General features: G+C 38.7%; 7 protein-coding genes across 11 annotated transcripts; 5 read left to right on the top strand and 2 right to left on the bottom strand.

Moving 5' to 3' along the window:
• The first annotated feature begins 5,710 nt into the window (after window positions 1-5,710).
• Window positions 5,711-10,642, top strand: LOC126593816 (glycosyltransferase-like At3g57200). The gene is made up of 11 exons (XM_050259939.1): window positions 5,711-6,264; window positions 6,979-7,128; window positions 7,258-7,310; window positions 7,537-7,645; window positions 7,734-7,868; window positions 8,223-8,267; window positions 8,529-8,716; window positions 8,922-9,063; window positions 9,396-9,442; window positions 9,720-9,807; window positions 9,938-10,642. The coding sequence occupies exons 1-11, from the start codon at window positions 5,902-5,904 to the stop codon at window positions 10,244-10,246; spliced, it is 1,629 nt and encodes a 542-aa protein (XP_050115896.1). The 5' UTR covers window positions 5,711-5,901; the 3' UTR covers window positions 10,247-10,642.
• Window positions 10,643-11,974: 1,332 nt separating this feature from the next.
• On the top strand, window positions 11,975-12,340 carry LOC126593825 (mitochondrial import receptor subunit TOM7-2-like). Its single transcript, XM_050259955.1, has one exon. The coding sequence runs from the start codon at window positions 12,077-12,079 to the stop codon at window positions 12,269-12,271; it is 195 nt and encodes a 64-aa protein (XP_050115912.1). The 5' UTR covers window positions 11,975-12,076; the 3' UTR covers window positions 12,272-12,340.
• Window positions 12,341-13,552: 1,212 nt separating this feature from the next.
• Window positions 13,553-18,297, top strand: LOC126593815 (DNA-(apurinic or apyrimidinic site) endonuclease, chloroplastic). Of its 3 annotated transcripts, none has more exons than XM_050259935.1 (12): window positions 13,553-13,681; window positions 13,762-13,954; window positions 14,069-14,169; window positions 14,338-14,417; window positions 14,559-14,810; window positions 14,927-15,234; window positions 15,938-16,048; window positions 16,620-16,757; window positions 16,844-16,891; window positions 17,040-17,120; window positions 17,574-17,733; window positions 18,003-18,297. In XM_050259935.1, exons 1-12 carry the CDS (start codon window positions 13,644-13,646, stop codon window positions 18,122-18,124), a joined length of 1,632 nt encoding a protein of 543 aa, XP_050115892.1. In that variant the 5' UTR covers window positions 13,553-13,643; the 3' UTR covers window positions 18,125-18,297. The 3 variants fall into 3 exon arrangements, with proteins under 3 accessions (XP_050115892.1, XP_050115894.1, XP_050115895.1); XM_050259937.1 differs by having other exon boundaries at window positions 13,554-13,681; window positions 13,773-13,954; XM_050259938.1 differs by having other exon boundaries at window positions 13,554-13,681; window positions 13,773-13,954; window positions 14,039-14,169.
• A 381-nt stretch (window positions 18,298-18,678) lies between these two features.
• LOC126593822 (stress response protein NST1-like) lies at window positions 18,679-22,287 on the bottom strand. 3 transcript variants are annotated; one of them, XM_050259952.1, is made up of 4 exons: window positions 22,156-22,287; window positions 21,610-21,662; window positions 20,755-21,164; window positions 18,679-19,057 (listed from the first exon to the last, which is right to left on the bottom strand). In XM_050259952.1, exons 3-4 carry the CDS (start codon window positions 21,145-21,147, stop codon window positions 18,887-18,889), a joined length of 564 nt encoding a protein of 187 aa, XP_050115909.1. In that variant the 5' UTR covers window positions 21,148-21,164; window positions 21,610-21,662; window positions 22,156-22,287; the 3' UTR covers window positions 18,679-18,886. The 3 variants fall into 3 exon arrangements, with proteins under 3 accessions (XP_050115909.1, XP_050115910.1, XP_050115908.1); XM_050259953.1 differs by lacking the exon at window positions 22,156-22,287 and adding an exon at window positions 22,009-22,114; XM_050259951.1 differs by lacking the exons at window positions 21,610-21,662; window positions 22,156-22,287 and having other exon boundaries at window positions 20,755-21,192.
• Window positions 22,288-23,781: 1,494 nt separating this feature from the next.
• On the top strand, window positions 23,782-30,177 carry LOC126593818 (uncharacterized). The gene is made up of 11 exons (XM_050259941.1): window positions 23,782-24,209; window positions 24,690-24,777; window positions 25,863-25,954; window positions 26,072-26,190; window positions 26,950-27,065; window positions 27,139-27,266; window positions 27,357-27,443; window positions 28,512-28,572; window positions 28,690-28,730; window positions 28,828-28,948; window positions 29,830-30,177. The coding sequence occupies exons 1-11, from the start codon at window positions 23,851-23,853 to the stop codon at window positions 29,887-29,889; spliced, it is 1,272 nt and encodes a 423-aa protein (XP_050115898.1). The 5' UTR covers window positions 23,782-23,850; the 3' UTR covers window positions 29,890-30,177.
• Window positions 30,178-30,471: 294 nt separating this feature from the next.
• LOC126593817 (U4/U6 small nuclear ribonucleoprotein PRP4-like protein) lies at window positions 30,472-44,417 on the bottom strand. The gene is made up of 5 exons (XM_050259940.1): window positions 43,423-44,417; window positions 42,636-43,089; window positions 42,343-42,540; window positions 42,146-42,227; window positions 30,472-30,994 (listed from the first exon to the last, which is right to left on the bottom strand). Exons 1-5 carry the CDS (start codon window positions 44,181-44,183, stop codon window positions 30,861-30,863), a joined length of 1,629 nt encoding a protein of 542 aa, XP_050115897.1. The 5' UTR covers window positions 44,184-44,417; the 3' UTR covers window positions 30,472-30,860.
• Window positions 44,418-51,275: 6,858 nt separating this feature from the next.
• On the top strand, window positions 51,276-51,776 carry LOC126593824 (uncharacterized). Its single transcript, XM_050259954.1, has one exon. It carries the CDS (start codon window positions 51,276-51,278, stop codon window positions 51,774-51,776), a length of 501 nt encoding a protein of 166 aa, XP_050115911.1.
• Window positions 51,777-62,998: the final 11,222 nt, after the last annotated feature.

Raw genomic sequence — 62,998 nt, 5'->3', positions numbered from 1 at the left:
CTTTTAAATTTGTTATTTGTATTCATAATTTATTCATATTGTACCCATTCTTCTTTATAAATGTACCACTTTTTTATATGTAAAATGAACCATTTTTTTTTATAAATGTACCCTTTTTTATATATGTAAAATGAACCCATTTTGTAATGTAGGATCTATAAGTGTACCCATTTTTCAATTTCAAATGTACCCTTATTTAAAAATATAAAATAAAACATTTTATTTTTATCAATCTTTGTGAGATTATAAGGAGAAATTAATACTAAAATTTAATATTTTGTCTTTCAATCAAAGTATTCAAATTAATAAAATTTTAGTCTGAAATTTTGGTGTAATAAAATTTCAATCAAAATAATGTATCCATATGAATTTTTGGGTACATTACTATATAGCTTATTTACAATTTTTTAACACTATAGATACATTCTTTTTGTTACATCCCACATCACCCAAGGGTGAGGATCCTGTAAGTCTTATATGTATCTCATCTCTACCTACCACGAGGCCTTTTGGGAGTTCGTTGGTTTTGGGTTCCGTAAGAACTCTGAAGTTAAGCGAGTTCGCGCGAGAGCAATACAAGGATGGGTGACCCACTGAGAAGTTCTCGTGTGAGTTCCCAGAAACAAAACCGTGCGGGCGTGGTCGGAGCCCAAAACGGACAATATCGTGCTACGGTGGAGTCGAACCCGAGATGTGGTGGGGGTCCGGGTCAGGATGTGTCACTTTTGCTATTTATGATTTCATATTATTACATTATTTTTATTCATTTCTTCAATACAAAATTTTGAAATATTTTTATTGTAGCCGTTTCATATTATTATTATTACATTGTATAATAATAAGGGACTTTAAATCTAGGATTTATATATACCACGTGTATATATATATATATATATATATATATATATATATATATATATATATATTTATATACACACACAATATGGGATGTTGTAGGTTGAAGGGCCTTCTGTAACATCCCACATCGCCTAGGGGAGTGATCCTTATATGTATATTTCCATCCCTACCTAGCACGAGGCCTTTTGGGAGCTCACTGGCTTCGGGTTCCGTCGGAGCTCCGAAGTTAAGCGAGAAGGGGGCTAGAGCACTCCCATAATGGGTGACCCACTGGGAAGTTGCTCGTGAGTTCCCAGAAACAAAACCGTGAAGGCGTGGTCAAGACCCAAAGCGGACAATATCGTGCTACAGTGGTGGAGCGGGCCCGGGATGTGGTCCGCCCCGGGCCGGGATGTGACAGAATGGTATCAGAGCCAATCCCTGGCCGAAAGTGTGCCGACGAGGACGTTGGAGCCCTAAGGGGGGTGGATTGTAACATCCCACATCGCCCAGGGGAGTGATCCTTATATGTATATTCCCATCACTACCTAGCACGAGGCCTTTTGGGAGCTCATTGGCTTCAGGTTCCGTCGAAACTTCGAAGTTAAGCGAGAAGGGGGCTAGAGCACTCCCATGATGGGTGACTCATTGGGAAGTTGCTCGTGAGTTCCCATAAACAAAACCGTGAGGGCGTGGTTAGGGCCCCATGCGGACAATATCGTGCTACAGTGGTGGAACGGGCCCAAGATGTGGTCCGCCCCGGGCCGAGATGTGACACCTTCGGTTGGCGGGGATGTTGCAGGTTAGACAGGTTATTGTTGTGACGACCCGTCCCTAATTTTTCCATGTAATTTCTCCCCGAGTGTGTAAATTGACATTTATGCCCTTATTGGCAAAGTGACATGGACGTGGTTATTCAACTTTAAATTATTTTTCTTGTTATCGTAATTAATTAGTACTCGTTGTTATGATCGCGTGAGCCCGAATTAGACTCGAATCGAATCGATAACAAAAAAGTTACACACAGTTAAAGTACGTAAACAGTGGGTAGATTTGTACACGTGCTTATTAATTTTTCTGTGTTGGAAACATTGCTTTAGGTAGAAAGTTAGATTACGTTGGATTTTGAATTGTACGAATTTTATCTCTTTTTCTCCTTAAAAAAAGGGATTTGTGTTCCCCTTTCTTCACACATTCACCAATCACAACCCCTAAAACCCTCACATTCACTTGTTTTTCCTAAATCCTTCCTCACCAATCAAACTCACCCTCACTTTCACTCAACCAATCATAAACATTGTCTCTCACTTCGCTCCCCCAATCAGAACACACTCATTATCTCTCTCTCTCTCTCTCTTCTTCTTCTTCTTCTTCTCATTCTCTCTCTATCCCGTAACTCTCTCCTCTCTGTAACAACAAGGACCCTCATCATAAATCACAAATCGAGCTCACAAACTCCACCATTGTACTCATCTCGAACCCACGAACCCAGCTATACCAGCTGATGGTTAAATGACTGAGTTTTGACCCATTAACTCAGAAGGTCTGACTCGTTGGTTTTGCTCTGACGAGTTTCAAGCTGAGTTACAAGGTTTTAGGACGTGGGGAAGCTTCTACACAACTCCCTAGGGTCCCTAGACTAAGTTCGAAGTTGAGTTGACATCGAAACAAGCGAGTTCGAGAAGTCGAAGTTTAGGCCGAACCTTTCAAGGATTTTTCAAGCCATTCCCCATCCATTTTTGGACTTTTGGAAGGTAAAATTTTGTTCTCCTCATCATGGGCTTCAATTCCATATAAATTTCGTTGAAAATGGTTGAGAAATGGGCAAGTTATGTGATTTTGAAAATTTTCCCAGAAACTGGCGAACCAGACGGCGATGGATGGCGAAGCTCACTAGAGAAGATGAAGAATATTCTGTCAAAGTTGACAGAATATTCTAACGGCGTCAGGTAACACCATTACTATTTAATGAAATATTTTGTCAATTCTGACAAAATATTATTAACATCCGTCAATCTCTGTCAGTCACTGGCCTACGCATGGGGGCGCGTGTGGCTGTGGGCTAGCCAATGTGTGAAGGTGCGTCCGGCCTCCAGCCTGCGAGTGGTTGACACGTACAGGTCCGTGACGTCAAGTAGAGTGTTTTCGTATGTTCAAACCTTCCGTTTGAGTAAACTATGGGGGGTTTCCTAACTTTTAGTGTATGTGTTAATTAATTAATTATTATTAGTTGTTTCGCATATAAGGGAGACTTATCCTAAGGACGTATGAGGACAAGCGAGGCTAGGGGACTACGATCTATCGACGTATCAATGAGTGGGCATTTGTTTTCATGTGTGTGTGTGTATATATATATAAACTTTATAGTTTGCACAAATGCTTTTGAATTGAATTATGCATATCATGCCATGATTAAATAACGTTATAAGAAATGTTGTACTGTTGTGAAATGCTAAAATAATCCTACAAGATGCGCAGGTAAGTTTATTATGTTGACTAGAATTATTGAATTGTTATGGCATGTTTATATTTATATAGTTTGCTCATCATTACTGCACTCTAGTGTTAGTGCTCACCCCAAGCCAAGGCCAGTCTTTCAATCTTTCACGTGTTGTTCACCTCCGCACCACACGCTCGCCTTGGATCCAAGTAGGTGCCAGTCTTGTCGTACAAGTCGCATTAAGCGACTCCAACTCAAAGGTAATTGCAATTAGTGCCAGTCTTCACGTGATTGTAGCACTAGAACGTCCTGTCGTACATGTCGCATTAGGTGACTTCAACTCATGTGTTAGCATAGATTGATGAGCATCAAGTCAGTCGTACAGGTCGCATTAAGCGACTTCAACTTGTGTGTTACTATAAATTGATTAAACACCTGATTTTATTATGCTACTGTTGAGATATTGTGATTTGGCATACTTCTGGATGTACTGCTAATTTGCATTTGATTTCATACCTATACGTAGTATGATTTTCTGGAAACTATATAGGTTTTACGGTGAGAGGTTAGTATATTCTGAAGATAAATGGTTTTTATAAACTTTTGTATTTGCCCACTCACCTTTCTATTTTTTGCCCCTCCAGGTCCTAAATAGCTGAATTACTCTGTGGCGTACGAGGATTAGTCGATGATTCTGACATAGCCCTGTTTAAGTGTAGGAACTTATCTCGTTGTGTATTAGGTACTTAACTAGTTTCGACTGCACTATTTGTCATATATGCTCTGAACATTTGTATTCTATGTGTTCTACCCACTACTGCGCACTCACTTTATTAGTTTAAATAAGTTCTAGCTTCGATTTTAATTTATTCACATTTTTACATCATTCACACTTTGGTTACGTCACCTTCGGGTGACAACTAGCATGCTTCGACTCCGGTCGAGGTGTGTCAATTGTGGAGAGTGATTATGCTCTCACTATTGCTGCTATCAATAACTACTCTCGGGATTTGTTCGAGTTTGGTTTGCTAATGGAGGATGTCAGGCAAGTGGCGGAGTTGCTTTCCCTGGTCCATTTTGTGCATGTGCCAAGAACATATAATGAGGTTGCCCATAGATTAGCTAAGTTTGCCATTTCTATTGGCAATGAATTTGTATGGTTAGAGGACCCTCCTGATCTCATTCAGGACCTCCTCAGCCAGGAGTTGATGTAGTGCATTTGATTTCAATAAAATATCAAGTTTTCGTAAAAAAAAAATATGGGATTATAAAACTCATAAATGTCAAACATATAGAAATATACATATTAATATTAATATAATGATGTTTTCAAAATGAAGGGACTTTGATAAAAAAATTGAATACCATTAATGTTTGAATTAAAGAATGTTAGTGACTAGGGACCAATTGTTAGTAACTGGGTACAAATTAAAAATAAAAATATATGATATAAAGTATAACCATAAACATAAATATACCAAATGCAATGTTTCTAACACTAAATTAATATATTTTAGAAATTTAATTTAATTATGCTAATATGTAAATATTTTATTATTGAAATAATGACATTCATTAAAACCTAGAGACCTTGATAAAAATTGCAAAGAAATAAAGTTTTGATCAATCGAATAGAAGAAAGAAGGAAGAGAACCTAATTTTTCATTGTTTTAATGTTATTATGTAACAAGTATATGTGGTCTCTATGGGCACTACACCTAAAGTACAACCCCTGCCTCTTTCTTATTGTCCGAAGAAGCAAAAGAAACCAAAGAGAAAAATGCGATGAATATACAATAATTACTTTTTGTCTTCCTTTTACTTGAGGCACTAGAGAATAATGAGCTTTTCTTATACCATGTTTATTTTTTGATTCAACAAAGTGAAATGTGTAATACTTTTTAGTTAAAAATTTCTCGCAACCCAACTTTATTTCGACACTTATTTTCTTTGTAATAACACATCTTAATTGGTGTTCAACACATATATAGTATGTAGCAGTTACTAGTTATACTTCAAATTAAATGCATAAAAAACTAGCGCAAATGAAATGTATTTACCGTTACAATATTTTGTAAATTGTAATATTGCATTTCGAGACAAGTAATGATTTCGCAATCCTTTTTTTTTAAGTTTTTGAATTGGATAAATTAAAAGTAATTAATAAATAAAGGAAAGATAAATAGTGCAAAAAAGAAAACGTGAGTGAAAAAATCATCACTCTTAGAAATTCATGGATCAGAGAATCAGACAAGAGAAAAAAAGGAAGAAAATTTCTTCAAAAAAGAAAAAATGAAAAGAAAAGAAAAAAAAGGAAGAAAATTTCTTCAAAAAAGAAAAAATAGAAAGAAAGGAAAAAAAGGAAAAAAAAAACCTTTCCAGAAAAGAAAAAGAAAAAGGCAAAAACTCTGAAGGCCAGCAATAACTGTCAGTCTCTGTTTTTCTTTTCAGGAGGGATTTCCAACGCCCTTTCCTTCCCTTCGGTTGCAAATTACAATTCAAAACTCTCTCCTCTCTCTCTCTCTCTCTCTCTCTCTCTCTGTGTACATATACGATTCAGACTATATATATATGCGCAGACCAGTGACCTCATCTCTCGCCTGTCCCTCTCTCGTCAACCTCCCATGGCGGGTCTCTACTCTTCCTCCAGACCCACCTCTTCTTCCTCCTCCTCGTTGTCTTCCCCATCTTCTTCTTCCTTCCAGACCTTCGCTTCCCGCCTCCTCCTCCTCCTCACCGTCCTCCCCCTGACTCTCGCCGCCTTCGCCTTCGTTCTCCAGTGGCGCGGCGGCCTCAATGACCCCGTTACCCGTTGGTCGCCGGACCACCACGAGTTCCCCGGCATGGTCGAGATGGGTGGGGTCCAGCGCCAGGCTTTACGTTCTTCGGGTTCCGACTGTGTCGATATTCTGGGTCGGAGCCACTCCCCCGCCTTCCCCTACTACAATGATTGGAAGTTCGATTACGCCTCCGATCTGAGGCCCAAGGTCTGTGTGTGTGTTCGATTTGATTTGATTGTTTGATCGCCGTTGATGTTTGTCGAAATTTGATTAATGGTGTTTGGATTTGATTTGATTGATCGTGTTTGGATCTTGGGATCTGATTGGCTGTGATAATCTACGATTGGAGATTTGTTCTGTAGTACATTACGTTTGGGCTTTTCTAGCATTTATATAGTCATTTCTGATTAATGTCTAATGATGTCAATGTGCCATTTCTGATTAAAAATGATTGGATTCTGTTATTTAGTTTTCAATGTCTAAATTCTACAGCGATTTTCGGGTTTCATGATGTAAGTTCTAGTTGGACTAGCATCATCACATACCATCGGCATGAAGAGGCAATTTACGACTGGTGAGCTAGTAAATATTTTGGGGTCTTGACTTGTGGATGGAAGCATGAATTGAACCAAATTCAAAGGAACAACAATTATCATTTTACATTGAAAGAAAACCGAAAGAAAAGGTCAAGCAGAATTTATGTCACGGGTGCTTTAGGTTTCATTTGGTTTATGGAAAAGTCTCATGTTCTATGTTTTCCATGGAACTTCCAGTTTTCTGTTGCTAGTGTGGAATTATGTTTCCGATTGATCTTAGATGTTTGATTTTGCGCATTGATTGCCATGATGTATGTTTATGAATTTATACAACTTATGACATTGGAGCCATCTCATGATCCGTCTGTAATTTTTTATGTGCCAGATATCCATTCAAACAAGCACTTCAGCTGGTTTAGAGCAAACTTTGCCATGGATCTTTTATCATAAGGTTATTGGAGTATCAAACTTTTTCCTTTTCGTGGAAGGGAAGGCTGCGTCCCCTAAAGTATCTAAAGTTTTAGAAACCATTCCGGTGAGTTCTAGTTCAATGCTTCACTTATATATATTACTAGTGAACAAAACTCAGTTGATGTCTATAAGTTTAGTTTGTTTTTAGTTTTGGTTTGCCAACTTCTCATGGGATACAACATCCATATTATAGGGAGTGAAGGTTATATACAGGACAAAGGAATTGGAGGAGCAGCAAGCTAAAAGGTAAGTGTAAGATAAAGAACTTTACTTTAAAGATGGCGTGTCAAATGTACCGAACAGACTCCTCTCCCCCAATTTTTTTGACGAATAACTAAATAAGCTAAGATTAGAGAACTTATTTTGAAGAGAAAAATTAAATTTAATGAAAAAAAGACATTCCTGCTGTTCTTTCATGTTGTTACTGCTATGATCTGATGGTTTATTTATACCTTCTGTTTTGTTTACTTAGTCGGATTTGGAACGAGACTTGGCTGTCAAGCTTCTTCTATAAGCCGTGTAATTATGAGTTGTTTGTGAAGCAGTCCCTTAACATGGAGATGGCTATTGTCATGGCAAGGGTATGAATTTTTTCTTCTATTGCACGCAGCACGGTATCATTTCTTTCCAGCTTGATATAGTTTGTAACATTTTCTTCTACTATTTTAGGAAGCCGGCATGGATTGGATCTTCCATCTTGACACTGATGAGCTAATATATCCAGCTGGCACTCATGAGTATTCTTTGAGACAGTTGTTGTCCGATGTGCCTGGAAATGTTGATATGGTTATCTTTCCAAATTATGTAAGTGACTTTTTAGTGATAGTTTTTTTCCGCACATTATATGTCATATGGGTTTTTAGGGTATACAGTGAAGAGTGGCCGTCTTCCATTGTTTTAACGTTGAACTCCAACTGTAAAGACAAGTTCTGATCTTGGTTCTCTAGGGGAATGCTAAACTTTATTGTCTAAGCTACACGGCACCCTTGAATGTGGATTTAGTCTTGTTACTAAAGATGCATTCGTATTGACCTGTGAAAAAGATGAAGCATTTTGTTGATGTCAAGAAATTATAGTTGATCAGACTTCTAGTCTCATTGCTTTTTAAATTATGAGACTTGGTTTAATTTATAGTGACATCTGCTTATGTTTCTTCAGGAAAGTAGTGTAGAGCGTGACGATATCAAGGAACCTTTCAGTGAGGTATAATTTATTTAAACGCTTTTTGTCCATGTTTTCCAATACCAAGTAGAATTGATAGTGAGTGAAGTCAGCAACATGTGTTTTTGGTTATTATGGAGAAGGATGATTCTCTAAAAAGAAAAAGGACAAAAAAATCATTTCAAATGCGCATGAAGAGAAAGTGAAATAATTTTGTGGAATCATTACAGTTTTTGCTTTTATGAAAAAAGAACACAACAAATTTTTGTTGACCAATATCATTTATTGCTTATGTTGTTGTAGGTGTCAATGTTCAAGAAAAACTATGACCATCTTCCAAAGGATGTATATTTTGGAAATTATAAAGAAGCAACTAGGGGTAACCCAAACTACTTTTTAACATACGGAAATGGGAAATCAGCTGCCCGAATTCAAGATCACCTTCGCCCTAATGGTGCACACAGATGGCACAATTATATGAAGACACCAAAGTATGGCTATTCTATCTAAAATATTTTATCAATCTTTTAAACATGCATCTATATAATACTTCTGTCCTTTTTGTAATTGACTAATCATTCCAGTATATTCCCAATTTACAGAGCATTGTAAACTGTCTTTCTGCTTGTAGTTGATCACTAGGGTTCTCCTTGTGATATATATTTACTTAACCTTCATCCTTGTGATATTTCATAGTGAGATCAAATTGGATGAGGCTGCTGTTCTGCATTATACATATCCCAAATTTTCTGATTTGACCTCTAGACGTGATCGGTGTGGTTGCAAGCCTACCAAGGATGATGTTAAAAGATGCTTCATGTTGGAATTTGACAGAGCCGTGAGTTCTGAACTTCTTATACCTGTGTTCTTATTTTCTTTGTTGCCTCATATTTTATTCTGCTTTTGCCCCTTGACATATTACCATCTATTTTAATCTTGATATACATTTGTTATGTTTGTAAATTTATTAAGAATGTTATTGTTGTGGTAATATTTGAAGATTTGTTGGAGATGTCCTGGGGACTACTACATATGTTTCTATGAGGGACAAGAAAGTCTTTGAATGTCACTATATTTCCGATATTGGTTTTTCTTATCAGTGCAGTTGTCTCGACAGTTGGTTAAATTTGATTTGTCATGCTTACACCTCTTCCTCTTTATCTTTTGCAGGCATTCATAATTGCTTCAACTGCAACAGAGGAGGAAATGCTTAACTGGTAATAGTTTTTACCAATAGATTTTCTTATCCTTAACTTTTAGTTGTGGGAGCTTGTTATGTGGCGGTGAAGAAACATTTACGCATTATGACATATTAGTCATTTCATTGTAGGGTTTCTAGCTTTTGTTTAGTAACAATTGTCACTCTAATACTACAAAGAGAAGAATTTTTTCAAACTACAAATTGTTGGAAATCCTTGAGAGCCAGATTTAAACAGGTCTCACAATTGAAATTTGTAAAGGTTCCTAGTCTAAAACTCCCTTCTGTTGGTTTAGGTACCGGGAACGCATTGTGTGGACTGACAAAGAGCTCAACTTAAAACTTTTAAGGAAGGGCATCTTGACTCGGATTTATGCACCGATGGTTAGTTCTGTAGCGCTGGCTTGCCTTGCATGTCTTTCTTGGTTCAATGAATATGGTAACTAATTTTGAGTGTTGATATAATTGCCATGAGCTTGGAATCCTGAAACCTATTGAATTCATTCTGTTTCAGGTCATCATACAGGGATTAAGGGAATCTGGTGTTTTCAGCTCCGTAATTGTATCAGCTGCACAAACAAATCTCACAAAAGATCAGTTTTTGTCCTCGGTTGAAAGTGGCAACTCCTCCAGGGAATCGACATCTGGGGCAATTAATTCAAGAAAGATTGGTAAACTACTAGATTCTCAAGCAACTGCAAGAAGGGTCTTGGAATTCATAGACGATGCTTCTCACCCGTTGGCAATTCCACCATTATCTCCTCCTGGCTTGGATGAGGATGATTTTCAAATTGACGTACAACTGTCTTCCAAATCCCAATGACCGAGACCTCATCAAGCTTCCCGTGTGAACAAAGCATATTGAGCAATGCCATTATTGTAGAAGAGAAAAGTTCGAGGGAGTGAAAGAAACAGACAGGTTGGTCTGCTGTTAAGATGATGTTTTTTTTTTCGTTTTTCAGTTTTTTATGTGGTTCTTCCCGATCATTACCCAAGCGCTGATGTACATTACCGGTTTAGATTAGGAGTTTGCAGAGGTTAAGAGGCTAGAGGGGATTTCCCTTGGCAGGGTCTTAATTTTCTTACTCGGTAGCTATTCAAGAACCGGCCCGATTGCTGGCGACTGTAATCCATATTCTTTCTCCCGTCACATTCGTTTGTGTTTATACAACATTGGATGGGGGTTAATACAGAGATCCTTTTACCTCATTCACGCAAATGATATATTGTCATTGACATCCTTGTATATAAAGCCACACTCCACACATGCATGCACCTGTTTACGTACTTAGGTTGAACCAATTCCTCCTCCTCCTCCTCCTCCTCCTCCAGAGGCTTAGAACCTCCCAACGAAATATTTCAACGCAACGTTAATGTTTGGCTATTTCTTTTATTTCTTGAATCTGCAAGAAACCAGGGCACGAGACGACGATGAAAGACAGATGGCTTCGAACTAAAACCATAGAGAGAATGAGGAAACCGAGCCAAAGTCACAGAACGAAAAGCTGAACTGAATAGTGACTTCGGTTTTCGGTTTCGGCAAAAAACCGAACCGAACTAACCCTTAGATGTTCTTATAGTGAGATCCATCTACTTCTCAATCTAGTATTGGTTATTCTCTTTTCTTTCTTAGAAAGTTGTCGACTAGTCATTTAGTACTACGTTTTAGTGGTATTCATCTTCACTTGTAAGTAAGAGAGATCTTAAATTCATTTTTCATCAAATACAAAGTTGAACCACATTAATATAGTTGGCCCAATGAAATACTACGTTTTTTCAAAAAAAAAGTATAAAAAAAAAAATTGTTGACTATGGGTTGGTTTGGAATTGTGGTACTTTTAAAAAAGGATATATTTTCCATTAATCGATCTGTGAAGTGCTGGCGTGGCTGCCAAATGTGTGCCACATGGCAAAAAAATAAGTTTTTAATTTTTTTTTTTAAAACCTGAATCTTCTAAATAAAAAAAAAATTCCAGATCCCATTACCCCACCCCCTCACCCATACATGAACCTTGAACAAAAAAAAAAAAAAAAAAAAAACAGAAAACCCAGATCCCCCTAAACCACCCACCTACCCACCCCCCCCCCCGCGCCGCTGCCGAAGTCCATATCTCACCAACTCCTCCTCCTTTGCACCCATCTCCACCTCCTCCTCGCACCCATCTTCCCCTCTTCCCCCCCCCCCCCTCCCTCAACCCGAGCCCAACCTACAACCCAGAAAGAAAAGGAAAAAAAACCCAATGCACCCACCCTCGCACGCATCCTCTTCCATCCTCTACACACCCCATTCTTTAGAGCAACTCCACCGTTGCTAAGGCCCCCCCCAGGGTTATTCACTATTTAATCCACCCAATAAACAGTAATGCCTTTAATAAACAGTAACTGCCTTTTACATCTCCATCCCTACACTGAATAGTCCTGGCAATAGGTAATAAAATAATAGTAATTTTTTTATTTATAAAATTATACAAAATAATTATTTTAAGAAAAGTGCAAATTAAAGATTAAAGATGCAAATTTCATTGCAAAGTTAATGCACCTTCTCACATTTTAACTAGTCAAATTTTGACTAAAGTTTTTTTCTGTAAAACAGTTTGCTCAAGCAATTAATTAATCAAATCAAAATTCGCACAAACCCCAGAAGGAAATTTCAATGGCGTCGAGAATATCTCTGAAGAGCAAGGGCAAGACTTCGGCGAAGCCCTCCAAGGGCTCGGAGGAGCGCTCGGTGGCTCAATCCTTCAAGGAGTGGAGCACATGGGCCCTGAAAAAGGCCAAGGTCATCACCCGCTATGGCTTCATTCCCCTGGTCATCATCATCTGCATGAACTCGGAACCCAAGCCATAACTTTCCCAACTTCTCAACCCCGTCTGATTCGGTCCGGGTCGGATCATCCAATTTTCGTGTTAGGTTTTTAGTATTGTCTCTAATGGGTTTTGTTCTACAAAATTTGCTTCGTAAAATTTGGGGTTTCTGCTTTGTCGCCTTCATCCATCCACCGTGAAACGATGATGTCGTTCAAGAACCATGAAGGTTGAGAGAGAAAAAGGGAAGTTCGGCCCGTCCACCGCGTGGCTGACGTCAGCCTTGCGTCACATGCCCTTTGGGCTCTCGGGCTCGCAACTCCTGCCGGGTCTCTCTCTCAGGCCAGCTCGGGCTCCATCGCCAGCACACGTTGGACCAAGTTGCTCGGGCTTTCTGGCCCTGTTTAAGAGCCAGTCCACTGAGCTATTGCCCACGGTGGAACTGCTCTTAAATCCACACTCATTGGGGAAGACAAGATCTAGGTTGTAGGGAAAGGGATATGTGTTTTTCTTTTTTTTTTCTTTTCTTTTCTGGGTTGCAAATAGTGGGGTGCAGAGGAGGAGGTGGAGGATGGATGCACGGTGGGATGGAGGAAGATGGGAGGGGGAAGAAAGGGGTGGGTTGCAAGGAATGAGTGGTCAAGAAAGATAAGATGGGTATTTTTTTTTTCCCTCTCTTCTTCTTTTGGGTTGTAGGTTGGGTGGTTGGGTGGGGGGGGGTTGTGGGTTCAACTTTTGTTTTTTTTTTATATTTAATTTAGAAGATTCAGATTTTTTTTTTTTAAATTTAAAATTATTTTTTTTGCCACGTGGCATAAATATGACAGCCACATCAGCACTTAACGAATAGAAAATGTAAAGGATGTATTATTTTGAAATAACATAGTACATGAAGTATGAAAGTGAAATGTTTTAAATATGTTGTATAGGGTTGTAATAGACCTCAAACCTGAGGAGCTACTATATAATTTACCCTTTTAAAAAAATAGCTTATTAAAAAAATCTGGAACATCAATGTGTTTTTGATAAAACAAAAAAAAGTGACTTTAAAAAAAAATTGATGTCAATGACAATAGAAAAGCATAAAAAAGAAAAAAAGGGTCTAACATGCTTCTAAAAAATATTTTTTTTCAAGGCATAGTAATCAGTTCCCATTTAAAAAATTCAAAAAACAAATATACCCCACATATTTTACAAAATTACAATAATTATCCTACATTATTCTCTTCGACAATTATTATACCATATTAAATATCATATCTATTTTAATAATTTAACGTATCTACAACAATTTATATAAAAGTGTCCAAACATTCAAACACTATTTTTTTTTTTGTTAAAAATACTTTTACAAAAGAAAAAAAAAAAAAATCATATTTCTCAGTCTGTCTTTGCAACTTCGTCTTGGAAGAAGAATGCAATTAGGGTTTAAGTCTTTCCTCAATCTCAGCAGGTTAAGGTTTTCTCTATGATTTTCAATTCCGTATGAATTTAATTTCAGCTACATTTGAAATAACTGACGACCCAAACCAGTAACTTCGCAGTTTCTCTGACGAATTCCACAACCGGAACAAGAGCATTGGATTCTCTGATCAGATTGGGAGCACCTCAAGCTTTTGTGCCTAAACGCACCGTCTCGACTGCTTCCCCCACAAGAAAGAAATCCCCCAAAGCCAAAGGACCAATGAGTGCAACAAACCCAACTCCTCAGAATCCTATTTTCAAGGTTCTACTTGTATAAATTTCATGTATTTTATGCTGATTTTTCTATTTATTTCCGTTTTTTGTTTGTTGGGTGATTTGCAAATAGTGTTTGTTAGCGATTGATTGAATCTCTTAGGAAGACGATGTCGAAAGCAATGAGCTTGAGATTGAGAGTTTTAAGGATGACCCTGCACGAATCGAGGCAATGACAGTTCACCAACTCCGAACTACGTTGAGGTAAACATTTCTTCAAGTCTTAATTTTTTCGTTAGTCAAGACTCAAATGGGGATGTTCCTTTTGTATCAAGTGTGTATGGTATTGATAGATAGCAAGTGGGGATTTGAGTTGAATATTATGATTTACAGTGCTTGTAGAATGCTTTGAAACTTTAAATTGCCTGCCAGGAATGTCGGTATCCCTGCCAAAGGTCGTAAATGCGAGCTTGTGTCTGCCTTGAAGTGCTTTTTGGAAAAGAAGATAGATGGTACCGAATTTTTTTTTTCATGTACTGCTCCGAAAGTTAATGAACGTCTTATTAAAATTGATTTCATACTATTTCTTCTTTGTGCCTAGTTCCTTGGACTTGAATGGTTAGGACTTAAAAGAGTTTATTCGCATTTATCAGGTGAAGGTTCTGTGGTAAGACAAGGACAAGTGTCCGCCATTTCTATTGAAAATGCATCAGGTCAAACCAAGGCTGAAACTTCATCTGATGGAGACCATGCTCAAAATGTCGACACTGTTTTGGAGGGTCATGAACTGCAACGGAATAAGAGAAGGTTAAAGCATTCGTCAGTTAAGAGTAAAACTCTTGTAGGCGATAACAAAGTTGCCACGAAAAAGGAGAAGCTGTCAATTGAATATGATGAGGTTTCAGGTGCTGTAAAATGGTTCCATGGATTGTCATTCAGTGTATTTTCTTATTTTTATCCAGGTTCAGTTAACTTAATGATGATGACTGGTTCTGCTTGTATACTGTTGTTATCTGTCTAGGTGAGAAAATCTCGAGGACACGGAGGAAAGTATCTTCAGAAACTATTAGTGTTGATGTCAAAGCTGATGATAGAGTGGCTGAGCCGTGGACAGTTCTTGCACACAAGAAACCTCAGAAAGATTGGATCCCTTATAATCCTAGAACAATGAAGCGTCCACTGCTTCCCAGAGATACTAAATTTGTGAAGCTTATGTCTTGGAATGTCAATGGTTTAAGGGCATTACTTAAGCTGGAGGGATTCTCTGCTTTGCAGCTCGCTCAAAGGGAAGATTTTGATGTACTGTGTTTGCAGGAGACCAAACTGCAGGCAAGTATTTTATTTCTAATTTTTACCTTTTAAAGGGTCAATTCTTGTTTGATAATACAGTTAATGCATCATTGTTTCGTAGTTACATTTTTATTATATTTACATGCTTTGTGATTGGCAAAGAATTGGCTGATAGCTTGGCCTCTGAATGTGCTGAGCAATGAGTGACATTATCTTTTATGGTTCAACATGATGGGCTATCTAAGGCTTAAAGTTCACTCTCAAGAAGGCTCACCGAAGAATAGGTTTTCATTTCTGAGTAACTAAAGGTCAATTTTTATTTATTTTTTTATTTTTTTCAATCTCTTTTTGTGTGTATCAGCTGTCAAGATTGCTTCACTACTCGCACTTGTATAGTTTTGGTCACTTATAAGAAGAAAAAAAATCTTGGTGGAGTTTATTTTTACAATAGAAGGCAATCTTTTATTGTAATGCAGTGCTTTACTCCGAAATATTCATGCCAAGTATACCGGTAACCATTCCCTACTTTGGACTCTTAGGTTGTTCGATCATACTATCAATGTTTGAGGTATACTGATTTTTTCCATTCGTTAGTTTATACTGATAGAAAAATATATCTTTCTATTTGGGACAACCAAGCTAAATCTTATGCCTTTGTCCTTCTAAAGTTAACTATAAGACGTAAATTGCACCCATCTTCTTTTTGCTTTTTCTATATCAATTATATTATGTTTTGGAACAGGAGAAAGATGTTGAAGATGTGAAAAGGTCTCTGATAGATGGCTATGAGAATAGCTTCTGGACATGCAGTGTTTCCAAACTTGGTTATTCAGGAACTGCAATTATATCTCGGGTATATAGCTTCTCTCTTCTTGAGGGCGGTTATTTGATGTCTTTAGAAAATGAAGTATTGAATGTATAATGGTCTTTATTTATACCTGCACCGTGGCTCCTTAATGTTGTGTTAACCTCACTTAATGCTTAATTCTGGTCAGCTATTTATTTGTGTGAACAATGTAGATTCTAGGCTTCTAGTCCAATAGCGAACCAAAACTTCATAGAAGATGAGTTCAATGATAATGAAATCCGTGTCTACCTAGTTTTAAAAAATTTCGAGAATTGAACTGCAGCTGCTAATTTTTTCTCTTACATATGAATAATATAGATGTCAGCAACAAAGTTGAGAGCAGTGATTTTTGCCTATTACCTTTTTTTTTTTAAATGTTTCAAATGCTTATTGGGTAAGAATAAAATTATTTTGATCTTGCTTTCTTATTTGAATGCAACTATTCATTTTTGTTTCTACATTGATATTGTTTTTCCATCTGTGGTAGTGGAACAGCAGAGTTGGATTTGCTTTTATCCATTCATGAATTTTATATTGGTTAATCTGCTAATACAAATTGGCGTTCATTGTCTGACAGATAAAGCCACATTCAGTCACATATGGCCTTGGCATACCCGATCATGACAGTGAGGGGCGGATTGTAACAGTAGAGTTTGACTCGTTTTACCTGATAAGTGGATATGTTCCTAATTCTGGAGATGGTCTGCGAAGACTGGTATTTAACCTTAAGCATTTTGCAGCCGAATTCAATGTAGTATTTAGAGATGCCTTCTCTGCTAACAGTCGTAATTTCTTTTTTAGTCATACAGGATCACAGAATGGGATCCAACTCTCAGCAATTACATGAAAGTAAGTGTACTATATTTTTCCCTCTATTACGGCACAATACTCTTTTTTTTTCTGGATCGAAGAAATTTTGTATGCTTTTGAAAAGCATAGCTGATGTGATAATTTAATAATTACTTGATGCTTTTGAGCACCTTCATTTTCAACGCAGGAGCTGGAAAAGTCAAAACCTGTCATTTTAACTGGTGATCTAAACTGTGCTCATCAAGAGATAGACATATATAACCCAGCTGTAAGTTCTCCAGATTTTGTTGTCAGTAAACCTTTGTTATTCCCTGCAGATCACTCAACATAAGGAAAAGTATCCGAATTTTAGGGTGTCTATCTCAAGAAATATATTTTATAAATCAAGGTTATCGATGTTTGAGATTTTGACAAACAAAATGAGCATAATTTCAGCATTAAGTTCTACGGCTGAATCAGGGGAAAAAAAATTCTGTAGAAGCTTTAAGTGGTGTTCAGCATGTGACACACCTGTCTGGTGTCATTTAATCTGTTCCTACCTAAAAAAACGAATCCTGAATTTGGGCTATTAATTTGCTTCAATTTTTTTTTTAACCTTTTCTTAGGAAAATTGAGGTGGCAAATTGAACATATTTAGGGGATGTTATGCCTACTCGGTGACACAGCTTGTAGCATACTATACCAATTTTATTGATGATCTTTTTTCTTAACACACCTATAGGGAAATAGAAGAAGTGCCGGGTTTACAGATGAAGAAAGGCATTCCTTTGGGACAAACTTTTTATCCAAGGGATTTGTGGATACCTTCAGAAGGCAACACCCTGGTGTTGTAGGCTATACTTACTGGGGTTATCGGCATGGTGGACGCAAATTTAATAGAGGTATTCTCAATCTGTATTCGTAGATTTCATTATTCAGATTTGCAATTGCATTCAAACAAGTACTTGATGGTATCAAATTATGCCATATAGTTATGATCCAAGTGTTCCTATGACCAGACATTCTAAGCATCCATTATTTGCATACTGATTTTGTGATTCTTGGAACATGTATTTGTGTTTGTGTGCAAGCGCGAGATATTCATATGTAAGGAAAGTTTTTTTTTTCCCCTTCAATAGTTCAGATTTGTTATTGTTATTGTTCTTGCTAGGGTGGCGGCTTGACTACTTCCTCGTCTCAGAATCCATAGCGGACAAGGTTCACGACTCATACATTCTCCCTGATGTTACTGGTAGCGATCATTGCCCTATAGGTCTTGTATTTAAGCTCTAGGTAGGACGGCGAAATGAAATCCAATTTTGTATGGGCATTTGAAATCGCCTAAAGACTAAAGTGGTACATTGCAAAATTTAGGGGTGGAGATTTTGTATTGCTTTCCATCCGTAAACTTTAACTCTATGTTGTAATATAATGACTGAACCAATCGATGAACTTATTTGTTTAAATGTTTTTAAGTTCATTCCCAACAAGACTCACCTACGAATCTTTGTGAGCAAATAAAGTTAGGTACCTACAGGTCTTGTCGAGAATAACCATGTTTGCTCCGCAAGATACAGGATATGTTCCAATGGACTAATCTCCTATAATCTTGGAGATTCCCACAATCTTGGGATTGGCTTAAGCCTCAAGTAATCACAATCGTATAACGTAAAAATATCTATTGCTAGATATCCTCTAAAATTCTCCTTGTTTAATATGGATATCGCTATTCTAAAAGGTCCATCTCCCAACTATTATTAGGGTTGAGCATGGGCAATGCATATGCTGCTCTCAAATCTCAATCGCTCTCTTCCCTACTGCTTACAATCCTTACGCTAACTTGACCGTAAGAGAACTTATGGCTGGTATCACACCAGTGCCTTCCAAAATTTAGAGCATACGAGGTCACAAAACATAGAGAGTCCAGTTAAAAAAGGTGTACAAATTTTGTTAAAAATGAGGACTCGGTACAAAACATACTAAGTCCCGGTTATCTTGTCTATCCGGTGAAACTACAGGATAGCACCACTTGGACTATTTAGAAGTGAAATAGACTCAAAGTGGTGTGGTATCGACGATGGCTTCTAAAATCTTCTTTTCCAGTTCTTGTTCATCGATCCACATGGAACTCTTACGTCGCAGCAGTTCTTTCTCATCTTTTTTCATCTCTTCTTTCTGTTTTTCCTTCATCTTCCAATTCTCAAGCTTCTCTGCTCTTTCTTTCAACTGTGCATTTAGACAAATCATAACACGTAAGACAAGTGAAAGAAACATAGATGCAGTGTCGAACAAGAAAAGAAAAATTAACCAGCTCTCTTTCCTTCCTCTCGAGGACATTGATTGGATAAAGATTTTCAATCAAGTATAAAATTGTCATTTATTTATGTAACCCGTGAAGGTAGACTCGCATGCCACAATTAATCATGTGAATTTACTTTAGATATTCAAACCTTGCATACTTAACAAAGAACAAATCCCACATGTCCCTGCCAAAACCACGGCAAAGGAAGTTGCATCCCCGACTGATACACTTGATCCTTTCATCTAAGCAATGCAATCTCAACTACATGAGGAGAGATAGAGTTGGAAAAGCTTGAACACTCTAAAAGGAGAACTCTACCAAGGAAAACGACGACTTTACCTTCTACCTCAAACAAAACACCACTTCCCCCCACACCACTAAAGCTATATATTTCTTTAAATGATCAAGGAAATCTCTGACAGTCGATACATTTAAGTTCACCGAATTTTTTTTAACCCTCATTATTCATGTTATCACAGTATGAGCTCGGACTGTTAAATAAAACATGTCAAGACACCAGTATCAACTATTTTTTTTTCATCAATGACTATAAACATCTACTCAAGTTTTAGTTGGTACAGGAATGGAAACTAAAAGAATATGCCAAACCAGATTTTTGATCAACGCTTAACAAGATAATTAATTTAACCCTCATTATTCATGTTATCACGGTATGAGCTCGGACTGTTAAATAAAACATGTCAAGACACCAGTATCAACTATTTTTTTTCATCAATGACTATAAACATTTACTCAAGTTTTAGTTGGTACAGGAATGGAAACTAAACGAATATGCCAAACCAGATTTTTGATCAACACTTAACAAGATAATTAATTTTATTTTAACGGGACAAATTTCACCATTGAACATTTATAAACCACCAGATTAGGGTTCTAATCAAATGTTAAGTTAAACAACATCGATTTGGACTCCAAACTCTAAGGACCTTCTTAAAAGCCTTTTTTTTATTAAGAAACAATTTGGTAAAGGAAATTAAACCTAAAAATATCTCAAGGTTTACCAAGCATACAAATGAATGTCAGCTTTTACTTTTTACCAAATGAAAATTGTTTTGAGATCATGGTCAGAAATGCACCATGCATATTATCAATGAATAGACTGAAATATCATCAGAAGAGTTGGATAGCACAACAGCACAAATAGATCCATTATGAATGTCTTACTTTCTAATGCTTTTATGGGTTAACATTTCCGCATAAATAACAAAGACGCTAACATATCAATCTTGCCAATTCCTAACTACTGGACCCTTTACTGTCTACTCCTATTAGATCTTCCCATTTTCTTTTACAAACCAAACTGAAAAGCCAAAAAAGATTCAAGGATTCAAAGATTTCTCCTTTTTCTCACCTTTCCAACAACAAAACAGATAATCAACACCAATTAGAAGACCTAAATTTGAAGCAAACACAAATCAGAAACTTCACCAACTCAAATTCTCCTCTGCCCTCCCATTTCCACATGACAAACCCAAAAAACCAAAAACCCAAAATTTCAAATTAATTAAAAACCCAAAAATTTCCTTCCATTTCCCACACTTTCTCAGCAACCAAACACTGGAACAAAATCAAAATCGGAGAAAAATCAGATTGCACATACCAGCGTTTGCCGGAACTCCTGCTCGGCAACCTCACGCTGCTGGGCGCGGACCTTTGCAGCCTCTGCCTTGAGCCTCTTGCGCTCCTCGTTCTGGAGCCTAAGGGCTTCTTTACAAGCCTCGTCCTTGCGAAGTTTCTCGAGCCTCATGACCTCGACCTCCTTGATATACTCCTTGCGGACCTCCTTGACCTGCTTGGCGTAGTCTCGGCGGAGCTGCGCAAGCTTGGCCTCAGCCTCCTTGGGGTCCTTGGGGGCCTCCCAGCACCCAATGAAGGAATTGGGTTCCGTGTACTGGTGGTTCTGCTGGTGGCTGTTGTGATGTGTCGGCTTCGTGCTTGTGGAAAAGGACCGCAGGCGCAGTGAACGGTACAGCGAGCGAGAGGTAGTCGACATTTTTGTGTGCTTTGTCACTGTTGAGAGCATCGTTAGTTAATGCCCGTATTCGGTACTGGTTCAATAGACATGGAAAAAAAACACATTTTCTGCAGCTCAAACATATAATACTCATATCATACGGAAATCCGTATTATACAACCTTAAAAAAGGCCAACAAAATGGGGAAAAAAATAAAATTGGAACACTTCATCACAGCACCAGAAAAGTGAGGGAGAACCACCAGACACATATAATGATATAAAATATATCAAGGAATTGCATATATCCGTGTGGTTTTTCAGTTAATCGTTTTATATCCGTGCTTTTTCTTACAACCCCTATTTTTTCTTATCAACATGGACACATACATATATAAAGCAGTCAATTATATCACAACCCAATCAGTGCAGATAAACATATCTATATAATACACACACACACACACACACACACATGTATTATATGTATGAAGAGACTAACCTGCAAATGAAATTATTGACCAAAAAATACGGCAAATGAAATGTTGTTGAGTCCTGCAGAATAAAGAACAAACGATAGTAAGTATGAAAGTGGTGCAGATCAGGTAAGGCTTTAAAATCCAAACTTTAGGACCTGGATGTTGAATTTCATATATGACAGTATAGCTAATAAACAGATGAAAATTGGATAGACTTTTTACTAACTTAATTTCATTAGCAGAAATTTAAGATATTTATGGTTTTCAGGCAGGAATTCGTAGGAAATTTGATGACATTTGGTCCACACTCGTACATACTAAGAAACAAATTGACTAAAAAATTGATTGTGTTAGAAATTTTTCAAAATCCCAAAAAGAAAAAAAAAATACCCCTTGATATGAAACCCTAGAAAAATACCCACCAAATCACAGCTCAAACTTGACCAAAATCATGATCAAAACTTAAAATTAAACAAAAACCCGCAACAGATTTTAACCCATAAAAGAACCCAGTAAGACAGATAGAGAGTGGAAGAGAGAAATAGAGCTTTGGAGAGGGAGAGGTTCACCTGAGTGTGTGTGTGTGTGTGAGAGAGAGAGCAGAGCTCAGTCGCACGAACCACGAAGGACGAAGCGTTTGAAAGAGAGAGTGCCAGACGAGGGCCTATGGGTATTTGGGCTAATTGGGCTAATGATTATGGGGGAGGCTTAGAAATTAGTAGGTGTACTTGGGCTTTCTTTATCATTTCGTTTTCTGTTTAAAAATTGAAATCTTTTTTTTTTTTTTTTGACTAAAAACCAAAAGCGTAAACTGACGGTTAATTTGTAAAATTTCAAGGGTGTTTGTTAACTATTCGTTTCATTTTTATTTTTTAGTTTTCGTTTTCAGTTTTCACTCAAATCATGATAACGACTTCCAGTTTAAAAAAATAAATAAACACTAAAAGCCAAAATGTAAAACAAAATTTTAGAAACTCAATGGATTGTTAAATATCCAATAAGATTTCAGTTTTCTGAAAACTAAAATCTTATTTAGTAACCATTTTCAAGCTTCAAGTCCACATGTCTGCAGCTTAGATTCAAATACTACCACGAGTCTAGATTTGGATTCTCCATCACCTTAGGATTTGGGAGCAGCCATGAGATAGCCTTGGGTTCCTCTCTACTCACCTTGGAAGAATGGGTTGTTAACACTAAATCCCCGCCTAGGCACTAGGTGGCTAGTTACCATCCCGATTAATGCTTAGACATTTGAAAATTAAGAGAGAACGCCTAAACCTGCTGAGGTGCACGGACCGCCTAAACACCCGCCTAACCCGCCCAAACCCGTCTAGGCACCCACCTAGCCCACCTAGACTTGCCTAGGCACCCGTCTAAGTTGCAACTCACTTAGACAGAAAATAGATAACTTTCATTTTGCATTTTAAAAAAAAATAAATTGTAAGAGACTTGTTAAATTCCATATTTTCATTATGTTCTAATACTTCATAATATATAAATGTCATTCTATTTTGTAGTTTATGATTAAATTATATATATTTTAAGTATAAACAGACACTTTTTTTTTGTGAAAATAAAAAGACATTTATTTACACAAAATTCAGGACCAAATTTAGTTAACATACCAAATTCAAACTAGGTGTAAGTATTTATGGACCCAACATGGAACCGGATCCCCTCCGGACCCTTGTAAACTGAGCCTACTGAGCTAAGGATTCGGGCAGTTGAAATTTGATTTAACGGTTATAATTATTATAACTTTTAGAGGGCTCCCTGTTTGTAGCCGTTGGATTAAATTTCAACGGTCCGGATCCTTTGCTCAGCAAACTCAATTTACAAGGGTTTGGAGGGGATCTGGTTCCACCCAACATCATCAAATTGGTTGATCAAAATGGATGAGGATCCTCTCCGGATCCTTACAAAAGATTATTTCCAAATCCTCATTGTGAGGACTCTAAAAATCTTTACATTCTATCTGTTTATTGTATATCGTGCAGTCAATTTTCGTTGAGTATTATTTTTGTTTAATTTTGAATAAAAAAATTATAATAATTTTTGACCGTACGATATACGATGGATGGATAAATACGAGGATGATGAGCTGGCAGCGTGCTACTGGTGCAATGACGAGGTGAAGAAACGTAACTGGACAGTCATGAGTCATGATTTGCCGAGTCTAAACGCAGAGTTTCAATAAAAGACTAGAAACTATTACTCAGATCATCACAGAGAGAGAGGAGAGAGGCGAGAGGAGAGAGAGAGCCATGGTAGCTCGAAAGCGAGCTTCAACAGACTCATCGGCACAAACCAAACCAGACGAGACCGCCGCACGGCCAAAACCCCAAGAACCCACATTAGCAGAGCCGCCGATTGCACCACCAAAGTCAGGCCTAATTCTGAAGCTCGTGCTCTTCTTCTCAGTCCCATACTTTTACCTCCTCTTCTACCACTACAAGATCGAAGCAGAGCTTCGCAAATCGATTCTCATCAATGCTGGTCTCAGCCTTGCCGGGTTCTTCGTCACCGTTAAGATGATCCCCGTCGCTTCCAGATACGTCCTCCGGCGCAATCTCTTTGGCTACGATATTAACAAGAAGGGTACCCCTCAGGGCACTGTCAAAGTGTGAGTATTTTTTCAAATTTTTTTTCGCTAAATTATCCTTTTATTGAAATTATGAAGTGGGTATGTACTGGAATTAGTTTTCGTTGAATTCATGAACTGGATATATGTTTGTTACCTTGAGGATTTGACCATGGCAATGAATACGGTATGTTGCATTCTAATTTGCACCTCAACTGTCTTGTGTTTCGAGACTTTCGAGCTTGTTGCTTAGACTGTTGGTTATGAAGATTTTAATTAGATACAAAATTCCATATATTTGACAATTGAGTGCAGTGATTGTCATCCATAGTTTTGTATTTGGTTTTGCATTTTCGATTCTCGATTGATTGACATAAGGTTTGTTCTGGAAATACTCATTGTTTATTGGAGAAGATCCTGTTTTACTTTCCAAAATATACCTTCTCATGTTTATTGATCTGATGCTTCATGCTTCCGATGTATTTTATTTTTGATAATCATGGCTCCATTTTTGGTTTTCAGGCCTGAGTCACTGGGTATTGTTGTTGGAATTGTCTTCTTGGTCTTGGGAATCTTATTTCAGTATTTTAACTTCACTGCAGATTCAAATGTAAGTGTGCTATTTTTCATTGATCTCAGGAACATACATTTTATGCCAGTTTACTACTTCTGCAGTAGCTTTTAGCTCAACGATGAAACTTTTAGTTCTTGGTGACACGAGACGCTTTATGTCGGTTTGTTCTTTATTTTTGTCAAATTGTTTAATGTAGTTATTTACATAATTAAGGGCGTGAATGAAGGCTATTGCTACTTAGGAAGCCAATGGGCAGGGAGAAAGATATGACTGCATACTAAGATCATAGTCAATCTCAATGGAGCCATGGACATGCTTCCCGAAATAGGCATCCTTTTGTAAATGGTAGTGTTATAATGCTATCAAGGCAGGCTTAATGTTGTAGGAGATGGTCATTACTTTGGTGTGGTTAGTGATGTAAGTGGCATAGAGGGAAGTTCACTGGTGGTGATTAGAGCTGACTTGGTTCAACTAGAGGCCTCAGATGAAGTTATAAATATGGCACTTCTGGTAACTAACATCTCAAAAGAATTCATTTTAATTCATTTTCTTATTTATCTGAACCTTTTTACTTGAAAGAAGGTAAAAAAGAACAAAAAAAAGATATTAAAGTGACAAAATTGGAAAGTTAGCTTTGTTTAATTTAAACCTTAAATACATGGGGGTTTAAATTTCATTTTGGTCCTTGGCCATTGCCTTATGGCCTTAGGAAGAGCTGGAGCAAAACGATTCAGAACTGCTGACAACCCCATCTGAACACCATGTAGGCTCTGAAACTTCCTCTAGCCTCTGGCAAGGCAATGGGTGGAGTGGAAAATCCTAGAAATCCAGAAGCTTGTGAGGCTTAACCTCGAAGTCTTTCACACAAAAGCGCAACAAGCGTACAATTCACCAAAAAGCCGTACGCCTTTAGAGCATTTCGTATATCAGGTGTGCCTAATTGTTTTTGACCTACGTTGCCATAAAGCTCGCCTCAAGGCATGTCTTTGAGAACACTTGGACAAATTTTATTATTTTGTGACATCAGCTTTAAAGGTTTCTTGTATTGAACTTTATGTCTGCAAATTGTGACTATTTTTTTATGATGGAAGACTAAAGTGTTAAATATGTGAATCATGCAGTGGCTTGTCGAATACAATGCAGCATTAGCATCCATATGCTTTATGGTATTGCTTGGATTTGTAGATGATGTCCTTGATGTACCTTGGAGGGTGTGAGTATCCGGTCACTAATCTAGATTACCACTTAATAGCATTTTATGTTCAGAACGGCTCTTCTGATTAATGCTATATTTTATTCCTGTGTGCTTTCTTGTAATTATGAAGAGCAGGAAATTAGTTCTGCCATCCATTGCAGCTCTACCTCTGCTGATGGCCTATGCTGGACATACAACTATCGTCATACCAAAGCCTCTTGTTCCATATGCTGGGCTAGAGGTTTTGGATCTAGGTATTCTCGCAATATAGTTACTCAACTACAATACAGTTACTGTCGTCATACTGCCCTCTCCCTCTAATACACACACACCAATAAGGATGCTAGGATCAATTCTGTTAATTTTCCCTCACGTAATTGTAGTGAGATGGCCATTAAGATCTCAAAGTATCATAAACAGAAAATGTAAAGGATGTAATTTGTACAAAGTGTATATCTCTCTGGGGGAAATGGAAAAGATATCTCCTATGTTTATGTGTTATCTCTGGAAGTATTGAGCATATAAAAGTGTGCACTAGAAGGTAACCACGTACTTGGCAGTAATTATGTTGCTAGCATATACATTAGGCTCAGCAATTCTGATTTTCAAGGAATCAGACCAATTATTAGCATTTGCACCTATGGAGTTATTCCATTTATCTGATCTGATTCTTTAAATAATTCTTTTTTAACGTGTAGTGGAAGTGATTTAGGTTTTTTAGGTTCTTTCTTAACAATTACAGTTATCATTCACTGGCACGAATATTGACTATAAATTAGATCAAACTGAGTCACTAGGATGAATCTTGTAAACAGAGACATAGGGAAACTTGTAAGTTCTGCATCTTTCTGTTATGTGATTGAGGAAACAATAGATAAATTGATCATATGCACGAGATAGCAATTGAAATTATCTATTTATATGCAGTAATCTCCAAAATGTTTACCACACTTGTAATTTTAACAAATGAATTCTTATCCTTCATCATAAATATGTTCCTCGTTAATGTGAAGGATGGATTTATAAACTATACATGGGACTTTTGGCGGTTTTTTGTACAAACTCCATAAATATTCATGCTGGCTTGAATGGTCTTGAAGTTGGGCAGACGGTCGTTATTGCAGCTGCTGTAAGCATACAGATTTAAGAAACAGTTGCAGTCCAACTCTGTTATGAAAATGACTCGTGTGACTGATCTGCAGATTTTAATACATAATATCATGCAAATTGGGGCATCTGCAGATTCTGAGTACAAGATGGCACATGCATTCTCTATTTATCTTGTCCAACCCTTACTAGCCACCTCTTTGGGATTGTTCGCTTACAACTGGTGATGCTGCTTGTTGTATTTATGTACTAAGTTGCTTATGCATATGGCTTTCTTCATAGACTTTTAACATTTTCGTTTCTCTTTATTTAGGTATCCTTCTTCAGCTTTTGTTGGAGATACTTACACATATTTTGCTGGAATGACGATGGCTGTAGCTGGGATTTTAGGCCATTTTAGGTGCGTTCTCAATCATCTTTCAATTATAGTTAGTAAATTCGCGTATAATACTCGTATTATACATGTACATACATATTTTTAATAAAAAAATTTTGTTTTCCTTGCACGTTTTAATGATTCGTTAAACTGCACGTTTTTTATACCTCCAAATTACTCTACACGTATTATACACGAACATACATATTTTTTGCTTTTAATGCATGTTAATTTGACACATTTTTCAATAAAACATATAAAAATCGCATTTTCTATACTGATTTTCAACATATTATCAAAGAACTGAAAATAAATATATATTGTAAATACATAAAATATTAATATTTAAAAAATGGCCGAATTTTTCAAACTATTTTTTTTGGCAAAGTTGCCAAATAATACACGTATGTATTTTTCACATACAATACCTGTTATGTATTTTACTAACTATGCTTTCAATTTCACTTTTGATACAAATGATGTGGATCTTAATTTGCATATTTTTTATTGTGGCCTGCCGTAATATGGGGAATCCTTATCACTATACAGTTCTCTAACTGGAACTCACAATTTTGCATAGCTAAAAGGAACTAGGGTGAATTCGTTGTTTCTTTCTTTCAAATCTGTGACATGGCTGGAAGGTCAAAATTATGCTCTCTTGTTTCAATTAATAATTTCTCATTTTATCTTTTTATTTTTATGCAAATATGGTTGTTTCTGCTTTTGCTTAACCCTAAAAATCTCATATCAGAGGGGTCATTTTTCCTCTCATGTATACTCTCATAACAGAAAGATGTTTAAGAAGTGAACCTTAAGCTGTACTACTTAGGTGCAATTTGTGAGAAAGAAATAGTTGATCTTGTCATGATCATCTTCTAGGTAAAGAGATTAAGTATGAAGTATTTGCATCGAATGAAGGGGTCAAAGTATAATTCTTATGAGCTGAGCCCACAGAACGTAGTAAAAATTAACAATGTACACCCTATGCAATGAGGCTGTTTCTTTCCTTGTATGTACTTTTTGTACACTAATTTCTAGCAGTCATACAGTCGTTGATGATTAACTCTTTTCTTCTTTCTAATTTTGGTTCAGCGAAACACTCCTGATATTCTTTGCACCTCAAGTATTGAACTTTCTCTTGTCAGTGCCCCAGGTTTGACTCTCTTCTCTCTCTCTCTCTCTCTCACACACACACACACACACACATTCACACACATGACATCTAAAATTCATGAGATGCAAGGCATCTTATACTGTTTCGTTTTTTCAGCTTGCTGGAATTGTTCCATGTCCACGGCATCGTTTGCCTAGGTAACTTTGTAAAAATTCTAACAAACAGTTTAGGAATTGCCTCAGGCATCTTATGGGAATGATCCTTATAAACGTCTCGCATGTCTTTTTACTTCAGGTTTGATCCTGAAACTGGACTTCTGACTGGGACAAAGGATGGGACAGTTGTAAACCTTTTTCTAAGACAATTTGGCAGGATGACGGAGAAGTCACTTTGCGTCTCTCTTCTAGTTTTCCAGGTGATTATTCATGCTAGTTTTGCCTATAACCTGCATTTTTAAGCAATAGGGAAAGATCCAGCTGAACTACCTTAATCCTTCCAGCGCATGAGTGTTTCTGTTTCCCATTTTGATAATGCCATGTCAGTCAGGCCCCTACCCTTATAAGTTGATCAAGCTGAATTATCCTTATAAATTTACAATGTACCCCAACTAGATATTCTAATATATCATGAATATGCTTCTCAGATGTATTTGGAGAATCGGGTACTAAGACGCCCACATAGTGAATTAAGGATCCATGTATTTCACCCCAATATGGTGCGGTTAAGTCTCAGTTGATTGTTTTCTTGGTACATTGGCTTTGGATCAAACCCATGGCTATTCTAATTCTAACCTCTTGCCAGGGGTTTAAGTCTTGATAGATTGCTTTAAACATGTATCCATCTCTTTAGAGTGGGTTTTTAGTGGTTTTACAAACGGTTAACCTGGTGTCCGAAGATAATGCACATTTGTAGTAATGTTGTGTTATTCAACATTTGCAACCCACTGTTCTGTACCTTGGATGCATTCAAGAAACTTGTTAAGATATTCTGTGTGTTCAATCCGGACAGGTACTGGTATGGAGGTTCTTTGGGATAGAGTTCAGTTTTTGTCTGTTCTCTGGGCTTCAGTTTCCCAGAGAATTTCACTCGAGTGAAAAGTGGCTACGTTCTAGTTGGTCTTAGGTCCTTTACGAGCACTGTTGAGTTGGTTGTTTTTTCCATGCTTTTGTTGTGTTTTGTTATCTCGGGTGTTCTTCTTGGTCACCCTTTTGTTTCTTCTCTTTGGGTTCACGTGCATGCTTGCGTTTTAATCGCGTTATTTAAAAATCACATGTTTTGGATGCATTCATGCAACAGGCTATGGCATGCTGCTTCTGTTTCCTGCTGAGGTTTTTCCTTGCTGGCTGGTACAAATGAGGCGGAAGAGATGAAAGTAACTTGGGTCTAATCGGTGGAAGCATGTTGTAGTGTATAATTTCCCGCAGGCGAGTCGATGGCTGCTAGAGAGAACATTTTTTGGTTAAAATACAAATGACTGGTTTGAAATTTTGACATCCTTAAGATGGTTCCAACTTATATTTGTTTATACTATGTTAAAGAAAGATGATAAACGTTAAATTTAGACAGACAAAATTTGTATTTTGGCACTTGAAGTTGAAATATGTACTTTTATTTTTTGAGAAAATCAAACCTAATTTTTAAAAAGATTATCGGTGATGCGGGTCGTGAGCTGTCGTTTGCAACTAGCGGTGATTGTTTTTTAAGTAGTCTTGATCCTTGAACATACGCACATCGGCCTCTTTTTCGTCGCTTGTTAGTGTTTCACGAGCTCTATCTTTGGTCAGCATCAGATAAACTCACAACAAAAGGGAAAGCTTTACATCCGAGTTTAAAACAATCGGAAAATTTCACCGAAAACACACGAAACCATCGGAGAGACGACACCTTGCGCGAATCAACCCAGTGTTTCCCTAACAATTCACAATACGTCAACGAAAATAACAAGAACCACAAGCCTTCAACATTACATAACAAAACGAATAATCGAAAGCCAAGTACAAGTTCAGGGAGGATTTTGGCAGTTTAACAAAAACCCTCTTCCACCTGGGTTCCTTCACAATTAAAAAAATAACTTGAACACAGATATCTGCCAGTTAGCAAAGGTTGTGTCTGAAGACAGCTCAAGAAGCATTGTACATGTTTTTCATGTTCTAAGGGACATCATCTCATGTACCTTATGATTTTAAAAGCTAGAACCAACGTTATGATCTTAAACTCGAACAGAAGCTTTAGCCTTGACGAAACTGTCTCCACTATAATCCATGCATCTACAAGTAACCGCCACCTCTGTACCATCTTTTGAAAGTTTATCTAGAATTGGGCAGGTCCTAATCCGCATCCATTGCCTGATCCTTCTCATTGGTACTGTAATCCACATCCATTGCTTGATCCTTCTTGTTGGTACGGCTGGACCACAGTTTGATGGTTCGGTCATGTGATACAGTAGCAATCTGTTGCCCATCTGCTATCAACAACATAAGTTCGGATGTTAATCCAGAAACTAGCTTTCCAGCACAACAATTAGATAACAACTAGTCACTCGAAGAAATACCTGAGCAGGTTAAAAAAGTACTCTCATTTTGAGAATTTATTATAAAGCACAAGCAGGTTAAGAAAAGCTTTTAGAAACTAGTTAATTACAAACAAAACCCAAGAATGAAAGAAAAGCAAGAAGAAAAAAAGAACGGTGGGTGCAGTTACAGGGTCTACGGGACAGAATTAGAAAGGCTATGACACATAGATATCATATATCATAAAGATCGGTTGTACCCAGTGCACAAGGCTCCCGCTTTACGCAGGGTCTGGGAGAGGTGAATGTCGGCTAGCCTTACCCCCATTTATGGAGAGGCTGCTCCCAAGATCATATATCATAAAGATAAAAAAGGAAAATACAGTGTTTAGGTATTTCCAAAATAGTGTCAAAGAGAGGGAAATTAAAATGGAGAACTGGAAGAAAAAAGGGGCAAGGTGTTAAGTGGAGGACATCTGCAGGTTAATGAGTTGTCTTGAGCTGCAACAGACAAAAGGTTGTTTCTTGTTGAAGTTTGTTTGCTTTCACTACAATGCTCCGTCCAGGAAGCATGCCTGCGAGAAGCGCAGAGAGCTCCTGACCTAGGATTACAAGGCAAGGCATATGTTCATATCCAAAACCCATATATATACACATAATCTCAGACAATGTATATTGAACAGTGCCACTATCTCAAGATACGATTGTTCTAAGGGCCCCTTAGAAGCCCTTGAAAGCATTACACTTTAGAGAAAAAGACTTCAAGCTCAATACTTTAGGTAAAAAAACCCAGGCCAACTTTGTAAGGTTAAGGGCACCAAAAGAATTTCACAACTAAGAATCAATTAGAGTATGACAAGTGGATAGAAAAGGGCTTTTTCTCCTATTGAGCTTTTGTAGTGTTTTTGTGTAAATTTTGTCGTTGTCTATGTGGTTTTTCTAATTTACTATTGTTCTAATTCATATGAACATTGCCTCATTAATTATGACATCATGCAATCAAAAACATTCTTTCAGAACCAATCCTTCTGAACAATTCCTTTTAAATAAATATGATTACTTGTGAAGCTGTGAAGTTCCACCGAGAAATCCCACTTCTCACCACAGAAAAACAATACAAAGAATGATGCAATACCTCCTCAGGTAACAGCTACAAATAGCAGCTGGTAGGGTTGAACTAATAACTGATGAGAGTTTGGGGTTTCGAGTACTGACTTTAAAATGTCTGGGTGAGACTTTACTGTTTGAAATTCTAAACTAAGTACAAACTGACCGCAACAAACCTGCTTCAAGTACTCAATCTAAACAGCTACAACTTATCACTTTTTTTAATAGAAACGATATCATTCTAATATCAAAGGAAAAAAAAATTACAATGGGGAAAGGAAGAGAGCAGCACAGAATTAGATAACGGCTGCTCTCAAATTATGCAAAATACAAGAGAAGACACGTCTTTAAATTCTTTAGTAACTGAAGCCCAAAGAGAGGAGCATAATTATCACTTTATTTTGACAGGTTCTCCACTGCTAAGTCAAAATGTCCAAATCATCATTACAACAATAACAACAAAGCCTTTTCCCACTAAGTGGGGTTGGCTATATGAATCCTAGAACGCCATTGCGCTCGGTCCTGTGTCATGTCCTCCGTTAAATCCAAGTACTCTAAGTCTTTTCTTAGAGTCTCTTCCAAAGTTTTCCTAGGTCTTCCTCTACCCCTTCGGCCTTAAACCTCTGTCCCGTAGTCGCATCTTCTAACTGGAGCGCTAGTAAGCCTTCTTTGCACATGTCCAAACCACCGTAACCGATTTTCTCTCAGCTTTCCTTCAATTTCGGCTACTCCTACTTTACCTCGGATATCCTCATTCCTAATCTTATCCCTTCTCGTGTGCCCACACATCCAACGAAGCATCCTCATCTCCGCTACACCTATTTTATGTATGTGTTAATGCTTCACCGCCCAACATTCTATGCCATATAGCATCGTCGGCCTTATTGCCGTCCTATAAAATTTTCCCTTGAGCTTCAGTGGCATACGGCGGTCACACAACACGCCGGATGCACTCTTCCACTTCATCCATCCAGCTTGTATTCTATGGTTGAGATCTCCATCTAATTCTCCGTTCTTTTGCAAGATAGATCCTAGGTGGTGAAAGCAGTCGCTCTTTGGTATTTCCTAATCTCCGATCCTCACCCCTAACTCATTTTGGCCTCCATTTACACTGAACTTGCACTCCATATATTCTGTCTTTGATCGGCTTAGGCGAAGACCTTTAGATTCCAACACGTCCAAATCATCATTAACAGTAAAAAAAAGGCAGCAACATTGTTTTCCAAGCGAAAAGCCAAATCTGATGTGGCATGACATGGAATGGCAGCTCTCACCCTTGCTGTCAAAATTGACAGCAGCTTCAAATTTGTATTGATTAATTATTAAATGCTTTTTATTAATTTTATTATTGTTTGAAAACATTTATCTTCCTCCCACACCCTCACCAACTCTGAAAATATCAGTCTGCAAATTCCAAAACCCAGCTTCTTGGTTTAGAGAAAACCCAACTCCGCCACAAATCTCACCAACTCTGAAAATATTAGTCTGCAAATTCCAAAACCCAGCTTCTTGGTTCAGAGAAAACCCAACTCCGCCACAAATCTTTGAAGCTGGGCGTTCTCTCCAACCAGTAATTCCTCATTTTCTTCTTGATAGGCCTATGGAGCTTTTTCGCGAATGGGTTTTACGATTTGGTGTGTATTTGAGTACTGAATATTTGACCGTTGAATCTTGCATTGCATTTGAATCAAAGGGCAGAGGCTATGCGAAATTGTATCGATTCAATTTTTTTTGAATCCAATTTAAAAGAAAAGAAGAAAACCAGACGGCTTGAAGTTATATAGGTATCAAACTTATCGAGCTGATTTAAATAACTTTGGAGCTCAGAAGCCTCAGTTTTTTATGTCTTGGGTATCAATTCAGATGCCCATTCTGCTGTACATGCTATCTGGGAAATTATGAAAATAAAATAATGGAATAAAATACAACAACAACAACAAAGCCTTTTCCCACTAAGTGGGGTCGGCTATATGAATCCTAGAACGCCATTGCGCTCGGTTTTGTGTCATGTCCTCCGTTAGAACCAAGTACTCTAAGTCTTTTCTTAGAGTCTCTTCCAAAGTTTTCCTAGGTCTTCCTCTACCCCTTTGGCCCTGAACCTCTGTCCCGTAGTCACATCTTCGAACCGGAGCGTCAGTAGGCCTTCTTTGCACATGTCCAAATCACCGGAACCGATTTTCTCTCATCTTTCCTTCAATTTCGGCCACTCCTACTTTACCTCGAATATCCTCATTTCCAATCTTATCATTTCTTGTGTGCCCACACATCCCACGAAGCATCCTCGTCTCCGCCACACCCATTTTGTGTACGTGTTGATGCTTCACCGCCCAACATTCTGTGCCATACAACATCGCTGGCCTTATTGCCGTCCTATAAAATTTTCCCTTGAGCTTCAGTGGCCTACGACGGTTACACAACCCGCCGGATGCACTCTTACACTTCATCTATCCAACTTCTATTCTATGGTTGAGATCTCTCTAATTCTCCGTTCTCTTGCACGATATATCCTAGGTAGCGAAAACGGTCGCTTTTTGTGATCTTCGCTAGATTGCTCCGATCATTAGTGTGGATAAGTATATAAATGGATATAGATAGGAAAGCAAACACAAGATGTACGTGGTTCACCCAGATTGGCTACGTCCACGGAATAGAGGAGTTCTCATTAATTGTGAAGGGTTTACACAAGTACATAGGTTCAAGCTTTCCTTTAGTGAGTACAGGTGAATGATTTAGTACAAATGACATTAGGAAATATTGTGGGAGAATGATCTCGTAATCACGAAACTTCTAAGTATCGGAATGTGGTATCGTCTTGACTTGCCTTATCTGTCTCACAGGTAGATGTGGCATCTTCTCTGGAAGTACTCTTCCTCCATCCAGGGGTGGTATCTGTAACTGGTGGAGATGCACAAGGTAATGTATCAATTTCACTTGAAGCTTACTTGTAGTTTCAGGCTTGGTCAAGCGCGATACAAACCATGTAGTAGGAGTCCCTCAAGTTGCCGAGCTAGGGGATTTGCTGAAAGAGGTGACAGACAAGGTAAGCAATCAGAGCTCCGGCTGATTGTTCACATTCTCCCTATCTTGCAGGCAGCATGAAGGATAAAGAGAAGAAAAATGAGAAGAGATGATATGGGATACTTTTGCTTTTGAAGAAGTAACTTTCCACAGGCTTATTCTTGAACTGAGCTGGAGGGTTTTCTGGTTTCCTCCAGAGTATAAGGCCGACTGAAGAATTTGAGGGTCAAAACAAGTCCATCAAATCTAGAGTACGTTCGACCCTACTGATATGGGATACTTTTGCTTTGACAGAGTAATGGATGTATCGGCACGTGTGCTGTTACGCTTGTCTCCACATGCTTCCTTGTATCCTTCTCACTTGCCCTATCTGTTCCTCAGGCAGATGCGGTATCTTCCCTGGAAGCATAAGATGTTGAAGATGAGTACTCGAGAGCAATGCCAGGTAAGTAAGTTCCAGGCAGTCAGTTCCTGGCTGGAAGCTTGATTCCAAGTGCTGACTGATTGCTCTCTTTCTCCTTGTCTTGCAGGTAAGAACAAGGCCAAAGGAAAAGACAGGGAAAAAGCATGATATGGGATACTCTTGCTTTTAACCCTGATGATATGAGATATTCTTGCTCTAGTATAACTTGTTTGCAGAGGTATTATCAGGGGGAAAGAAAGCTGAATATTTCGAAAGGCTTCGTTGAGAGTGCCCTCTCATATATGAGGAAGGGTTGAGCATTTTTGCAGGTCTGTCTGTCCGTTGGGGATGGAGGTTGACATATATAGGAGTCTCCTTAACAACAAGTAGTAATGCTATTCCTTTACCCTGTCAGAGCACTTTGAAAAAGTGGTCTGTGGTATGTGGAAAGCTGATGTTGCGTGTGAAGATTACAGACAGCTTTATCCAAGGAGATCCGGCTCTTGTAGTTGGGAAAGTGTTGCCTCTTCGGTTTTCGAACAAGCAATCCTATCAGGGATCTGGCTCTCGAGATTCGGAGAACGATGTCTCTTCGATTTTTGAGAAAGCAATCCTGCTGGGGGTCTGGCTCTCGAGATTCGGAGAGCGGTGTCTCTTCGATTTTTGAGAAGGTAATCATGTTGGGAGTCTGGCTCTCGAGATTCGGGGGGCGGTGCCTCTTCGATTTTGGAGCAAGCAATCTTGTTGGGAGTGTTTTCTCGAATGTGAGTAAAGGTTGGGCATGTTTGCTAGTCTACCTTGCCACGAAGCACAGAGGTTGACACACAGGGACTTTCCAATTATCCAGCAATGGTACTGTTCCTTTACCCTCTCTTCGATTTTTGAGAAAGTAGTCATGTTGGGAGTCTGGCTCTCGAGATTCGGAGGACGGTGCCTCTTCGATTTTGGAGCAAGCAATCTTGTTGGGAGTGTTTTCTCGAATGTGAGTAAAGGTTGGGCATGTTTGCTAGTCTACCTTGCCACGAAGCACAGAGGTTGACACACAGGGACTTTCCAATTATCCAGCAGTGATACTGTTCCTTTACCCTTGTGGGTAATAATATGGGGTAGCTAGACCTTCAAAATTTATGTGTCTAAACTTTGTTAGTGCTGTTTCTTTGCTATTCTTTTACCCGTCTTGGTCAGAGCGATGTAGTGGAAGCTGCAAGCTTCACGTGCTCAACTTTGGCAGAGAACTTTGGCAGAGTTATATGTGATACACATGAGCTACTATTGCGTGTGGGAAGTGGGTGATTGAACAGTAAGACTCATGTGCTTTCTACTTCACCAGAAGTCTTCGACAGAATGCCCATAATTTCCGCAAAGCTGAGTGTGCGTGTGACAGGTGCTGCCAAGGCTGGAAAAGTAGGTGCCTCTTCGATTTCTGGGATCGGCCCTCGTGGTCTCTGAGCAGCCCAACTTTTGAGAAAGCAAGCGCCTCTTCGATTTCTGAGATCGGCCTTCGTGGTCTTTGAGCAGCCCAACTTTTGAGAAAGCAGACGCCTCTTCGATTTCTGAGATCGACCCTCGTGGTCTCTGAGCAGCCCAGCTTTTGAGAAAGCAAACGCCTCTTCGATTTCTGAGCAGGCGCCTCTTCGATTTCTGAAGCTCCGTCGAGTGCAGATTTTTATAGGGCTGGCATTAAGTTCCAAAGCACACTTGAATCTCCACCAGTAGAAGCTCCATTCTTACACTTCTAAGATCTTGATTTGTTCGACCTCTTCTCTCTTCAACACCTTTGAAAATGTCTGGCCCCTCCGACCGTCGTTTTGACTTGAACCTTGTTGAAGAGGCAGCCCCGCCTTCTCCAGACAACATATGGCGCCCATCCTTCGTCTCCCCTACTGGTCCTCTTACCGTTGGGGATTCCGTTATGAAGAATGATATGACCGCTGCGGTGGTGGCCAGGAACCTTCTCACTCCCAAAGATAACAGACTACTTTCCAAACGATCTGATGAGTTAGCTGTTAAGGATTCTCTGGCTCTCAGTGTTCAGTGTGCAGGTTCTGTGTCTAATATGGCCCAACGCCTATTTGCTCGAACCCGCCAAGTTGAATCATTGGCGGCTGAAGTGATGAGTCTCAAACAGGAGATTAGAGGGCTCAAGCATGAGAATAAACAGTTGCACCGTCTCGCACATGACTATGCTACAAACATGAAGAGGAAGCTGGACCAGATGAAGGAATCTGATGGTCAGGTTTTACTTGATCATCAGAGATTTGTGGGTTTGTTCCAAAGGCATTTATTGCCTTCGTCTTCTGGGGCTGTACCGCGTAATGAAGCTCCAAATGATCAACCTCTGATGCCTCCTCCTTCTAGGGTTCTGTCCAGTACTGAGGCTCCGAATGATCCCCCTCCGGTGCCTTCTCTTTCTGGGGCTCTACCGACTGCTGCGACTTCTCCTAAGCAACCTTTGTGAAGGCTCTCTCTTGTTTGTTTATTTTGACTCATGTATATGTACATATTTGTAGCTTATCGGGGATATCAATAAATAAGCTTTCCTTCATTTCAACGTATTGTGTTAAATACACCAAAGCCTTCTTCTCTAAGTTCTTTGAATTTTCTTTTGTTGGAGCTTTGTGAGTGGAGCATGTAGGTTGAGGTAGTGTTCCCTTAATTTCCTGAGTGAGGAAAACTTCTCGGTTGGAGACTTGGAAAATCCAAGTCACTGAGTGGGATCGGCTACATGAATCTTAGAACGCCATTGTGCTCGGTCCTGTGTCATGTCCTTCGTTAGATCCAAGTACTCTAAGTCTTTTCTTAGAGTCTCTTCCAAAGTTTTCTTAGGTCTTCCTCTACCCCTTCGGCCCTGAACCTCTGTCCCATAGTCGCATCTTCTAATCGGAGCGTCAGTAGGCCTTCTTTGCACATGTCCAAACCACCGTAACCGATTTTCTCTCATCTTTCCTTCAATTTCGGCTACTCCTACTTTACCCCGGATATCCTCATTCCTAATCTTATCCTTTCTCGTGTGCCCACACATCCAACGAAGCATCCTCATCTCCGCTACACCCATTTTGTGTACGTGTTGATGCTTCACCGCCCAACATTCTGTGCCATACAGCATCGCCGGCCTTATTGCCGTCCTATAAAATTTTCCCTTGAGCTTCAGTGGCATACGGCGGTCACACAACACGCCGGATGCACTCTTCCACTTCATCCATCCAGCTTGTATTCTATGGTTGAGATCTCCATCTAATTCTCCGTTCTTTTGCAAGATAGATCCTAGGTAACGAAAACGATCGCTCTTTGGTATTTCTTGATCACCGATCCTCACCCCTAACTCGTTTTGGCCTCCATTTGCACTGAACTTGCACTCCATATATTCTGTCTTTGATCGGCTTAGGCGAAGACCTTTAGATTCCAACACTTCTTTCCAAAGGTTAAGCTTTGCATTTACCCCTTCCTGAGTTTCATCTATCAACACTATATCGTCTGCGAAAAGCATACACCAAGGAATATCATCTTGAATATGTCCTGTTAACTCATCCATTACCAACGCAAAAAGGTAAGGACTTAAGGATGAGCCTTGATGTAATCCTACAGTTATGGGAAAGCTTTCAGTTTGTCCTTCATGAGTTCTTACGGCAGTCTTTGCTCCTTCATACATATCCTTTATAGCTTGGATATATGCTACTCGTACTCCTTTCTTCTCTAAAATCCTCCAAAGAATGTCTCTTGGGACCCTATCGTACGCTTTCTCCAAATCTATAAAGACCATGTGTAAATCCTTTTTCCCATCTCTATATCTTTCCATCAATCTTCGTAAGAGATAGATTGCCTCCATGGTTGAGCGCCCTGGCATGAACCCGAATTGGTTGTCCGAAACCCGTGTCTCTTGCCTCAATCTATGCTCAATGACTCTCTCCCAAAGCTTCATTGTATGACTCATTAGCTTAATACCCCTATAGTTCATGCAATTTTGTACGTCGCCCTTATTCTTGTAGATAGGCACTAAAGTGCTTGTTCGCCACTCATTTGGCATCTTCTTCGTTTTCAAAATCCTATTGAAAAGGTCAGTGAGCCATGTTATACCTGTCTCTCCCAAAACTTTCCACACTTCGATTGGTATCTCGTCTGGGCCTATTGCTTTTCTTTGCTTCATCTTCTTCAAAGCTACAACCACTTCTTCCTTCCGGATTCGACGATAAAAAGAGTAGTTTCTACACTCTTCTGAGTTACTCAACTCCCCTAAAGAAGCACTCCTTTCATGTCCTTCATTGAAAAGATTATGAAAATAACCTCTCCATCTGTCTTTAACCGCATTCTCTGTAGCAAGAACTTTTCCATCCTCATCCTTGATGCACCTCACTTGGTTTAGGTCCCTTGTCTTCTTTTCCCTTGCTCTAGCTAGTTTATAGATATCCAACTCTCCTTCTTTGGTATCTAGTCGTTTATACATATCGTCGTAAGCCGCTAACTTAGCTTCTCTCACAGCTTTCTTCGCCTCTTGCTTCGCTTTTCTATACCTTTCACCATTTTCATCAGTCCTATCCTTGTATAAGGCTTTACAACATTCCTTCTTAGCCTTCACCTTTGTTTGTACCTCCTCATTCCACCACCAAGATTCCTTTTGGTGTGGGGCAAAGCCCTTGGACTCTCCTAATACCTCTTTTGCTACTTTTCGGATACAACTAGCCATGGAATCCCACATTTGGCTAGCTTCCCCCTCTCTATCCCACACACACTGGGTGATTACTTTCTCTTTGAAAATGGCTTGTTTTTCTTCTTTTAGATTCCACCATTTAGTCCTTGGGCACTTCCAAGTCTTGTTCTTTTGTCTCACTCTTTTGATATGTACATCCATCACCAACAAGCGATGTTGATTAGCCACGCTCTCTCCTGGTATAACTTTGCAATCCTTACAAGTTATACGATCCCCTTTCCTCATTAGAAGAAAATCTATTTGTGTTTTTGACGATCCACTCTTGTAGGTGATCACATGTTCTTCTCTCTTCTTAAAGAAGGTGTTGGCTAAGAAGAGATCAAATGCCATTGCAAAATCCAAGATAGCTTCCCCATCCTCGTTTCTCTCCCCAAAACCATGGCCACCATGAAAACCTCCATAGTTGCCTGTCTCCCTGCCCACGTGTCCATTTAAATCTCCTCCTATAAATAACTTCTCCGTCTGAGCAATTCCTTGCACCAAGTCTCCAAGATCTTCCCAAAATTTCTCCTTCGACCTCGTATCCAACCCTACTTGAGGTGCGTACGCACTAATCACATTGATAAGTTCTTGTCCTATTACAATCTTGATTGCCATGATTCTATCTCCTACCCTCTTGACATCTACAACATCTTGTACCAAGGTCTTGTCCACGATGATGCCAACACCGTTTCTCGTTCTATGTGTGCCCGAATACCAAAGTTTAAACCCTGAGTTTTCTAGATCCTTTGCCTTACTACCAACCCACTTAGTTTCTTGTAGGCACATAATATTTATCCTTCTCCTCACCATAACTTCCACTACTTCCATAGATTTTCCCGTTAAGGTTCCTATATTCCACGTTCCTAAACGCATTTTGCTCTCTTGAACTCTACCCTTCTGTCCTAGCTTCTTCACCCTCCCCCGTCTAATAGGATCAAAGTACTTCTTTTGTGTGTCCCGGGTAAAGTTGATAGGAGCATATGCTCCCAAACAACTTTGAGTGGAGTCGTTCGAAAAGAAGTTTCTATGGCCCCCTTGCTCATTTAACACTGCATCCGGGTGCCGATGGAGATACAGCGACCCTTGCTCACTTATCACTGTGCTCGGGCCGCACAGCGCGCCACTTACGGGTGACGCCCTAGCTTTAGCGCTATTTTGTTCTGGATTCATTTTCATAAGGATTCGACGTGATCATGGAGTGCCGGCTGTCGACTACCTGACGCCCTCCCCCTCCTCCTTTATCCGGGCTTGGGACCGGCCATGTAAGACATAGGCGGAGTTAATGGAATAAAATAACAAAAAGAAAATAATGTAATCAAATTTGTAATTATAAAACAGAAATTATGAAAAGAAATAATATAATAAAATAATATTTTAATTTGACATATCGGGTGGAGAGCAAAACTTAGAAAGATGTCAGCGTGCCACATAGGCCATCGAATTTAAATTTTATGTTTAAAATTTGATATCTCCTTTGGAGATGGTCTAACTTGGTGAAGTCAACACATGATGACAAGGTCAGATTGCAGTGGTACACAGAAGAAAGTCTGAACCTACTATATAACGGAGAAAAAAAGTACGACCTAATATAGTACAAAGTTAGGAACGGGTGAAAAATGTAAGAGTGCCTATATGTCACATATGTACACAATATATATCAAAAGGTGTACATTACACATACCAAAAGGTGAGATATGTTCACAGCTCTGCCTGCCCCACTTTGTTCCACCCATCAATATCTTATTACACTTAGAACTATGCCATGATACAGTCATACACCCAAAAGATCCATCCATACTTTTTATCAATAAAGTCCAAGCATACTTAGGTTGGTGAAACAAGAAATAATAATGAAAAAGAATTGCATGACTTGGACGAGGAAACTTACCTCCAGAAATATCCAAAGATGTAACTTTTGCTTCATGTCCAGAAAGCGTCTTGACAGGCTTAAAATCTCGGGCTGACCATATCTGGCAAAGATGAAATATTTCATAGTCAAGATGTGAAACAAACAAAATAGTAATAACAAATAATAACTACAACTCGTTATCAATTTAGAAATCAAGGGTCTGAAAAGAAGTATACCTTTGCTGTCAAATCATATGAAGCAGTTACAAGGAAATATCCCTCTTGTGGCTCAAATTTGACCTGTGATATGAGATTGGAATGTGCTGGAATGGTGTATATGGATTTCTTTTTTCTTAAATCCCATATTCTGCAAGTGTTGTCTTCACCCCCAGTGGCTAAATAATAGCCATTTGCTGAGAAACTGAGTGCAAGAACCTGAAAGATAGCCAAATACATGAATGAATCATGAACAATAAAAAAATTATAATTAATAGTCCTCAAATAATAGTAGATAAAAATTAGAGTCTCACTTTCTTGACATGGCCTTCCAAGGCAAGAATACTTCTACCAGTACGGAGGTCCCAAACACGAGTAAGTGCATCCAGTCCAGAGGATGCCACCAATGATCCATCAGGATGGAAGTCTATCCCATAGACACTCCTACTGTGACCTTCTTGTAGAAGCAACTCTTCACCAGTTTCTACATCCCATAACCTCCAAGTCTGGTCAAAGCTAGTTGTACCCAAGTACTTACCTGATGGATGGAAGGCAATTCGTGCCAGACGGTCCAAATGGCCCTTAAATGTCAACAGCTGAGTTCCTTCTGTGTTCCACAACCTTGCAGTCCGGTCAGCAGAGGCAGTTGCCAAGAGGTTATGCACAGGAGAAAACTGAATATCAGTCAGTCGCTCTGTGTGTCCCTTTAAAGTGGTAACCTTCTTTGCTTCAGGCATGCTCCACAACTTGGCCACTCCACTTATAGCACTGAAAAAAGCAAAACAACACAAGAAAAATTAATTCAACCTCTTGTACATACAATAGTATAGTCTCACAAAACCTCCAACACTAGCAAAGGAAATAAATCATGACCACCCTCCTACACCTAGTTAGCAATAGCATCTTAATATGAAAAGGATGAAACCTTTTTTTCTTCATTTATACAGTATACTGACATGTTTACCTCTCAACTCAAGATAGCCATAGTCATCGAAAATCAAATAGCATTATAGCAGGGAATAAACCATAAATTATCAAACTTAGCAATCAATTAAATTTGCAATTCAATTATACATAAAAGAGAGGCAAGAATATACATACCAAGTGGCAAGCAGTTGCCCATCATGTGAGAAAGAACAGCCCGAAAGTGGCCTATCATCCCCAATCTCACTGCAATCAAGTTCCAAACTTTTTGCCTGCTCCAAAACCAAGTCCAACTCTGCATCCATATCCTCATCTGGGTCGTCCTTCTTTCTTCGAGCCCGTTCGAGCCGCAAGGCCGCACTCCTAATGGAGTACTTGGCAATGTCAATCCTAGCATTCAACAAAGCTTTGGACCCTTCAGTGTAAAAAGGGTACTGAATAATTTGATCATCACCATCCTCCACTGCAGCAGCAGAAGCTGCAGCCTCCTCCTCCTCATGAACTTTCAACAACTTCTCCAACTCCCCTTGCGAATCCAGCCTCGCCATGATCATCCTCAACCTGTCTCGCCTTTCCATCTCTCTCTCCCCAAAGAGAGTAATGGGTTCGCCGAGCCGCCGAAGACGAGCCCTCACGGCCATGTCGTTGGTGGGAACAGCAAGAGCAGAAGCACGGCGCTTCATCAGCAGTTCCTGCATTGCTTTCTCCTGCCGCTCTCTCACCACTCTGCTCTCTTCCGATATCTCGTACTCCCCACCCGAAACGCCGGTAGCTCGTGGAGGCTCCTCCGAGTCGGAATCATCGGAGTCACTTGTGCTCGTCCTGGCTTCCCCATTTATTGGCGGCGGCGGTCTGAGGGGAGGAGCGCGGACTGGAGCAATTGGGACTGCTGCAACAGATGGCTCCGGTAAAGTTGATAGAGGATTCTCCTCCTCCATAGCAATCTCGATACCTCAAGAGGATTCTCAGTGAGACATATAAACAAACAGTTGGTGCGCAGCGCAATGTGAGAAACCAGGGACGTAGCTAGCTGAATAAAGGACTGGCTGGGCTACTCAGATGCGATGAAAATCGCGAGAGCGAGAGAGAGAGTGAGAGAGGGGTGAGCTGAGCGGTGGAGGCCGGAGGGTTCCTAAATCCCAATTCTTCTTCTAATTTTAAATATAAAATAAAATAAAATAAAAATCTGTTCTCTCTAGGTTTTGCGTTTTCCAAAATTATCCCCGCTTGCTAAAATAAGATGCAACTACTCAAGCAACGTCAATTAGACATTGCGTTGGTATCATGTTTTTTTGTGCTCGTTTTTGTGCTTTATTCGATATCTTAATGAGTCGTGTCATGTAACATCTGTTAAATAAATGGATAATTTGACCCAACTTAAATTTAACCCGTTAATATTCACAGCAATATAATGCGACCCGTTACCTGTTAAGGAAAATATATTTAAATTATTTCAAAACATAAAAACACATTGTCTTTCAAGTATCACATAAATATTAGTTAATTAAGAGTGTGAAAAATGTAATATACATATACATATATATATGGATGCAAATTGTTTCCTCTTTGATCTTGGACAAAATTGCATCTATAAAACAAATAACACCTTAGGTCAAGACCAAGAGCCTCAAGCGCTTACGATGAATTGGGGGGCTTTGGCTGAAGAACCTCCGATGCCAAAGTTAGAATTTTGAGGGAAAAATGTTTGGAGAATTTTGAGAATTTAGCAAAGGGAATTGGAATTGAGTTTTGGAGAGAATGAGAGGGCTTTTATAGGGGTGTGGCCAGCCTCCTTGGGTGAGAGAGGATCGGCCACTTGGCTCTTTTTGTGGGCTAGGTTCTTGATTTGTGTTTAATTGGGCATAATTGAATAATTAACTAATTAATTAGCCAATTAATAGAATAATTGCCTAATTGATTACCTAGTTAATATAATAAAAGGGAAAGATTTGGGAGTTACATTGTGGAGAGGATTTGATGAGGATGGATGAAATAAGTATTGAATTGTTACCTATTTTGGGCACTTTTGACTTGGTTGAGGGATGATTGCTCGCTGCTCGCACGTAGGAATCCCAATGTGCCTCAAGGGTATTTTTGTCATTTTTATCCAAAAATCCACGTGTCACCTTGTGATTATTTTTGGCTTCACAAATGCCCACACCTGTTGGGCTACTCATAGAAAAGGGTAAGAGGTGTAGAGATTTTCTTGCTTTAGGAAACTTAGGATTGCTTCCTATTTTGATGTAGATTCCCTCTTTAATAAGAAATTAGATCTTTATAGGAAAGGGAAATAAATTTCTCTCAAAGCCTATTTAAGTCCACCTTAAGTGGATTTTTAAATCAACTTTGGAGAGCAATTTATTCTACCCTACAAGAGAGAGAGAAAGTTTAGAGGATATTGTTCCTCCTAATCTAGCGATCTTCTACATCTTGCTCGTGCAAAGGATCGTCTTTCGTTCCTTGCTTCATCTTCTTGTTGTTTTTAGGTAAGAAAAAATTAATTTTCTTGTCTTCATTAAAAAAAAAACTGTGTCGTTTTTAACCGACATAACGTTAGCGTCGGTTAAAAGAAATATTTTCAAAGACAGTGTTGGTTGTAGCTGGCATAGGTTTTAATTTTTATTAAAAATTTTGAAACCCGGTGTCGGTTGTAACCGACATAATGTTAGCGTCGGTTTAAAGAAATATTTTCAAAGTTGGTGTCGGTTGTAACCGACATCGGTTTCAATTTTTTAAAATATTTTGAAAATAGTGTCGGTTTTAGGCGACGAGTGGTGGATACCCTCCCCGTGTTTTCTCTTCCTCATTTGAGGCATCTGTTGATTAGACACAATCTTGATGTTATGCATATCGAGAAGAATATATGTGACAATGTGGTGGGAACACAAAATCTTATGTTATACTTAATGAAAGTATAAATAAACTTAAGTGTTAGTGTATTTATCGTTTTGATGAGATATGCATCCTACGAAACTAATTTCAACGATACAACCGTCAAACTTGTTTGTATATGCTTCGAGATCACATAGGCCAAAATTTGCAAAAAACAAACATTCACAGATCAATTAACGGGACAAAACTTTTCGACAATTATAAATGAAAAATCACGATTTAACGGTTATTTTAACTCCGATTTTGATGATTTTTTACAGCTACACTCCTTTACCCTATATGAATACAATGAATGAATTCAATCTTCAATTTAAAATATTTACACTAGTGGATACCATAAAATCTTATGTTATACTTAATGAAAATATAAATAAACTCCAAGTGTTAGTGAATCTATCGTTTTGATGGGATACGCATTTTACGACACTAATTTTAACGATCCAACCATCAAACTTGTTTGTATATGCTTCGTGATCGCATACGTCAAAAATTACAAAAAACAAACATTCAGAGATCAAGTAACGGGACAAAACTTTTCGACGGTTGATGGGATACGCATTCTATGAAACTAGTTTCAACGATCCAATCGTCAAACATGTTTGTATATACTTCGAGATTGCTTACGCAAAAAATTGCAAAAAACAAACATTCAAAGATCAAGTAATAGGACAAAACTTTCGACGGTTATAAACGAAAAATCACAATTTAACGGTTATTTTAACTCCAATTTTGATGATTTTTTACAGCTACACTCCTTGATCCTATATGAATACAATGAATGAACTTGATCTTCAATTTAAAATATTTACACTAGTGAATACCACAAAATCTTTTGTTATACTTAATGAAAGTATGAATGAACTCTTCAGTGTTAGTAAATCTATTGTTTTGATGGAATACGCATTCTACGAAACTAGTTTCAAAGATCCAACCGTCAAATATGTTTGTATATACTTCGAGATCGCATACGCCAAAAATTGCAAAAAAGAAACATTCAGAGATCAAGTAACGTGACAAAACTTTTTGATGGTTATAAAACGAAAAATCACGATTTAACGGTTATTTTAACTCCGATTTTGATTTTTTTATAGCTACACTCCTTGACCCTATATGAATACAATGAATGAATTCAATCTTCAATTTAAAATATTTACACTAGTGGATACCACAAAATCTTATGTTATGCTTAATGAAAGCATGAATAAACTCTTAAGTGTTAGTGAATCTATTGTTTTGATGGGATACGCATTCTACGAAACTAATTTCAACGATCCAACAGTCAGACTTGTTTGTATATGCTTCAAGATCGCCTACGCCAAAAATCGCAAAAAACAAACATTCAGAGATCAAGTAATGAGACAAAACTTTTCGACGGTTATAAAACAAAAAATCACGATTTAACAGTTATTTTAACTTTGATTTTGATTATTTTTTATAACTACACTCCTTGACCCTATATGAATACAATGAATGAATTTGATCTTCAATTTAAAATATTTATACTAGTGGATACCACAAAATCGATATTTTATATTAAAATTATATTTATGAATGAATTCGATATTCAATTTAAAACCGATATTAATTATTTTATATATTTTAATTATTAATTAGACTATGTTTAAATTAGTATGTGATGATATTTTATAATAAAATTATATTTATGTTTTTTATTATGTATTTTATTCAAGTTAAATTTTGTTTATTAAAATCTTAAAATGCTATATCACATAATTTGAAATGGATGGATAAACATTAGGCGGGAAATGGATGGATAATTTGAAATATTAGGTGGGAAATTTTTCGCTTGTTTTGCAGAGGAAATGTATTCTCAGACTTAGTGTCGGTTTTAACCGACGTTATCATCTTTTAATTCGACGCAAGTTTCATTAAACCGACGCTACATGAATTTCAAAAAGTGTCTCAGAAGTTGGTGTTGGTTAAGATCGACACCAACATCAATTTAAACCAACACTGTATTTTCAATAAGGAGAAATTAGGTTCTCATCCTTCATTTTGCTACTCTATTGATTAAAATCTTATTCCTTTTCAATTTTTGATCAAGGTCCTTGTGTATTAATAACATCATTAATTATTTCAATAATAAAATATTTTTTATTTCTAAATATATTCACTTAATGTTAAAAATGTTACAATTAGTATATTTACATTTATGACTAAATTTTTTATCATATATTTTTAGTTTTAGTTTGTATCCATTTTTAATTTGTAATTCTTTGTTAACTTGTACCACTTTTCTTTTCAGTTTTAATTTGTACCCATATATTAATTTCTTTTTGTGCCCATATTTTTTTAAAGTTTATTTGTATTTGTAACCATATATTTTTTTTGTGTTTGTACTTTTTATTTTGCTAAATGTACCCATGCTAATTATATGTACCCATTCATGTAAAACTTTTTAATCTTAAAATGTACTCATTGTTAAATATACCAATTTGTTATATGTAAAATGTACCATTTTTTTATATAAAATCTATTCAATTTTTTTCTAATCCATTTTTAAACTTATATGGGTACATTCTTTTTTCTTTGATTTTAAAATGTATCCATGTCAAGTTTAATCGAAGAAATTTACTAATGTTATTAAGCCTAATATCCTTTTTTTTTTTTTTGTGATTTTGAAGAATGTACCCATGTTTTGATACAATAAATGTTTTGGTTGATTTTGATGAATGTACCCATGTTTATACACACACACACACACACACACACACACAATGGTATATTTATTTTTTAATATTTTTAATCCCACAAATTATGGTTTTTTTATTTAAAATCTCATTTATATAAACAACTAAAATTTCTAATTTTTAATATAAAAAATATAGTAATGTACATAAAAATAAATTATCACATTAATTTCAGGGACCTCAATAAAAAATTAAAAACCAACAAGGTTTCAATCAAAGAATATTCATAATTAAGGACCGCATCCAAAGTCTCCCTTTCAATCAAGAGTGTCAGAAAGTTGACTGGTTCATTTAACTCGATGTGAATATCAGTAAAGTGTGTCAGGTTGGTGTCAGTTAAAATCGATGCTATTTACATTTAATTCGACGTTAGTCAATTAATGTCGGTTTAAACCAACGCCAACTAAGTACCCATATTTAAACCCCTCTCTTTCCCATTTCATCTGTGCTTTCATTTCTCCCCCAATTTCAGTCTTTCTTCTTCTCCTTCCCCATTTCATCTGTGCGTCCCTTTCTTCCTCCTTTTTTGTTTTTCCTCTTCTCCTTCCCGATTTTCTATGGATCACCATTTTGAAGATCAACTTTCTGAGGAACTCCAATTCAAAGAGGAAGAGCTCGAAGGCGGTTCATTTTTAAATTATTATGATTATTAATTTTAGTTTATGTTTTGTATTCTAACTAGTTTTATGCTTAAATTGAAAATTTATTTTTGTTTCTTGGTTTTTAATTGTTTTTTCTGTATTTATAAGGATCAACTCAATGGAGATGCGGACCCTCAATTCCGAATTGGAAAGAACAGCCTTGTTCATTTGATTCGTCTGGAAAATGCATTAGTATAATTCTAGTGCATTTTTGAAACATGTAGCGGCAGAGGTTAGAGATTACATAATTATTCCGATAGTGGCATACTGGAATAAAGAAAAAACAAAGGTAAACGTTTCATGATTTATTTTATTTTACCTTGAAATTTGTCTAATAAATTCTTTTATGCCGAAAAAAATAAGCATAATCGGCAGTTGAAAACTATGAACCACACAACTGGTTCAAAATCTTTTGCAAGAGTTTGGGAAGAATTTGTATATTTTAAATTTAATATATATTTGGTAGAAAATTTATTTTTAATATGAAGTTTGCTTAAAATTGTTTGTTTTTTCATTGACATATGGTGGGATTTATTTTTATATAATTTATTTTAATTATTAATTAAAAATGGAAAAAGATATTTTTTTATTATTAATATATTTGGTGTCGCTTATGAGCGACAACATAATAATTATTTTATGTAATGTTGGTTAAAACTGACAGTAGTTTGAGTATTTTATTTGTTTAACTGTTACGTGATGTCGGTTAGGACCGACAATAGGTTTGATATTTTAATTCTTTAATTGTGGCTTGACGTCGCTTAGAACCACCATCATGTCAGAACTTAACGTCGCTTCTAACCGATGTAATGTTGGACATCACTTTTAAGCAACAATGTTATTCTTTTTTATTTTATATTACTTTGCTTCTTGGTGGCGGATTAAGGGGACTAACCGACGTCAATACCCTTTTGGTGACGGTAGCAATGGTGTCGCTTCACCTATCCGACATTGCACAACTTTATGTCAGATTTTTACCAAAAATTTGACAGTAATTAGGTTTTATTGTCAGTTTTTACACCGCCAGTGATAACATCTTTTATAATAGTGTGTTGGGGTTTACTTTTCCTATGCCACGATTTTTCCAAGAAGTGCTTTGCTCCATGAGATGTGCCCCTGCTCAATGTTCTCTGAATGTGGTTCGTGTGATGGTGGGATTCCACAATCTTAGCCAATTCTTTGACTTAGATTTAACCATCAACGAATATTGGTACTTCTTTGACATAGGCCACATCGAGGGAATTGGGCAGCTACGATCTCGCCATAGGCTTTTTGATAATTTGAGCAAGGGAGATCATGACTAGGCCAAAGAGACTTAGGAGATAAGTGGAGAATGAGAGTCTGATTCTTCCTTCGAGCTGCGTGTTCTAACAATTTTCATATCCGGTAAGTGAACTGCTTAATTTTTTGGTGCTTTGTATTTATGCTATGTTGTTATTAATTTTCTGATTGTCTCTTACTGCTTTTGTAGATTTGGAGTTTGGCTCAACTCCTAAGACTTCTCCAGACATGAAGAAAGTGCATGTTGCTTTAGGTATCCCTTCCGAGTACCGTGAATGGCGTTGGCTGCTTAGTCATCTTCGTAGGGAAAAAGGTAGGTTGCCCCCGAGAGAGGAAATAAAATGAATCAAGGCTGGGCCATTGGCTTGTTCTATCACTGTGATGGAGCTTGCTACAAATGAAGGTGGGAAAAAGAGGCATTCCCCGCCTGCTCAAGAGACACCTTCTAAAAAAGAAACCGAAGACTTATTCTGCTGCTCGCCGGGGTTCACCAGCTGCCCAAGAGATGCCTGCTAAGAAGAAGTTGAAGACTTCTTTCGCTGCTCGCCAGGGTTCACCGGCTGCTCCCACGCTTGTGATTGACTTGACTTCCTCCAAGAGCGAGAAAGAGGAAGCTGTTGGATCTATATCGATGGCACCTGCCGTTCCGAAGGCTACTAGTTCAATTGCTGATATGATTGTCCAGCATAGAAGTTCCTTCGTGTCTTTGGTGCCGAAGTTTGTGTCAAAGCGTCTATCTGGGGCTAAGTTTGGTTCACCTTTGGAGAAACTTGCTACTATGAAGAGCGACAAAGTGCCCTTGCTTGACAAAGTGGTGCCAAAACTTGTCATATATGCTGCTAAGACCGACTCGTCTACTGAGAAGAAGGAGACTACTTATGCAGGCAGTCGTGAAAAATCCACCAAGTCTGTTTCTGGGGAAGTTGCTGAGATTTGTGCGCTTTTGAAACCAGATCTACTTGAGGACACGGACGTATACGCCAAGTTTGTTGATGGTGTCAAATGAGTTGTTGGCCTGAGTTCCTTTATGAAGCATATAATCGAGTACAGAATTACTGCTCTGCTGGCCATGATGCAGAAAATGGCGATTTTGGCAGTTGAATCTATGCTTCTTGATCAAGAGGATACCAAGGCTGCTAAGGAGATGGCAAAAACTGTGGCAACCAAAGCTTACTCCTCGGTCGAGAAGGTTAAGAAATTAGAATCTAAGCTTGCTGCTTTAAAGGGGTCTAATATTTCTACCCCCACTTCTCTACAGGTTGAGACTGCTCGCCAAGAGATCATGGATTTGAAGACTAGGCTTGATGAGATCCAAGTAAAGTATGAAAGTGTAGAGAAGAAGATCGAGTGTTACATACCTCAGATTCAAGATCTTGAGCGTGCTATCTCTGAATTCCACTTCGCTATTTATGCAAAGGATGAAGAACTGATCACTGCTTACAACTAAGTAATCCACTTCAAGAAGGTTGTTGATAGGCTTGAAGATCAACGACAATTTGAAGAAGGAAGTGGAGGAGCTGTAGCGGGTTCGTGCTTGTCTGCTTGAGGAGAATGAGCAGTTGAAGGGTGAAAAGGTTGGGTTTGAGCTTCGTTTACTCAGAATCAAGCCGACTTCTACAAGTTGGGTTATGTAGATCATCTATTCAGGCGGCCGTCTAACTTTGAGTTTTCTGGTAAAGACTTCGAGACATTCTCTATTTCCCTGGAAGACTTGCTCACCTTTACTTTTGAGTCTTCTATTAGTGAAGTAGTCGGAAAGGTTGGTGCCCAAGTTGGGGCAGCTGGGAGTGAAGCGTCGGATGGTGACGCTGCTGAGGGCATCACGACTGTTGAAGGTATGGCGACCGAGTAGTCGTGAGATGTCCAAGTTGCTGAAGAGTAGTCTTCTAGGTAGCCTTTAGGATTTTCTTTGTTTTTCCTTGTTTCTTTAGCTTTGTTTGAACTCCTTCGGTCTTTTCTAGTTATTTATCAATTTTGCTAGAAAATTTAAAATTTAGTAAACTTGTTTCCTTCACTTTTCTCTATCTTCGCTTCTTTTGTTCATGCCCTAACCTTTTGACTTTATAAACCAGTGGCAGGCGTGCTGCTTTTCTATAAGTAGACAGGCCTAAGTAGACTACGCATTTGTAAGTGTTGGTGTAGAACTTTTGCAAAGTTGTTAGCCATATGGTTGACAATCGGATGCCTTACTTACAGAAGCAAACAAGTTCGTGTAACCACTAGGCTGTTTAACATTGGCTTTCTCCAATTTCGTAGGTTGTGTAGCAAGTATCACAACACTTTAGGGCTTGGTGTAGGTTGTTCCGTGCTTGGCAGTGGTGGAGCTTATCGACTACGTAGCATGTTGACAGTGGATAAGCTTCGTATATGCATACTAGCTTGTTTAACCTTTCACAAGAATGTGTAGTTGTACAAGTCTAGCGTGGCTTTATTGCTCAAATGGCAAGTCGTATGCAGTTTTTGGAAAACCGTAGGCTACCTTAGTGCACTTAGTAGTAGCTTTAGGTTTCCAGGGTAGCCACCCATAGGGCGTAATGCATAATGTACCCCCTTCATCTCTAGGGCCCAGTTCCCCGTGGATTAGGCCTGGAGACCCAAAATCTTTCAATTAGCTAAGCCTTGAAAAAGACCATTATGGCTACTTCTAGGAATCCTGGCACAAGCCATCGTGCATCTAGTTATATTAGGGCAGCCAAGCTCATCCACGTCTGGATATTCGGAGTGTAGAGTTTATCATCTCGCTTTGGAGAGCAGACCTACATGGGTGTCTAGGAATTAGTTTACCATCTCGCACTGGAGAGCATGGTTGGTCTTTCGGGGGGGCTGCAATTCTTGTGATGAGTCCCTAGGAAGGGCGCGATTTTCTTTTGAAGTGTAGGAGAGATAAGTTGTTGTAGACATGTAGTCGAGCCAAGTTCTAAATTACTTCTGAATTCCTCATTAAAAAATGAGTGAAACGAACAAATAACTTAACTGTAAAGACTACATAACAATTGGATAATCCTCGGCTTGCGAGGTGGTTCCCAATGAGCTGCTTGAGTCTTCGGGTCTTAATATAGTGGGAGGTCAGACATGGTACGTCCTCAGGTTGTGGGGGTGTAATTACCCTTGCCACCTACTCTGCTGATCTTGTACGGATCTTCCCAGATGGGATCCATCTTTTTGGAGCCTTCTCTGCGAGCATGATGAAAGCCTTTCTTAGGACTAGATCTCCAGGTTGGAACTGTTGAATCTTGACCCTTTTGTTGTAGCTGGAGAGGAGCTGCTGCTGGTAGGTTGCGATGCGGGTGATGGTCTGCTCACGTTTCTTCTCTGCCTGATCTAATCTTGTGGCCATCTCCTTACTGTTATGCTCAACGTTTGGCAATAGAGTGCTAATGCTTGGCACGATGATGTTAGGAGGAATGATTACTTTCGAACCAAATGCCAAAAAGAAAAGAGTCTTACTGGTTGCTCGTCTTTTAGTGGTGCGATATGCCCATAGACATCTGGGAAGTTCGTCTGGCCATTTTCCTTTCTTGTCGGTGATGGATTTCTTGAGGTAGTCGAGGATCATCTTGTTGGATGCTTGGGCCTGCCTATTTCCTTGAAGATATCTTGACGTGGACATGTGCTGCTTGATGCCATACTTTTGGAAGAACTTCGCCAAATCTTTGCCCACAAATTACTGGCCAAGGTCGGTGAGGATGGACTAAGAGATGCCAAATCGGCAAATAATGTTCCTTCATATGAAGTGCTCTATGTTCGTCTGAGTTGTGGTCGTCATGGGCTTTGCTTCTACCTATTTGGTAAAGTAATCGATTGCCACGATCATCATGATTCTGCCCTTAGTAGAGGCGGCATAGGTCCTACCAGGTCAATTGTCCATTGCATGAATGGCCAATGACTCGTCTGCGGGTGTAGTTCGCTGGTAGGTAGTGCTGGTACTAGCTCGTAGCGATGGCAATAGTTGCATTTTTGGACTAACTCCTTAGCATCTTGGTGTATGGTTGGCCAGTAGTAGCTTACGTTAAGAGCCTTTTGTGCTAAGGATCGACCTCCGAAGTGGTTTCCATAAACACTTTCATGGATTGAGCTTAGAACTTTCAAGTCATCGAGATGCGCTAGGCAGCAGAGATGTAGTCCTATGTAGGATCTTCGGATGAGAATGCCATTCCATATGTAGTAGCATGCCATCTTTATTTGGAGCTTTCTAGACTCCAACTTTTTCGTAGGGAGTGTGCTGTTGATCAGGTAGTTAATAATAAAACTTTGCCAGTTGGGAGTTATACTAACTTGTGACATTTCAGCTACTAGCTTCGCCTCTATGCTTGGCTTATCTAGATACTCCACTGGAATCAAACGCTTGAGTTGGTGGTCGAGGGTGGAGCCTAAGTCGACTAACGCATCTACGTGGACGTTATTTGCCTGCAGAACTTGAGTAAGAGTGTACATTTGAAATGCCTCAAGCTGCTTGCATACCTTATCTAGGTATTGTGCCATCCTTGGATGTTTTGCTGTGTACTCCCCAGTAGCCTAGTTGGTGATTAGCTGAGAATCAGAATGAATTATGAACTTCTTCACCGCCAAGTCTTTTGCCATTCGGAGGCCTGCTAGTAGGGCCTCATACTTTGCTTCGTTGTTGGATACTTTGAAGCCTAAAGTGATTGCTTGTTCGAGCATTGAACCGTTTAGGGTGACAAGGACCACACTTGCTTTTGAGCCTTTATAGTTGGATGTGCCGTCGACATGCAAATGCCAGAAGTCTCCATTGGATGGAGCAGGGGCGAATAAGGTGTTCTCGGTTATTTTCGAGGCATCGTTGGGCCGTTTTGTTGTGTTGCTTAGGCTAGGCATGAATTCGGCTATGAAGTTTGCCAAGGCTTGGGCATTTATCACCGTGTGGGGTCGAAAAACTAAACTGTATTGGCCAAGTTCCAACACCCACTTCATCACTCATTGAGAAGTATCTGGACCATGTAGGATTGATCGTAGAGGATGCTGAGTCATGATGATGACTGTAAGAGCTTGAAAGTATGGTCTGTGTTTCCGAGCCTTAACAACTAGTGCCCAAATTAATTTTTCGATCTTCGGATATCTTGCTTCCACATCGAAAAGAGCTTTAGAAGTGTATAATACCGGTAGTTGGGCCCTTAGCTCTTCTCGTATGAGGGCACAACTCACTGTTACTTCAGAGACTGCCAGGTTGATGTATATGCCCTCCACTACTTTCGACTTGGTAGGTAAGGGAGGTGACATGAGATACTTCTTTAGGTCTTGGAAGGCTTTTCGCAATCTTCATCCCATTTGTCTCGTTGTGCCCTCTTGATAGCCTTGAAAAAAGGCTTACATCGATTGGTGGACCACGAGAGAAAGCGGTTGAGGGCAGCTACTTGTTCGGTCAAGCTTTGGATCTTCTTCAAGGTAGTTAAAGACTTCATCTCTAGGATCGCTCGGATTTGCTTGGGATGTGCTTCAATTCCTTGCTGGGTTACTAAGTACCCTAGGAATCGGCCTGAAGATACTCCAATTGTGCATTTGGTGGGGTTGAGCTTCATCTTGTACTTTTTTAGTATGTTGAAAGTTTCCGCCAAGTTGCGGATGTGGTCTGACCGCTGTTTACCCTTTACCATGATGTTGTCGACATAGACCTTCATGGTTACCCCAATTTGCTTCTTGAACATCATGTTTACTAACTTTTGGTAAGTGGCTCCCACGTTCTTGAGGCCAAAAGGCATGACCTTATAGCAGTAGGTGCCTCACTCGATCATGAACGTGGTTTTCTCCTTGTCGGGGTCGTACATGGTTACTTGGTTGTAACCGGAGTATGCTTCCAAGAAGTTGAGTAGCTGGTTTTCGGAAGTTGAATCTACTAATAGATCGATATGAGAGACTGGATAAGGATCTTTTGGGCATGCTTTATTGAGGTCAGTGTAGTCTATGCAAACCCTCAATTTGCCCTTCTCTTTCTTCATGACTAGCACGACGTTGGTAAGCCATGCTGAGTGTGCTACCTCTTCTATAAATCCAGCCTCTAGTAGCTTGTCAATTTTCGCCTTGATGATCGCTACTCGTTCGGGTATAAAATGTCTTCTCTTTTAAATCACCGGTTTGGTAGCCAGGTCGACGTGCAGCTTGTGGCAGGCTACCTTGGGATCGATGCTAGGCATGTCGGAAGGTGACCATGCAAAGACGTCTCGGTTTTCCCTAAGAAAAGCAGTGAGTTTTTCTTTCTCGGCTAGGCTTAGACGTGAGTTGATTCTAGCCATCTTTTCCGGTTGCTGGGGATCAAGAATGATGTCTTTGTTGCCATCTTCAGGTTTCCATCCTATCTCGTCTGCTTGGGCGCCATCTTATCGATCCGCCTGCTGTAATTACTATTTGGTAGCTTATTCTTCCCTTTGGACCTCGGTAGCTTCTACGGGGGTAAAGGTTATTTTCTTTGACTCCTTCAATACTTGCATAATGCACTATCGAGATGTGGCCTGGTCTGACTTGATCTTTCCAACTCATCCTCTCGGGATGTGGAATCGGATCTTTTGATACTTGACGAAAGTGACGGCATCCAGCTTGATCAACCAAGGTCTCCAAAGAATCCCATTATAGGGAAATGGGTCACTTACGATCGTGAAAGTTTGCTTTGAGATAACTGGTGGTGTTTTTATGTCAAGTGTGATGTGGCCAATAGCAGTCGAGGTATGCCTGTTGAATCAAATGAGTACCTTTGCTCGACATATGATTGTGCTTTCCATGCCCATCTTTTGAATGACTGAGAGTTCAAGTAGGTTAACTGCACTTCCATTGTCAATCATTATCCTTTTGACTATAACATAGGCTAGTTGGACAGATACTGCTAGTGTGTCGTCGTGTGGGAAATCGACGCCTTCTGCGTCCTACTCGGTGAAGCCAATGATGGGTCCAGGTTGGGTATCGACTGCTTGGACTTGTGAAACTAGTAGAGCCTGCTGGATCTTCCTCTTTTTGTAGTTGTTATTGGCCCCCAAGTGCTCAGATTCGGCGAAGATGCCATTAATTCGAATTGTCTTAGTTAGTGGCTCCTCATCATTGTCTGCATTCCTTCTAGGCTGCACAGCTGGCTTGTCCAAGTATCTGTCGACCTTGCTTTTTTCACGAGCTTTTTTAGGTAGTTCTTCCAAGTGTAGCAGTTGTCGGTTGTGTGACCGGAACCTCGGTAAAATGTGCAGTATTTGGTGTGATCTAACTTGGAAGTATCTCCCTTTGATTATTTTGGCAGTTTGAACCACAACTCGTTCTTGACGCCGAGAAGGATTGGGTGGATCGGAATTGAGAACTTAGAGTAGTTCTTGGTTGTTAAGCCTTTTTTGGTTGTGGGTCGGTCCCTACGTTTGGCTTCCTGCCTGCTTTTGCTAGACTACTTCCCGTCCTCCTTCCTTTGAGCCACTACCGACTCTCTTTGAGGCTGCGCGGGTGCCTTGTCTGCTTGCCAAGCCTCGTCCCAAAGTGCATGTTTTTCTGCCAGAGCAAATGAGTCTGCAGAGTTAGGTTTTCTTTCATGATCATTTCTCTAAACAGTGGATGGTCTGCTGGAAGTCTTTTTTGGAAGGCTGTACTTGCTATCGAGTCGTCGATCCGACGACCTTTGCCTTCTCTGCTTTGAACTTCTTCACGTAGTCATAGAGTGACTCCTTTGGGTTTTTCTTCACGTTGAACAAGTGGTCGGACTTTTTCTTGATCGAGCGATAGGATGAGTATTCTTTGGTGAAAACCAAGGAAAGATCATCAAAACTCCAGATGGATCGTGGTGGCAAGGTGTGAAACCAATCTTGCGCCTTGCCTTGTAAAGTGGTGGTGAATATTTTGTACATAAAGGCATCATTGTTCCGATAAAGGACTATCACGCTTTGGTAGTGCTTCAAATGCCTCTCTAGATCTCCATCTCCTTTGAAAGATGTGAAGTGTGGCATGCTAAACTTGCGTGGAGGCTCTGCCTGCTCGATCTCGTCTGTGAAAGGTGACCTGCTCATGTTGGTCATATCCTGCCGTAGTGCTTTATCGACCACTTTGTTGTGTTGGAAATCATGCAACCGTTCATTGATGAACCTCTCTACCTCTTCCTGAATTTGCCTTTATTGGGGTAGCAGAGCCCTTGGCTGCCCCCGGTCTTGACCTGCTGGTCTAGGCTTGATAAACTCATATTTATATATATTTGACATAAAATTCACTTGTCTTTTCTTAATTAGTTCCTTATATTTTTGAGCTATTTACTTTGTTTTTGTGTTTTGTAGGATTTGTCAAGCAAAGAAAAGAAAAATAGCACAAGTGGGATTTTAAGTAACAAATTCGTCAAAACTGCATGTGCAGGTCAACTGATTTTGGAAGCAAGTTGCAAGCAGCTTAGAATGAATTAGAGAATGAGCCTTATGTGCTTGGAAAGCTACGGATGTCTATTTTCTGGAGCATTTCACGGATTGCTAATATCAGTTTTATGGAAGAAGTTATGGTTGTTTTAACACTGTTTTAACACTGAAAGGTTCCCAAGTGGCTGAGCAGTTTGTAATTGACAAGAAAACATTGAAACTAATAAATCCAATAAATTAGCAGCCAAAACTGATGTAGCCAAGAACAAGCTAGCAGCCACCTATTCAAATATAAGAGGAAATGGAATTAAAGATGAAGATTAAGTGGGAGTAATGGGCATAAAGACAACCTAAAGAGTTACAATTGTTTTACCATTTCCTCTCACTTATTGTCATCACTAAATGGCTGTTAGTAGGGTGAGTTATGGAGAAGAAACTAGGGCAGCAAGCAAGAACAAAAAGGCTGCAGGTTGCAGCGGCAAAATAAAAAAGAAAAAAAAAATAAAAAAGAAAGAAAAAAGAAGGCTGTAGGTTTCAGCGGAAAGGAAGAAAAAAAGACAAAGCAACAACATTGGGGAAGGAAGGAAAGGAAGGAGGAAATCTTGGCATAAAGGAAGAAAAAAAGACAAAGCAGCAACATTGGGGAAGGAAGGAAAGGAAGGAGGAAATCTTGGCATACTCTTTTTTCTGTTTTATCTTCTCAAACTCATGTCTTTCTCTTGGTTTTATTGAGAATTATGTGTAACTAAATTTTTAGTAGTTAGGGGCTGTTTTGAAGCCCCGAATATGATTGCAAGTTTGTTATGACATTTCGTTTGAATTACTTTTATGAATGGATGAAAATTGGTTCACTACTTGTCGCATTGATGAATTCTTTGTGTGTTTTCTATGGATGCATACTTAGTAAGCATATATAGTATTCTAATGCTATGAATATGTGTGCCTGCCCTTGTCGAATGAGGACCTACATATGTTCTAGAGTAGTACTTGATAATTGCGATTAACATGTGAACCAATTTCTAGTATAAGTAAGACAATGCTAATACTTACGATGCCTTGTGATAACTCAAACTCTTTTCGTTCTTAATGATTTCAACTTGTTAAATCTATGAACATGCCATTCTAGATTACATGTTAGGGACTAAGTTAAGTTGAAAACACCATTCTCTTAACATACTACATAAGAAAGAGTACTAGGTTGAGTTCTAACATTGAGCCAACTTGAGCATCTTCATCTGGAAATAAAGGGAATTTGAATGAAACATAACATGTTTGCATGATTATTTGGTGGTGGATAGCAATTCCCCTAACTCATTTTTCTTAACTTGTGAACTACAATATATTTTTATTACTTAAAATCTGTTTCTGTCCGATTTAATTTAAATAGAAAATCAACTCAAAAAATCCCAAATATTTTTGTGAGTGTAGCTCTGTGTGTTTAGTGTCTTCATATAAAATTTCATAGACCTTAGATAAGTGTAAGTCGGTCTAATAATTATTTTTTGGTAGCTGGTCAGTAGGGACAACAGCCCAGGTTTTGTGACATTTTAAGTAGTTAGATAAAACAATTTTCAGCGGGAAAGACCCTTATTTTCATATGCTACAATTGACAAATCTTAGTGTTACTAAGGAAATCATTAGGACATTTGTGTGCTACTTTGTGGTGTGCTTTTAATCCTATCAAATTTTTGGTGTCGTGTCGTCGGGGATTGTTATTTCTAATTACTTCTATATTATTTTCTTTTCTTGTCTAATTAGTGTTTTTGTTTTTGTTTTTATTTCAGGTACTCTTTGTAGTATATGCATACTCGAAGGTCGAAGAGCATTGATCTAGCTTCCTACGATCCTAAGGTTGAACGAACACTTCGAAAGCTTCAGAGAAAAATCAAGCAGAAGTGTGCACCAGTGTCTTTAGCACCAACTTCTCCACCACATTTGAGTTCAGAAGAGGAGGAACAACTACAAGAAGGCATTGCTGATAACCATACTTTGAGGGAGTTGGCAACACCAAATACGGATCAACAACCATTGTGCATCACATATCCAAATGTAGAAGGAGGATTCGAGCTTAAGTCTAGCATGATTCACTACTTGCCTAAGTTCCATGGCTTCTCAACAGAGGATGCCAACAAGCATCTCATGGAGTTTCACGTGGTATGCTTGGGAATGAGACCATCAAATGTGGATGAGGAGCAAGTCAAGTTAAGGGCATTCCCATTTACATTAGAAGCTAAGGCAAAGGAGTGGCTTTACAATTTACCTCCAGGGATCAATGAACACATGGAACCAGGTGAAGCAATCATTCTTGGAGCAATATTTTCCGGCCATAAAAGCTGCAAGCATAAGGAAAGACACATGTGTAATTCGACAACATGGAGAGCCCTTTGGAGGTTACTATGAACGATTCACACATTTGGTTGCATCTTGTCCTAATCATCAAATTTCAAAGTGTCTTATAATATAGTACTTTTATGAAGGATTGTGTGGTATTGATCGTGTAATGTTTGATGCAGCAAGTGGATGAGCATTCATGGACAAGTCACCAACAAATGCTAAGGCTTTATTAAAGAACATTGCTGGAAACACATGACAATTTGGAGGGAGAGATGAGCTACCGCTTAAGAAAGTTAACGAGGTAAGTGCTAAGTCTAGTATTGAATTACAATTAGCTAACTTGACTAATCTTATGCAACATGTTATGGTGGCTCTAAAATAGGTGTGCAAACTGTGGTGAATCCAAATGCGAAGCAGATGTGACTTTAAGGAGTGGAAAAGAAGTTTTTGAGCAACCAAGGATGCAAAAGAGGACTCGAAAAGATACAAATGAGCAAGGGGAGCTACAAACCAAAATTCTTGAGTAAGATGAGGCTTCATCAGAAACTAAAAAGTCTCATAAAGCTACAAAATTGAACAAAAAAGATTATGATAAGGAAAGTAAAGAAGTTCAAAATTCATTTAACTCATGTGTCCCTGTTCCTTTTCCTTGTAAGTTTATGAAGTCTAAGAAAGAGCAAACGAATAAGGAAATTTTGGATACTTTCCGGAAAGTCCAAGTGAACTTACCTCTTTTAGATGCCATAAAACAAGTGCCTAAGTATGTAAAGTTCCTTAAAGAGCTTTGTACGAACAAGAGAATATTCAATGATTAAGAAACTGTGGCATTAAGTGAGGAAGTATCAACTATTTTGCAGAGGAAGCTACTATCGAAGTTGAAAGATGCTGGTAGCTTTACCATTCCATGTGTAATCGGAGGGAAAAAGTTTGGGAGAGCATTGTGTGATTTGGGGGCTTCCATTAATCTGATGCCATATTCAGTGTATGAATCATTGAACCTTGGAGACTTGAAGGAAATAAGGATAGTAATCCAGTTGGCAGATCGTTCAAATAGATATCCTAAAGGCCTATTGGAGGATGTACTAGTGCAAATGAATGAGCACATTTTTCTTGCTGATTTTTTTGTTCTTGAGATGGAACATGACCCTATGCCTACTGCACTTCCTCTTATATTAGGAAAACCATTCCTTAAAACGGCGTGTACGAAGATTGATGTCTACGATGGTACCTTAAGCATGGAAATTGATGGAGAAAACGTCAAGTTCAGAATCTTCAATGCTATGAGGTACCTTAGTGATTTTGAATCTTGTTTTTCTATTGATGTGTTTGACTATTTTGTGCAGGATTGTTTTAATGAAGTTGTGGGAAGAGATAATTTAGAGAAGGCGTTAGTGCATAGCATTACACATGGAAAGCTTAATTATTCACATTGAAGAAGAATTAATCCAAACAGTGGCAACTCTTGAGTCTTTTTCACCAATTTGTGGGAAGTCTTCTTATTTTATTTATCTTCCTACTTCTAACAATGTTGATGCATAAAATCAGTGAGGACTTTTGGTACAACAAAAAGTGTTAA

Source organism: Malus sylvestris, chromosome 12 (genome assembly GCF_916048215.2).
Source record: "Malus sylvestris chromosome 12, drMalSylv7.2, whole genome shotgun sequence".
In the NCBI taxonomy this organism is placed as follows: Eukaryota; Viridiplantae; Streptophyta; class Magnoliopsida; order Rosales; family Rosaceae; genus Malus; species Malus sylvestris.
This window is presented reverse-complemented; position numbering and strand designations above follow the sequence as displayed.

Excerpts from the sequence above, each read along its gene's own strand:
- LOC126593816 (XM_050259939.1), top strand. The coding sequence starts at position 5,902 with ATGGCGGGTCTCTACTCTTCCTCCAGACCCACCTCTTCTTCCTCCTCC. Across the intron at positions 6,265-6,978 it reads CCTCCGATCTGAGGCCCAAG|ATATCCATTCAAACAAGCAC; the intron begins GTCTGTGTGTGT and ends TTTATGTGCCAG. Across the intron at positions 7,869-8,222 it reads TGGTTATCTTTCCAAATTAT|GAAAGTAGTGTAGAGCGTGA; the intron begins GTAAGTGACTTT and ends ATGTTTCTTCAG.
- LOC126593825 (XM_050259955.1), top strand. The coding sequence starts at position 12,077 with ATGGCGTCGAGAATATCTCTGAAGAGCAAGGGCAAGACTTCGGCGAAG.
- LOC126593818 (XM_050259941.1), top strand. The coding sequence starts at position 23,851 with ATGGTAGCTCGAAAGCGAGCTTCAACAGACTCATCGGCACAAACCAAA. Across the intron at positions 24,778-25,862 it reads ACTTCACTGCAGATTCAAAT|TGGCTTGTCGAATACAATGC; the intron begins GTAAGTGTGCTA and ends TGAATCATGCAG. Across the intron at positions 28,949-29,829 it reads TCTCTCTTCTAGTTTTCCAG|GCTATGGCATGCTGCTTCTG; the intron begins GTGATTATTCAT and ends TTCATGCAACAG.
- LOC126593824 (XM_050259954.1), top strand. The coding sequence starts at position 51,276 with ATGCCTGCTAAGAAGAAGTTGAAGACTTCTTTCGCTGCTCGCCAGGGT.
- LOC126593815 (XM_050259935.1), top strand. The coding sequence starts at position 13,644 with ATGCAATTAGGGTTTAAGTCTTTCCTCAATCTCAGCAG. Across the intron at positions 14,170-14,337 it reads CAACTCCGAACTACGTTGAG|GAATGTCGGTATCCCTGCCA; the intron begins GTAAACATTTCT and ends ATTGCCTGCCAG. Across the intron at positions 16,892-17,039 it reads CTCTCAGCAATTACATGAAA|GAGCTGGAAAAGTCAAAACC; the intron begins GTAAGTGTACTA and ends TTTTCAACGCAG.
- LOC126593817 (XM_050259940.1), bottom strand. The coding sequence starts at position 44,183 with ATGGAGGAGGAGAATCCTCTATCAACTTTACCGGAGCCATCTGTTGCA. Across the intron at positions 43,090-43,422 it reads GGGCAACTGCTTGCCACTTG|TGCTATAAGTGGAGTGGCCA; the intron begins GTATGTATATTC and ends TGCTTTTTTCAG. Across the intron at positions 42,541-42,635 it reads TGGAAGGCCATGTCAAGAAA|GTTCTTGCACTCAGTTTCTC; the intron begins GTGAGACTCTAA and ends GCTATCTTTCAG.
- LOC126593822 (XM_050259951.1), bottom strand. The coding sequence starts at position 21,177 with ATGCTCTCAACAGTGACAAAGCACACAAAAATGTCGACTACCTCTCGC. Across the intron at positions 19,058-20,754 it reads AGGAGTTCCGGCAAACGCTG|TTGAAAGAAAGAGCAGAGAA; the intron begins GTATGTGCAATC and ends CTAAATGCACAG.